Source organism: Ambystoma mexicanum, chromosome 4q (assembly GCF_040938575.1).
Source record: "Ambystoma mexicanum isolate Mex_15411 chromosome 4q, UKY_AmexF1_1, whole genome shotgun sequence".
Classification (NCBI taxonomy): domain Eukaryota; kingdom Metazoa; phylum Chordata; class Amphibia; order Caudata; family Ambystomatidae; genus Ambystoma; species Ambystoma mexicanum.
In genome coordinates this window covers 487,680,419-487,752,507 of record NC_090928.1, presented here as the reverse complement: position 1 = coordinate 487,752,507, position 72,089 = coordinate 487,680,419, and positions in this window count along the sequence as shown.

The following is a 72,089-nucleotide window of genomic DNA, read 5'->3' as shown; positions in this document are numbered from 1 at the left end:
CTAGCTGACCCCTACCCCTGGTTTCCCCTTGCACTTGCCATCCTTGGCTCCCCTAAGCACTTGCCATGCCCCTGTGGCCCCATCCCACCTGCACTTCTCCTCTCCCTCCTTTCCATTACACTTAGCCCTTCCGCCAAGTCCTTCCCCCTCGCCCTGCACTTATTGTCACTGCACTTGCATGTCCAAACGCTAGAAGGCCTAGTAGGACAATTTTTTTTTGTTTCTCTCCTGCCCCCCCCCACCTTCTTTTTGTCTTGTGGCACCTTGAGGTATGTGTGCATAGGCACCATACAAATATCCAATTAATAAAAATAAATAAATACATTAATAATCATATTTCACTCATCTCATGGAACACCAGAGGACTTAGATCCTTTTATGTTACGTGTGATAGGGTTGTCAATCCTGTTAGAGGTGAAGCTATTTGTATTGCAAGAAACTTGGTTAGCATATGAATTTTTGTTAGATGGTTATATAATTATTCAGAGGGTGGCCCATCACAAGTGGACAGGAAGAACTTTTGGTGGAATAATTATAGGAGCAAGGAATTAATTTTCACTAGTAGAATATGATCCTTTGTATATGTTTCCTTATCTCTTGGTGGCCACTAATGTGGTGTTAGTGAATGGAGTGGCACAGCGAAAGCGTATAACCATAGAGGTGGGGAGTGCACTTGTGAAATTAAAAAAAAAATGGAAACAATTCTGCAGGATTGGACAAAAAGTAATTTCAATGCGCTATATTTAATAATGGGTGATTTAAATTATAAGAGACTTAAAGGTTTGACTTGACAAGGGAGAATTAGAGGAGCTCCTAATAGTGAGAAATCATTTTACAGCAGTGTGCCATTGATTATGTTGAAGATGAAATACTTAAATTTGATCCTTGGATGTCCTTTAGTAACACTCACTGTTTATTACAATTATATTGCCCGGTCAGTGCCTCAAGTTCCAATCCATACACTTGGACTAATGGTTTGGCCTATTCATGATTTGACTATATATTGTTCCCATATGTTGTACTCGCATTGATTAGCTGTCTCTCTATGACCCTGGTGTCGGCTAGTGATCATGTGGTTCTGAAATTCTCTTTGGACAACAGTAAAAAAGAAAGATTGATTAATTAAGCAATATGCCTCGATCTGTGTGGGCATTATCGATTCGGGTAATGTCCCGGGGCCCATAGTAATAGGCTCGAGTGAAGCGAGGGACTTAACGAAGACCCTGGGGCATTACCTGCCTCGGTAATGCCCCTTTGGCGATCCCCTATTTTATACACTCTGTATGTGTCAGATGTTGAAAGTGTTTTACAGGAGTATTATAATTACCCTCCATGGGTAGATGGCCAACAAGTTTCATGGCTTGCCTACTCAGATGACACAGGACTGAGATCAGATTGCAACGTAACAATGCCGTCCTTTATAAATATTCTCTGGAATATAGGCTCATCCTCAACCTACGAAAAATGAAAATATTGAAAATTGGCTTGAAAAATATAAGATGAGGCAAATTTGTTGGGAAAATTGAGAATGAGCCAATTGAGATAGTGAGACATCTATTTAGGGGTGGATATCTCTAATACTATCAGAATTTCTGATTCAGAAAATAGTATTTGCCTGAAAGCTGAAAAGAAAGTCAACGCTGATCCAAATTATGTTAGATGTAAATGTGGATTTTCTATCACGGGTATGCCAACATTTTAAGAAACCAGTTTGGTCCCTATTATACTCTATGGTTTTGAGAGCTTTACAAAAAGAAAAACTAATGGTTAAAACACTGGAAGGTAGATTTTGGCAAAGATCTTTGGGTGTACCCAATTCTACACCTCTAGAAGCAATATGTTGCAAACTGAAATTTACAGCGCTGAGTGATCAAAAGAAGATATCAGCTGGATTGTTTTACATAAAAATGTGTTAGGCGATCCTCTGCACACCGTCCACTGCACACCAGAATACTGCTCACATTTTCCCAACACCTCCCTCCAGAGTTTGAGGCTCATGTGATTCGGTTTACCCAAAGGACCGAAAGCTCCGTACCAGGTATGATTTACGGGCTCGATTGCAACCCTTCCTGCACTGGCAGTTGCCATGGAGAACATACAGCAGAAGGGGCGGCGTTACATCTCCACGCCGATCGGTCACTTGCTCACGTGATCCAGAGTGGCATTCCTCACGTGACCTTGGTGGACGTCACATCACCCCGAAACGCACAGTATATAAGGCTTGAGACATGGAACACTCATTGCTTCTCAGCTGTCTTCAGACCCTGTTTGGCGTTACGTTTTGGTTTGCTTTTCTGGTTTACCTTGATCTTGGAACTCTCTCTTGGACTCCTTCGGATTACCCCTTTGTACCTTTGCTTGGAACTGTTTACCTGTTGCTAGATTTCGGACACGAACCTGACTTGCCTTCGGATCATCCCTTGGTACCTTGTTGAACTTCTACGCCATTTCCCTTTTTGGGATTCAAGTCACGCCTTCAGTCTTTCAGGTGGTTTATCCTGCATCCACACTTGTCTGCGGTCCTCATGTTCTAGGGACCGCCTCATCTGAGTCTCGAACCTCCCTCCTAGGTTTCCTGGGTTTTCCAAACACCGGATAGGTAAGGCTATTCAGATTCTTTGGTTATTGTGATTATATGCTGTAATTGCCTGGTACTTAACCTCGTTCTTTTTGACAGCAGCATTGGTGTTCCAGAGGTTCCGTGGATCCGGGAAGTAACATCTCCCACCTGTGGCCCCAAAGGTCGCACAGTGGGTTTCTTTTAGTTCCCCTGTGCGTCACTTGAGGACGGAGGTTTCAACGGTCTACACGACACTCAAGTCAGAACAAAATGTTGTCACAAACAATTATGGATCATTGTTGGCCAATTTTGTTGAACTACTGACACAAAATCCTCGCCTTAAAGCTTTGGAACAATGGAAAAATGTGGTTATCTAGTTTTTGGATGAGATTGGATTTGTAGCAGATAAGGACGTTAATATGTCATTGGTGGAACTACACATAAAATCAATTGGCCAAGATCTGGGACAGAAATAATAATCTCTCCATTTTGAGTAATTAAAAGAAATATAAACAATATATAATGCAAAGTTTCCGAGTTGACTCATCCTGTCTTTATCTTAAGAATGTATATGACACCAAGGTGAGAAGATTTATAATGCAACTGAGATTAGAAATGTTACCTACATTTTCTAGGACAGATGAATGGAGGAATATCCTATACCAGGAACAACTCTGTCATATATGTAATAAGGAGTTAGAAACCCAGAGAACGATTTCTATTTTGAAGCGTACTATAATTTAAGATTTAAAATAAAACATTTTAAAACAGATCAATCCTGGGGTATTTTATACTCTGGTAGTAGCATAATGCTTAATTTAAATGTTTAATTTTTAATTTTACTATGTACCATATTTGATGTAAAATTGGGGCCTGATTGGTCCAGCAAGAGGCTGCTACAATAACAGAATGAATGACGTTTACATTTTATACAATGAGGTGATAATGAGTTTTAAATTGTACTATGGTTCTTTAAAGGAAATGATCATGTATATATATATCTATGAACTTGTATTGTTGAATCAGTACATTAAATAATATTGTGATGTGTAATGAATTGTTTCTTTTTATATGTAGTCTTCAAATCCTTACCTAACCAGACAGCACTTTAATAAAAGAAATAAAACATTTCATTTGATGAGGGAAGGAAAGTCTGAAATTTTGGGGATTTTTATTAATGATAAAAATGATGTAGGTTTTCCTGTTTCTGAAAGGGAGGTCTGTTCCATGTTAATGGGTCTTGTACCATGCACTTGTGCCTCTTGTGTGTTGTCTTGGTGCACTTCATGTCAAACATATAGTGAACACATGTGCCTTGATGTAACCAGTCTACTTGCAACTACAGTGCCATCTCTGCTGAGGCACAGAGAAGTATCAAAGGCCACATGTGCAGATGTAGAGACCCCAGGTCACTTCAGGCAGAGGTAGCTACTTAACCTCCTATCTAAATTATTATAATTGTCTGCATTAATCAATCTGGTGCAGGTAAATCTCTGGTGACTGATCAGAGGTCATATCAAGGTATTTAGTTAAATAAATACATTGTTATGGTATCAAACAATTTGATATCACAACAGTGGCAATTCTTTTAGTATATATTAGCCTATGATAGGACTGATATTAACTGGTGTCTAGATTGAATGTCTCAGCAGATGCCTTGTGGAACAATAGGCAGTATGCTGCCTCCTTTGCTTCTCCAGTAGGGAAGGACCCATCTCCCTCCAGGTTATAGGAAACTCCCACTGGGATCTCTTGTGAACAGTGCTTCAGTGGTAGCAAAGACCTTACATAACCAGCCTCACACCAAGGTGCTGATCACTGGTATATCTTTGAAGCCAGCAGACACAGGATGAAAAAAGAGTTTAAGTAGTCAAAGGGGGGAGATATACCTGTATGGGAGGTCACTATTTTACTTTATGTTAATGCTTTCTTCCTATTTATGTCCACTCCATTTCCTGCAAGCAAAGCGATCTGGATTTGATGTCATAAGGCAATGTGCACCTGCTGCAATAACATGGATTGCACCTCTTAGAGTAGGCTTGATTTGGACTAATCCCCTATGACATTTTGCCTTTAAAAGGAGAATGACACCACTCATTCTTTAATTCAATCCTGAAAACCAATAACTACAAGATGAGTACACTTTCGGACTCCTGTTTGAAGTGTAGTCCAATCCATCATCCTCAGCCAGGGATGTGAAGACAGAAGGCAAGTAAGGGAGAGGAGCACTCTGCCCACCAACCATCCACTGGGAATGGTGGGATTGACTGCTGTTGGCCCTAGGCCTCACTGTGGCTACACTGGAGCATTGACTCTGTCAATGGAGATGAAAGAACCCCTGTAGGTTATATCCAAGCTCCCTGCAGTGGGAGTGCAACAGAAGGACTTACCCTTTCATTGATCTGCTGGATTAGGAATCACAGCAACTCGAAGTTCAATGTGAGCTTGAATCATCTTCCACCACGTTGAGTAATCTTCAAACTGCTTCGACCGTGCTCAGCACTTTTTTAGCTGACACAGGATATGGGTGTGGCTTTTGTTTACCACAAGACCATTGATCTGCTCACCTTAGTCTTTCAGCAGCCTACAAGCCATTTCGCACCAGTGAAGATCAGCTCAAACTCACCACATCTCGAGCAGCAGATTAACCCTACAAAATCTCATCACGGGCCATCTCAACTGCAGACATATCCAGCTGAAGCATTTATTTGACCCAAATCAATTGCCAGTTCAAACATATCAACTTGCCTCGTCTTGAGATCCAAATACATACACACAAAGACCCATCTAGAGGCCAACTAGATGGTGGATCAATTTGACTCACTACATCTCAATATCAGTTTAACAGCAGGAAATCACATAGAAGTCTGGCACAATTCTGTTGAGCACCCATGACAAAGCAACAAAGTACAGTGAAGATTCCCTGTTCCCCTTGGTCCACCTTTGAGACCATCATGGATTTTCAGCCACCCTTTTCTGCCTGTTTCTGGCAACAAACCTTCTTGAATGTTGACATTGTGACAAGTGAGTGCCTGAACAGCCCTACACATTGACCCGGAGTACTATTTTCCAAAAGCTAGCATTTTCTGTGTTTCTTTATAGGGGAGGGGTTGTGTTTTTGTTTTTACTTAGTTCTTTGCATTTTTTAATGTCTAATTAAAAGTCTATATATTTGGAGAACCTTGATTGGACAGTTTGTTGTTTTGGATTAAATATACTGTTGCTCTTTGGGATGCTATTTTTAACACATGCTCAGACACCTCCTGGAGATATAGCCTGCCCTCAGCTTACACTACCACAAAAGACCACAGATTTATACCTTTTGAACTGTGACTATTTAACCTTTTTAATTGGGATCATTGCCAATTTAGTAGTGAGTGGCTGAGTCGGCTGTTCAGCAACTAATCAGGCTTCTCCTCTGCACAGCAGTAGTCATTTCATCATTTTTTCCACACCACTGAATTCCAAGTGTGGGGGCAAATTGAAGGCTCCAGCCAAAAGCAAAAATATGGCAGATCCCATTGACTCCTATACTGAGGATCATCATGTCACTACTCGTAATACTAAGGTAATGTCATGGGACTGAGTGGCAGTAAGGGTAAAGGATTTCATCAGTAAATCAGTGAATTTGGTAACAATGTTCCTCCTTACTCATAAAGAGGCACGTTGACTATTCAATACATTGATTATGATGCAACCAGCAAAATAATTAATGACTTCTTTAGGAAGGACTTCACTCCTTCCAATTCATATAATGGATCTCTATATGGAGACAGAAGAGCCCTGGTCCTGGTGGTTCCTGCCACCATGAAGAATTAACAACACAGATGTGTGCTTATTATCCAACTGCGACTCACACTGTCATACCAATATTCTGTTTGAAGTGAGGTCAATTAGTAGTGGAGGTCACACAAAGGTGTGGTAAAGCAGGAGTAAGCTAGCCTATGAGATAAACACTGCTTCTGTGAGTCAATTTTCAAGATCAATTGTATCAGCAAGCACATATGTATTCCAAAATAGAGCCCTCTAACTATGCCAGGCAGGTGCACAGAATATAAGGTCTAGCTCTCTTAAATAAGTACATTCTCTTTTTTAATGAATTCACTTTAATTTGAATTTCAGGCTACCTTCACTACATACAACTCTATTTTTCCTTTAGACAGCCGGACATTTGGCCTCATTATAAGGCTGGTGGCCGCGGTAAGAACGGTGCTGGTAAGGCACTGGCACCGTTCATACCGGGCTGCCGCATTACGAGTTCCACAGCCCGCCATGTCTTACCTGGTGGGCTGTGCGGCACCCGCGAGCAGAACTCGTCATTGCACCGGCACCACCATGCTCCCCACCCCCATTCTGCCCTATGGGGTGTATGCAGCACGATGTATGCATTGGTTTTGCGTGGTGCCTCCTTTACTATCACTTTATTTAAATGCCCTATGGGGCAGAATGGGGATCGGGAGCCCGGCATCACCTCCACCAGCATATGGGCAATTACCGGCCCTCTCATTTCGTAATCGGCCGTTTATTGCCCAATCGCGGGAGGCGGTGCCAGTAGCGAGCATGGCGGTAGCCGTGCCTGTGCTCGTAATGGGGCCCATTATGTTATAAAATGCTATTCCCTTGACTTGGGATTTTAAAATATGTAATTTGAAGCTAATATTTGTATTGCTTGGTTTTTAATTTGCTCTTCTGTAAGAGGTTAAAAGATTAGCAACACTGGTACAATGATGCAATCACAAACGCAGTCACGAGTGCACAGAACTGGAAGCCGAAAACCAATGAGCAACATGTTAAACGACCTAAACTTTTAGCTCCAAGGTTAAGCATTCTAAACGCATTCTAAACGAGCAAGTATTGATTTTGTCAAAGCATCTTATGGCTGGCTATTTATCTTAGGGTGACTGCCTCTTAGAATGTATTGTCCTAGTGCACCTCACAGTACTTCTGGCCATCATTCGTGAGCATCAATCGAGCCTTCCCATGTTCGATAAATCCTGATGGAAAATCAACCTCCTCTTTTTAAAGTGAAGAAAACAGATGTGCCAGTGGCGGGTGTGTGTACAACAGGATATACAACTTCAGTACGGACTCTCATCTTAAGGAAGGTGATTTGTGTATGCGGTTTATCATCTTGTTATGGATGTGGTGGTAACAGTACAATCATGTGGCATTTTAAATTCTTATTTTTGTAACATGACTCTTGAATATGCGTTTGGATCAAAAGGGATATTAAGGACTTGGGATTTATAGAAAGTGCTGCATATGGATAATATGGGTTATATACCCCATACAGTCCTTTCATTGCACCATATGTCATAAATAATTATGCAATAGTAACTCAGAATTAGTTGGTGCGGGTCAGCACGATTGGCACTTCAGAAAATGACTCCTGCTTTCCTTGGTAGCACTGATGTGTCAATGGCATTTTGTGTCCACCTAGCTGTGTTGCCGTTGCAATCGTCCCGAGCCCACCAAATTAACCTGGCTACGCATGTTCACATCTCTGATCGCCACAAGAGTTAAGCTGGTGTTTACACTTTTCAAAATCGGCGCGCTTCTAACAATGTATTCTGTGCGTGCTCTGGGTACGTCTCAATCCGGGGCTCATTTCTTTGATGTGGAGGGTAGTTTTCACATCCTTCTTATTCATTGAACAAAAAAAAAAACAAAAAAAAAAGTAGACAGACACAGGGGAGGAGCTATGTCAAATCACATAATGTGGTCAATAAAAAAGGTTTTCTTGGTCAACGGATAGAGTGTATTAATTTGAACACAAAACACAATGACGCCAGTGCTTTCGAATCCTTTAGTGCTGGACGAATATTTGGAATTCGTCTTGAGCAGAATGTATCATTATACTACGATCGACTATCGAGCTCATGTTCCTCCTTCTCGTTTTTAACCCAGTGTGGCTAGCCACTAGATGTGTGCATGGCTGTAGCCCTTGATTGCTAAAACATTGCCATGGGTTTGGTCTGTAAGTGCGAGGTTGTTGGGTGAAGCTGTGCTTTAGCAAACATCTTTCTTAAGTCAAACCTGTAACTAATCTCTTGAGTTGTTTTCTCTGTAACCATGTTCTTAAGATTGTTGCGCCCAGATGCCCAAGGGGTAGGCGCGCCTTATACATGTAATAATAAATAAAATAATAAATACATAAATCTATGGGGACCCATTTAAGATTTCCGTTTATTTCCATATGTGTGTGGTTCACCCACTAGATCTTGCAGAACCCCAGTGAGATCCACAGTCTCTCCAAGAGAGCAACAGACTTTTTCGGTAATACTTACAGACCATGTTGGTTTCATACACATCTGTGTGCAATGAAGTGACACTGTTTGAGAGACACCATTTTGCTGGAGATCACACAGTCTATACCAGCTTTCTGGGAGTTCTTGCTCGTCCATTTGCACATGGTTTATGCATTGGTTTTGTGTGGTGCCTCCTTTACTATCACTTTACTTAAATTGTCTTCCCGTTTCTTCTCATAAAAACCCAAACAGATTAATTTGAAAACACGTAGAACACACTTGATCTTGGATAACATCACCCTCAGGTGCATTGCTGTCTGGTGGACACAGATGTTATGACAGTATGCAGGTGCAACGTGTGGGTGTCAATGAGTCACATCATCCCCTGACCAGATCATGATGAGCTGCACACTTCGCGCAACCTTCAGCACCCACTTCTGAAGCAGCAACAGCTAACAGATCACCCTCCTTCCCTGTCACGACCTCACCAGCTACATCCTCTTGCTGCATGCATTGAGTTGCTGAAGTTTAGGAATTGGGATTATCCCACACAAGAGTCCCCACCTGAAACCTTTTTACTTTCACTCAAATAAAAAGACAATATACCTATACAATTATTTTATTTTGGTAGTGGCCAATACATGATTCGGTACATATGGCATCTTCTATTTTGTGTTGATATACCATTACCATGCAGAAGAGTCTACAAATATTGTCCAGCCTCTCCTAGGGGTTAACCAAAGGCTTCCATATTGTCCACTCAGGGGAGGAATGCAATGTAATGAGATGCTGTCTGTGATGAATTGCCATTGGGCAAGGATGTGAAAGCCCTGGCATTTTTGTTGTTAAACTATAAAACAATGCCAGTAATTCCATCACTGAAAGGGAAATCTGCTGATAAGATGTCCATCCCTAAACTCCATGCCAAAAGCATTGTGTGTATCTGTGTCCCACTGCATCAGTATCCTGATTTGCAGTGCATGTTCTTTTAGTGGCATAGAGCATGTTCAGAGGTCACATTTGTCCATTTGACAGCTGCAGTGACAGTCAAGTCTCTGCAGCACAGGGGCTGCATTTAGGATATGCGCACTGTACCAAACCAACGATTACCATTAATAGCCCATAATACTGTCAGGATAAATAATAATAAAGTTATCCCTGAGTTACTTATGATCAGTGCAGCCCCATTCAATTTGATAGCACAGATAAGTGTCAGTTGTAGAAGGTGATGTGTATTCAGTACTGATTCCAATGCCTGCCCCTCATCAGTATCATCCAGGTGAGAAACATTACCAACTGATACAGCCCTACCACCCTAACATCCTAGGGTTAGAACATGAGGCCAACTAAAACCACAACGTTACTGTTATAGTAGAGTGACAGATAATGTTACTATATATATATATATATAAATTGTGATTAAAAAATAACTAGATGACTGTACAAATACACACAAAGTATACATAGCAGAAGTGCATGCATTAGACACAAATAACACATGCACTCCACATGAAGAACACGTACAATAGGTAATATATGCATTTATATATGAAGATTATAGCATCTGGAAGACATGAAGAACAATAACATGACCAATGTATAAAGTGAATGCAACATGAACGACAAGTGAATATAGCTTGCTAGCATGGAAGTGAAAGTGAAATTGGGCAGCCATCTTCACAAAGATGGACGCTGCAACATGTCTCAGAACGAGCACAGACCTTAAGACCTTGGAAAACTCAACAGGATGAATCCACAGAAACACATATTTGTGCAGAGCCCAAGCAGGAGCTCACAACAAGAGCCAAGGTAAGGAACTAGGAAGGGATTTGTGGATGAGCGGAACACTGACAGATGAGAGCAGTTCCCAGGCTGATGCATGTTTGACTCCCCAATTAATCAAGTTAATAAGAGTAGTAAAACAGACCATGATGTCCAGGTGAATGATATCAGCCCACCATAAGTCTTCATTGAAAGCAGCTGACCAGCGCCATGAGTGGTCACAAAGAAGAAATTATGCACATTAGGATGAGCTAAAACTTTAATAAATAGAAGGACATTCACTCTCAAACCCAGCCTCTAAGCATGCGACCCAGATATGAAAAACAAGGCCTATTCATTATGTGCCAAATGTAGATAGAACAAATGCAGAACTCCCTCAATATGCACACAGACACCAGACGGCACACAAACCCAACTTCAAAGAATAAAGGAGGCCTTATCACCTTGGGAGGAATAGAGGTATTATTTAATGGGAAAAATGACAGACCATAGAAGTCTCTACCCCCACTTTTGCTGCGCTCGTATCTTGACGTCTTGTCAAAATTTCCAAGCTTGGTAAGTTAGACGCCAACCCTTAACATGTCCCCTTATCACAATACCTATGATGGGTAGTGCCAACCAATCACTTAACCATATGTTGATGCAATAGAAAGAGCATCTGTGGATAGGATGGGCCCAGGTGGTACCATCAGATAGGTCCCCATAGCTATTGTAAATTAATAATGTAACGTGATGACATTTCTGACACAATTGTGTAACAGAACAAGCTTTTAATCATCTGCAATATGAGAGCTGCAAGAGGAGATGCTTGTTTGTTATCCTGGATTAGATTAATTGTTTGAATGAAGCTAGGTTTAGACATTTACCTATGTGCTCCATCTTTGAATATTTTACTGACTGATTGTGTGATCCTTGGCACCTCTTCAACACATGAAAGAAGAGGATGGCTCCCTAGAACCTTCCGAACAAGCGATGGAGGTTTGTGGCGGACATAAATGTTCATCTGAGAAGAATGGTTGGCAGGTACCCCCATTGATGGAAGAGCCCTGTACAATCCCAGCAGGCAGCCCCACTGGGTGTGGAGGGGAACCTGAAGCTAGAGGAGACTTGATGGTGGAAACACTCAGAGAATCGGTGGATATGAGCATGAATCATGCACATTAAAACCAGGGGGTTGGGATTTTTGTGTGTTGATGATTTATCAGAAGTACAAATATTAATGGATTGCATACCCTTGACAAGAGTTGAAGAAGACCATTTGATAAGACTCTTTATGTGGCAGAAACAAAGCGAAGGATCCCCTGCTATTTGGGAAGATGGGTGTATTTTGATTTGAATTAATGTTTGCTGGCGCAAGCCCTGTGTTTTGGGGTTATTTCTATAATTGTAGCAGTGATTGTTTATGTTGGTAGAAGAATTGAATTGGTGTTGTGGACCAGTTTACGGGTTTTGGAGCATAAATGTCATTTGTGGTGCCACTCAAAAGAAGCACTGCTGGTTATTGAAGACTTTTTCCCAGAGAGAGACATCAGTGTGGTAACATTGGGGAAATTATTGTGGGGAGGGGTCTGAAAAGGAACAGAAAGAAGGTGAGCGAGGGGTGAAGCAGTATTCATTGATCATTAGTAAATTGCATTTTGAATTGTCAGCATGGTGGGCACCCCCATTGTTCATTTATGTAAGACCCTTCCCAGATATGAATCCAAAATTCCTAATTACCACGTGCAGTGGGTTAAAAATACAGCTGGCAAAATGTTTAAGTCATGGTCACAAGAGGGTACTCATTCAAAATCAGTGCTGCAACATATGTGCACATGTTTACATACCACCCATAAGGGAAAACAATTACATTATAGATTGAGTATTCTTCAACTATGGAAAATGTTCAAGGGGGGGAATGCGGGGAGTAGGAGCAGAATAAAAAGAAAAGATGCTTACTCAGCACGATGAAACAGACACAGATCCCACAGCTCCCCCCTCCTCTTTCTCAAAAAAGTGACCCATTCCCAATTTTACAGGGATTATGCATATTAAAGGCAGCTGCAGGACATTCCTACCCCATATATGCACTCCCAGTGTATAGTGACGAGAACAGTATGAGAGGCGAAAATGTGAGCAGGCAGAGGCCTGTGTTATTATAGGGGAAAATCTAATGTGTGGCATAGGGTGCAAGCAAATTTAACAGAGTCAGATGAGGAGCATTTTAGAGCAAAAAGCACACAGGATGAGGGAGATGAAACAGGCATTGTGTCAGAGAAATGGATAATAGGGCAGATTTTGTTTTTGAAACTTGATGGAAAGTGCATTCTCAAATGTAAAGAGAAGACAAGGGGAGATAGCAATGGAAAGGAGGCAGAGAAGAAGAGAGTGGTGGAAGAGAGAGATCAAGGAAGACGAAGGGAGGAGAAGGAAAAAGATAGAAGACAAGAGGTTGACAAGGAGACAGAAACGAGATAGAAAAGAGACGAAGCAAAGGAGAGAAATAGAAGGAGGAATGAAGAAAGGGAAAAGGAGAGAGGTAACCTCTATTGGGATGATACTACATATTCCCTGTTCTTGTATCATACTACTGCATCTCCATTATGTCTTCCTCCCGTATTGGGGTCTATACTTGATGACCTGTCAATTAAGAACATGTCTTCCCCTACTATTTCTTCATCTTTGACCCATATATTCCCCTCCATTCTGTCCATATGTGCTACACAGTCACGTATGTAGTCCCCTTCTTCTGTGAGATCTGCTATGAAAGTGGCCAGATTTACAACCAAACACCTTACCACCTCAATTGTTCAATTGTCAGTATTACCTCTTACCCTGTCACCCTTTGTGTCATTAGTGTGCTTTTTGATTTTTCCAAAATGGCAAATAGTGAATGCTCACGTACAGTACTACGAGTCACCCCAATGTAATTGTCACTGTTTTTTCTATTGCAAACATTGCAGCCAAAAGTGCTTGTTCGCAAGGGAAATGTCACTACATGACTGGGTTTAGGACACCCCTGTAGTAAGCCCCTGGTTAGTGTCCCATATTTTGTGTGAGAACGGCTATCATCACTGAGCCATCTCAATGGGAGAACAAATACAACTTATTTTTGTAGTTTGGGGTCACTAACACTGGTGCATGGGCCAATCCTTCATTTAGCTCTGTGAAGCTTTCATTCATTTCCTGTGTGCTTTTCCTTCTGTGCCTCCTTAATGGCCTGCCATAAGGGCTTTGTGCAGGTAGAGTAATAGAAAACATATGCCTTGAAGTAATTGCATAACTTCTGCATTTCCTCCACTGTGCATGGACGTGACATCATGTGAATTGCCTCCAACATCTCCTGTGTTATCGTGTGTCCCTATATTGATATTATTTGTCCCAAGTACACTACCTTCTCGTGGCAGTATTTTAGTTTTGCCTTTTCCACCGTATACCCCTTTTCTGCTACTAGTGTTAGGAGGTGCACAAATCGGCACTGCTCTCCATCTTGCTGCAAACTAGCAGGTCATCGACATAATGTATTACTGTGCTCGGCATTTGTAAGTTGCTTAGGTCCATGTGTATCACTTTGTTGAAAATGCTAACTGATGCGCAGTACCCCTAGGGGAAATCTAGTGTGTTTCAATCTGGTTCCCCGATACGTAAATGCTGTAAAATATCTTGAGTCTGTGGGAAGTGGTATGGATAGAGAATAAGGCATTCTTCGGGTCGATGACCGTGCAGCATCTTGCCTTCATTGTGATGTGACACAGTATTGTAGTGGGGTTTGGTACCAAGGGAAATTCTGCTTCCATTACATTGTTAAGAGGGCATAAATCTTGTATTGATCTCCACGATGCATTCCTTCAATTTCTTTATTGGATATATGGCTTGTTGCAAGGCGATGTGGATGTCTGTGTGGGGTCAGCTGCAGCTCCACCTGAGGGGGCGAAGACGCTGGTTGTTCTATCTGATAGGAAGGAAGGGATCCACTTGGTGGCATCCTGGGAGAATGCAGCGGCAGAGGAGAGGTGTTTAGTGAGTACATGGTGGTCCACTAGGTTGAAGGCCGCGGACAAGTCTAATAAGAGAAAGGTCTAGGAGGTCGTTGACTTCCAAATGTTTTTGTATTTGAAGGTATGCTTCTCTGTCTATTATTTTAAGGAGAAAGGGGACAGTGGAGATGGGCCTATAGTTTGTGGGGGTGTTAGGGTCAAGGTTGGGTTTTTTAAGTCAAGGTAGGACCCAGGCTTCTTTGAGGTTGTGCAGGACTGCAGAACTTTTGAATGATGAGTTGATCAGGGTGGTAATAAAAGGTGCTAAATCTTTGGCTCTGTACTTAATGACTGAAGCAGGGCATAAGTCTCATAGACAGTTGGATGGTTTTAGGCTGGCAATTATGTTGGTAACTTCATCCTCAGTTACTGGTGAGAAATGGAAGAGGGGGCAGTCGGGGTGGGGTGATCTTGTGGTGTTGCTAGCGTATGTTTTGGAAGCCAGGCTAGCTTTTTTAGCTTCAATGTTGGCTTGCAAGAGGGCTATTTTATTAGAGAGAGCTTGTTGGATATTATTACACCAGGTTTTGTCCTTGATGCAGTCATCGGTGAGTGGCACAGGTGATTCCAATTCTCATAGGATGGAGAATAGTTCTTTAGTGCCGGATTTGGCATTGTGGATTCTGGTATCAAAGATTTATTTTTTGGCGGTCATTATAGCGGGTGTGTAAGTAGCAGCTGAGGAGTTGAATTTTTCTTTAGTTGAGATAGAAGGAGCTTTCCTCCAGCTAGATTCAGATGACCCACTTGAGGTTGCGCAGTGCTTATAGTTCTGCTGAGAACCATTTGTTAACGTGTGCCGCCGGTTTAATTTTTCTTAGTGTAAGCAGGGCTATTTGGTTCAATGCTAGTTCTAGTGTGTCATTGGAAAAGTTTAACTAGGGAGGTGGGATTGGGGCTGGGGGTGGTGTGATCGACAGAAGTGATGGGGCTCAATAATGGTCTGAGATTCTCCATGGAGATATTACATTTGTTCCTATCAAGAGATTGCAGTGTGGAGGTGTGAGGTAGTTTTTTTGTGTAATTATGGGTATAGTGAAGGTGATGAAGTAATGGTCAGACCAGGCGCAGTGTGCGATGTTGGTCACCGAGATGTTACAGTTAACATCAGCCAGCCAGTCCAGAGCTCTGCCTTTAGCATGTGTAGGCATGTTGACACGTTGTGTTAGGCCTGATTGAATGATGGTGTCATTGATCAAGGATGCCTTTGTGTCATTGGGATCCTGAAGACTGAGGTTGAAGTCTCCCAATAATACGTTTTGGGAGCTAGGTTTTGTATTAGAGGTTAATAGATGGGAAATGTCCTCCTCAAAGGAATTGATTGCACCTGGGGGACTGTATAGTATGGTATGGTTAGTATGGTTTTGGACTTGGAGAGTGGGATTTTGACTGATAGAAGTTTGGTTGAAGATATGTCCGGTTTGGAGACTTCTCATATATTCAGGTTAGATTTTGCAATGACAGCTACCCCACCGCCTATCCCGTAAATTCTGTCTGCTCTGATGATAGAGTAGTTCTCAGGTAGGGCAATGGATAAAGCAGGTCCAGTAGCGGCGTGTAGCCATGTTTCAGTTACTGCGAGGAGATCTAGGTCGTTGTCTGTGATCATGTCTGCAATATCAATGGCATGCGCAACTAGGGAGCGAGCGTTGATGAGAGGTCCTTTGACGGTGATGGGTTGGGCCTCAGAGTCCTCAGCGAGGAGTTCACAAGTTGATAGGGTGTTGAAGTTGTTGGGTTTGTTAGTGGGAGCTACTAGTGGTGCTTGACATGGTAATTGGCACTCCTCTGTATGTAACGTGGGAGTACTAAGAGGTGTGTTTTTGCGGTAGGTGCGGGAACTGAGTCTCATATTTCTTAGCGTCAGAGGGGGCAAGCCAGGTCAAGGCCTTTGGTGTCGGATATGTTGAAGTGGGAACCTAGTTTGGTGTTTCTCAGGTGGGTGGGGCACGGGATGAGTGGTAAAGGTGGAGTGGCAAATTTGGTTATCCAATCTGTAGGTGACAAGATGGGCTGAGGGTGGTGTTTGTCACTGACAGGCAAGGGGGAGAAGGTGTTGTCCCAGGTACTAGGTGGGAGGTTTGAGGGGGTTATGTTGTAGAATAGTGGCAGGATGGATGTCATAGTGAGTGTCACTCTTCTTGGTGATATGATAGTATAATGGTAAGCTGACAGGAGGTGGGGCACATTTCATGGGTTTCGAACAGCTGTGGACTAATGATACTTCCTAGCTGGTGTAATGTACAATCATGGCCACTCATTCACTTCTAGTCCCACAATCTTGTCTAACGAGGCCTGGACATCCGCCGGCAATCCCTTGACCAGCATGTGGTAAAACAAGGGTATGCACTTGTCCCAGCATCTCTGTGTTTCCTGCGTCCAGTGATCCTGCACCTGTTTTATATATCATGCAGGGTCCTCGTCCAGCATCATCTTGTGTGCCATCATTGTTCCTAAGTCATAGGTATCTGAGTACGTGCTTCTCAGAACCTCCCATATGTGTGATTGACAGTTGTTGAATGGAGATCCATCATGTGCGCTTGTGCTAATTTCGCCCCTTGTACTCTGCCTGCTCCCATATTGTGTTCCCTTGCTCCCCTTTTATGCCTACGAATAAACTTTTCATATCCCCTATTGTCAATGACACCACAACTGTCATTTTCTTGAGCGCCTATATCCATTTGCTGGCCCCTGCCACAAGGGAGGGCAGGCTGCATATTAGATTGTCCTGGTCCATTGTCTGCCATGATAAGTAATGTACGTCACCTCTCCATTTATGTAACAGCGACATCTGTTTTGCCCTGGGCCCTGTCCTCCCTCCCCTTTTGTGGTCTGAGCCAGCCCTACTTTTACCTTCCCATCCCTCTTTGATTCACTGCTGTCTGGTCACCTTCTTTCTTTTCTCTTCCTCCTCCCATCATTGTCAGGGGTCCACTCGTCCCCTTCTCTGTCACTACAGTCTCCCACTACTTCTTCCCAAACTGAGATTGCACTAGTCTCACTCTCTCTTCATCTCCCCCTTTTATCCTTCCCAACAACAATCCCGCTTGTCCCATCTATTTTTCCTCAGCACCTCCTCTTCTGTCACCCTTTCTGCTTCATTGAGTAATGCATCTACCTGCTCTTGCATGTTCTTCTCAATGTCTTCCAAGTATATCCTCTCCCCCCTTTTGTGTACCTCATCCTGCCGGGTGTCCCTATCTTTCTTTTTCTGTGTCATCTCTTTTCCCCCCTTTGGGATTTCCCACTACAGGTGTGTATATCCTGCTGCAGGCCTTAATGTCAAATACACACCTTATGGTGCGGGCAGAAAACCTGGTCCATCCCCCTCCTTTATCCCCTCTCCCTTCTTCATCATCTGCTCCCCTTTTGTTTCCTTGTACAGTTCCCATAGCCCTAGTATATTCTGCCTACTCTTTAACTTAGATCCTTTGTATTTTGTTAAGAAATATGAGAGCATATTTTCTATTTTTCTAATATTGAACATTCCTTCTCCAGACCAGGCATGGAAACACTGAGCTGCATTCTCCTGGACCCACTGAAAGTTATACTTTTTTACACATTTGCTCGAGAGGGCTATCCTGAGAGGCCATTATCTCCTGCTTTTTTGCTGCCCATCCTTTTTGTCCCAATTAGCCTGAGCACCCCTCCCACTTTTCTTTGTATGCCCTTCCCCCTGCAACATTCATATTTACCATTAGCCACTGGTCTCCCCCTTCTTTCCTCCTTTTGCTCAGGCTATCTCCGCAGGCCCACCCACCCACTCACACCCAACACACTGGCCCTCTGCACAAGCCCAACAACTCACTTCAGTTAATGAGTAACTGCCCTCTCCATGGGCTGATCTTCCCCTGTATTAGTAAAGGTAGGCACTGTGTTCTTTCTACCCCTCTACTGCAGAAATGTCAAACAGGCTATTATACACAAGGTACCTTTCTGTGAAGACCCTTCAATCTAGGTCAATGCTGTTAAAACAAGATGAACAACACTTACTACTACACATGCGTCCCGCTACATTCCTACAATACACTGCTTTAACAACTAAACCATAAAATAACAACTGTCTTCCCCAAATGACACAACTATACAATTGCAGTGGCTACGCACAACTCTCATCTAATGGGATCCACCTCTTACTATGCTGCTCTAACGCAGTTGTGCCCACAACTACACCCACTCCTTATGGGATGTCACATACTAAAATCTAGCACTACTTTGGCCGATCACTCTCCCACATTGAGGACATGTCCTAGACACCATAAAATACAATCCCTCACCCTCCATGGGCATGCAAACACATTGCAGCACTTTCTTGCACAGTTACGCTCACATGTCCTAAAAGATCTTTGAGTCCCCTCAGCACTGAGCCTCCCATGGGTATCAGGTAATATTATCCCCATATATTTGGTCGCCGTAAATAATATCACTGGGATAAGGTCGTGGCAATATTATTCGGGTGACCATATATATGGGGACAGGGGCCAAAAAAAAAATTTTTTTTTAAAAAAGAAAAAATGGGGGTTTGCGGGGGTGTCCCCGCATGTTCCATGCAATAATGTCGCCACAAAAAACGGCCATTTTTTTTTTGTAAGGCGAGATTTTTGTGGCAACATTATTACATGGAACCCTCCCATGGGGGCTCACTCCTCCCCCTGAGTGTGGGTGGCACTCAGGACCAGGCAGACCTTCATGAGCGTAGTGTCTGCACGGCCTCCTCAGTGTTGCATGTTGATCAGGTCTGCGGTTGTCGGACCCACGCCCCCAGGGAGGGCAGCCAGAATACCCTCAGTTGATCGAGAGAATGGAGGATCTCGCTAGGGCCTCCAAAGCACAGGGTCCATTGGGCTTGCAATAAATGAGTTACCACCAGCAGTTCAAAAAAGAGTCCACACCGAACAAGAAGTAACACTGTTTATTACAAGTGGGCGGACACAAACCAAGCAGCACAGTGGAACAGAACTGATTGATGAGAGCTGACAAACTGGCTCACCACGGACAATAGTTTTATTCTACTAATACAATATTTGCACAATTAGAAACAGTTGCGCTTCAAACTTCCCGTCATACCCCTATAGCTAGACATGTGATTGCCTCTCTGGGTCAGGGTGATGCATGTAGCTACCACAAATAGTCATGGACTGGCTCATCAGCCTTGATTACATCACCCAGTGCTGTTACCAGGGATTGTGGTCTGCTGGAGAGGACCAGCCAGAATTCAGTGTCCCCCCTCCCTCTGCTGCAGTACATGGGTCATGTGTTTTAAGCGTACCTATGAGGTACCTAAGAGCACTTACCTGTTGTTTTACCTTTCTCGCATTTGTGCAGCTACTTCTCTTGTGTCCATAGTATATGTTATGCAAAGTGCCCCTGCTTGTTCCCATCCATGCCTAGCCCTAAGGGCTGGCTTCAACTCCCTGTGCCCCACCTATTTGCCCTGCTAGAGGGTGTCCCAGTCCATCCCCCTTATTCCCATAATTGGTAGGTGCAACCCCCTTTCTGGCGCTGAATCAGCGCCTTCTTTACAACATCATGAGTAGACACATGTTGTTAGACAATGGGAAAAAAAATGCCATAAGAAGAAAAGAGGGGCAGTATAACCTGGAACAGAAGAGATGATATCAGCATAAGAGGAAGCTGAGGAATGTATCAGCAAGAGAAAGACAGGAATGTGCTGGGAGAGGTAATTAGCAGAACAAATTAAAGAGATCCCTTAGAAGACTAGATTTTGAGGATAAAGTGGATGAAGAGAATAATGATGCAATGACGGAAGACAAAGATGATAAGGAGAACGGGGAAGAACATGGCCCCCATTTATGGGGATGGATGTAGGGAGAGCAGCAGCTTAGTCATATTTGGAGGAACCAGAAATAACGCTGGAACCTATTAATTATGCATGGCTCCCTGATACAAGCTCAAAGGGGGCAGAGAAGAAAACTCCATATATATATAGAAGATGAGATTTACCAGGTAGAAAGAAAGTTAGCATGACAGAGATGCCAAAGAAGAAGAAGAGTGCGGTTTCACCCTTATGTAAAATCTGGCAGACCCACTTTCCTTTATTACACAAATGCAGAGAACTAACACAGTATATATCTTGGCCACATACCATTTAATGTATAAGTTACCATTGCTTACAGCAGGTGCAGGAAAGTGGATTTATGAGCTAGAAAGAGAGACGGCTGGCATGATATTAGCTGTGGGAGACATAAAAAGCTTGATTGCTGCTATAGTGGGTGGACAATCGGACAACATTTGGAAATGACCAAGGTATCCTGGGATGACAGCAAAAAACACTCAAAATGACGAAGCCCCTTTTAACATCTGTCGAACAGATGTGTGGAGGGCACCTATGGTACAATTTCCTAATACATCAGATATGAGTGCAATAATGATGAGGAAAATGGGATCAAAGTGCCAGCTGCCTATATACAATACATTCAGGAGAAATTACGTTTAGAGACAAGGGACGCATGGGACAAAAAATATAACCATTTTCTTATCACATTTTATGCCAGGGTCTCCCCAAAGAGGCACAAAGACAGTTAAAGTGAATTGTGGGGATTGAGGCAAACCCATGGCCTAAGATACCATTGACTATTGTCCATCATTGTAGACTAAAACAAGAGAAGGACAGAAATAAGGTTGAGGAAAGATAGAACATGCATAATTAGTCCAAAAGAATCTATCATAATTGACAATAGATGGAGCTGTATTAGCAAATAAAGGGGAGAATCACAATGGGCAAGATACAAAGCATATGCAGCCAGGGTTTAATGGGAACTTTGCCGGACAGGGTTGTAGCAGTACTTTGGTCCAAGAAGGGGGTCAACATGTCCACCAAAGTATAGCACTGAATCACCAGATTATAATGCCCAAGATTACATGCAGTATCAGCGAATGCAGGCGCCACAAATGGGAAAAACACAGCAAGCGACACAAGAACAAATGCAACAAACACAACAGGTGGTACAATCCTATATACTACAAAAACAGGTGCAATCACAAACATCCCACCATTGTTTCGCTCACCTGGGGACGTGACCCAGCCAGTTGGTCGTTGGTGCCCTTCCCAATTATTCCCTGGTGTTGTCTCGGTGTCGATGGGATTCCGCCTTGAAATGAATACTATATTAGGACTGGGCGACCAAGGTAAGTTTTCCCCCCACCTCCCTTGTGTTTCCAACCCCTCCAGGTTCTCTTCTCACCTGGTTTTCGGAATCGGTGGGCTCTCCGTCCTGCTTTCTGAGCAGGGGTGCATTGGGCCTCATTCCGAGTATGGCGGTAAGGGATAGCGGCCACCGGTAATGAGACCGGTGGCGGTGATCCCTTACCGCCATACTCCGAGTTCCCTTTGCGCCCTCGCCCTTAACGCCTGCTTTGAGCAGGTGTTAAAGTCGAGGGCGCAAAGGGGCCTCCAAGCCAATAACGGTGACCGTAATGAACGGTCACCGTTATTTGCATCTTCCCCATTCCCATTGAGCCCTATGGGGGCTCATTTGGGAATGGGGAAGAGCCTTGGTGAATGGGGAATTACCGCCCCGCCAAACTTGGAATGGGGCGGTAATTCCGCCATCCACCAAGGCGCTGCCGGTCCGGGTACGGCGTCAACCAAGGCGTTAATAGCGCCATTGGTTAGCGCCGTACTCGCAATGAGGCCCATTGTCTTTTGTGGGCGCGGGCGGTCCAGTTACTTCACTGACTGCTGCTCTTGTAGTGTCTTTCAGGTAGGTCTTATTGCGATTGATGGTGTCGTAATTCTTGCATGCCTTTTCTCTGTTCTAAATGTCTCTTTTTTTTATCTCCCTAGGAGCGCGGAGTGTCCGCTTGGAGAACTGGATATGCTGGTTCTCACCGGGAGATGATGGCGCGCTATAGCGCTATGATGCGGTAAGGAGGCGCTTCGCGTAGCGCAGCAATGTCTTGTCCTCACTGACCTGTGCTTTTCTCTTTTCATAGGTCGCGGTGAGTTCCCAACGCAGATGGAGTTCCAGAGCTATGCCAGCCTTAAAGCAGCCAACCAGGTAAGTCTTTAAGCTCTTTGTGGTTGTAATGTCTCCACTGCCTCCTTTAATGATGTCTTTCTCCTTTTCTCAGGTCCTTCGATCCGGGCGGTGAACTCCACCAACAGAGCTGCCCAGGAGCTGCGAGCAGTGAAGGATGATAAATGCAGGTAAGATTCTGCTGCTAACGATGTTCTTGGTTTTTCTGCAGGTCCCGAATTCACCAGGCTCGTGAGAAAGCTGGACAAGGTGAGCATCACGTTGCTAGAAGCAAAGTAACGCGAAGCGTGTTGTCTTGTTCGGGTGTGGTTTAAATAGCCACTCTAAAGTAGTCCAGGTAAAGTAGTCCCTAGCCCACCACTCCCAAAACACTAGACCGCATAGCTTGGTTCTAGGAACCAAGCTATGTGGATGCCTCCATGTTGGCTGAAAGCCTAAATAAAGTAGTTCCTCAAGCAGATGTCTTTCCTTACTGATGAGCCTGGTGCCAAAGGTGCCAGGACTGGCCCCAAGAGGGCCTGAGAAGTGGATGCAAGGCCTTATTAGTGATCTGAGTCCTGATTCCAACTGGTCAATGGGCTTGCCAGTGGAGATCAGGGCTGTGGGTTGTGGCAACAATGCAGTAGTGCAATGGGGTGCAAATGTATTGCTGCAGACACCAGCAGCACCTCAAGCAGCAGTGATGACATTAGTGGGAGGAATTGCTTTTATGGGAAGAGGACTGGACATGCAAGCACAATAGGAAAGCCCACAGGGAGAGTTGATTTGTTCAATTCTATCGATTACCACACACACCTCCAAGAGGAACAGAGGGTCGGGTTGACCATAGGTGACACTACTTTTTCCTTTATGGTAGATACAAAAGCAACACAATTCTGTGTTGGAGAGGGGAAGTTTCAAATGTCAGGAACATCAATGGATGCACAAGGATTATCTGGGGCTATGACAACTGTTGCTTTTCCAAACAAACTGCCCAAAAGCATAGGAGACCATGAGATGGCTGTGCCATTTTTCTACTCCTGAAAGACATCAGTAAACATATTAGAGAGGAACTTGATGAGTAAATGAAATATGATGATTTCTTTCACTGAAGAGGGGATCATGTTTTCCACATCAGGCATCAATTAGGTGAATGCTCGGGAGTTTATTAGACTGTTCTATGGTCAGAAAGAACTGAAAGGTTTGCCTCTAAACCCAGAGGTATTTCTTTTTGGAATACGGATATTATTGGCATGGCTTCTACAAATACAATATAAACTGTTGAGATTACCCGCAGAATTTTTATTTAGACTGGAGATACCCACGGATGTGGAGGAAGGGCAGAATTGAATTAGAAGCAGAAAAAGTGAGGGAAGACAGACTGATATTACAAGGAGATGATGGTGCAGGAGTGACCTAGCCGTATTTTAGTAGCACTTGACTCAACACACAGACTAACTGATCTGACTGATGAAAGCTTGTTTGAAGACGACGACTCAGCTGATGAAGCAATTTTGTCTCCATATGATGTTGGACTATTAAAAAGAGTAGGAGCAGTACAAACAAAACTGAAAAATAATACCATTTTACCATGAGCAAAACAGTTCCCATGTTCAAGGAAACTGACGAGGGTATTTATGAAACCATTGTCTGTCGTGATGTGACAGAGCATATTATTACCTTCAGAATCGCCATGCAAAACTGTGGTGCACCCTGTGAAGAAGGCACAAGGGGGGGGGGGTTTAGAGATTTATACAAAATGCATGCCTGCTGAATAATATTGTTGATGTCCAGTTTCCACTAGTGTCGAATCAGGCTCCCATAATATGTAACATACCATTCAGAGCCCAATAGTGATTGACTTGAAGAATGCCTTTTTATCCATTCCCTTGCATGAAGATTTGCAATATTTGACCGTGTTCACTTATCATGGAATGCAATCACAAAATTTGCTCTTAAGACAGGGGTATTGCGAGTCCCGAACTGTCTTCAATCGAGTACTGCAAATGGACCCTGGAAATTTGCAAACTGACAGCATGATCATGAAGTACGTGGACAACTTATTAGTTTGCAGTGCAACACAGGAAGAGTCCAGGAAAAATTCAGTGAAATTATTGACCAATTGATACAATGTGGACAAGGACAAATTGCAATATTGTCAGGAAAAAATGTTGTTTATAGGTTAGATAATATCAAAAGAAGGGCAGAAGGTGACACCTGAAAGGGAAGATTCAATCAGCAGGACAGCTAGACTGAATACTGCAAAGGAGCAGCAGCGGTTTTTGGGACTCTGCACTTTTTGTAGGGTGTGGGTCTTTGACTACAGTACAAATGTCAGGCCACTCTTAGATGAACTAAAATAAGCTCAGTGAGAGAGGAGAGACTTGGCATGGATAAGTGAGATGATGCATGAATTTGATGAATTGAAAAGGACAATCAACACAGCACCGATGTTAGAGATTCCAGATTATAATGAAGGGATGTTTTTGTTCTCCCATTCAAATGGAGTCGTGATGATAGCTGTTCTCACACAGAGCACATTATTGGGACACAAACCACGGGCATATTACAACAGGATCTTCGACCCAGTAATGAGAGGCCCTTACCCAAGTGAATAGGCATTGACTGAAGCAGACTTCACTATTGAAAAGTCAGTGACTATTACAATGGGCTGTTCAGTAACATTATATGTGGAACATGTTCTTTTTGACAAATTTCAGAAATCTAAAAGCACATTGTCAACCCAGAGCATTGGGGTATAAGGTCATAATCTCAAATCCATTGATCAAAATAGTTAGGTGTCGCACAGTGAACCCAGCAAGGTTCTTAGAGGAACCAGTGGAAGAGGGGGATTATGTACATGATTGTAGTACCTAGACCAATTTTAATGATGACGTAGCCTGCGTCAGAAAATTTCCTTAGGAGTGGGTGTGATTGTTTTCATTGATGGGTCATTGATTGACCAGAGCAGTGGTATGAGACATAGTGGGACAGCAGTGGTGAAGGCTCAAGACCATGGGAGGTTCAAGGTTGTGAAGAGCGTGAGATTGCCAACAAGTTTTTCACAGACAGCAGAATTGTTAGCCTGATTTTAGCACTTGAGGAGAATGAATATGAGACAGTGACAGAGTATTCTGACTTACATACATGCCGACAACAATACATTAAATGACATTGTCCCATTGGAAAAGGCGGGAATTCCAGCGCACAGACAGACAGCACCCCAGCACAGCACTGTTAGAAAGGCTATTTGAATCTCTTGAACTCTTATCAGTGATAGCAGTGGTCAAGTGCACAGCGCACAAAAGAGACACATACATGATTTCTTGCAGCAACAATGTTGCAGACACAGGAACCAAAGGGTTGCATATTTTCCAGAGATATTATAAATCACAACTGCCACAAATAAATATACAGGCACAGGTAACATGATGTTGACAGAAGATTTCAACAAAATGCCTTTAACACAGATTGTGGAGTTGCAGGGATGCGCCATGCAAGGAGAGCAGGATTTATGGCAAAAAGTTTTTTTTTATTATACCCCTCTGAACTAGTGTTGTGCCAAGATAACACAGGAAAACCAATCATGCCTGTCACAGTAGCAGTGGAGCAGCTCCATTACCCAGCACACGACACAAAATAATGTCTTGCAACAACCATTTCAGATGACTGGTTTGTTCCGAACCTTAATAAGCATGTGATGATTTTTTATTATAAACTGTATGATGCACCAGAAGTTTACTGCTGGTAATACACTAAGAACGGTGAGAGGAGCAATACCCTATCAAACTCAACAATTTCAGCATTTGTATATTGATAATGTAGATCTGCTTCAAAATTTCAATACAAATATATGTCAATCCAAATATATAGTTACAAATATATGATTGTAGCAGTATGATCTTTTCCCTCTGGATTGAAGCTGGTCCATGCACATATCCAGATGTCATATCAGCTGCAAAATTTCTTGTACAAGGGATTTTTCCAAGATGGGGGATGTGCAAAGTGCTATGCTTCAATAACGGACCCTATTTTGTAAATTAAGTCTTTGAGAACATTAAGTGCTTATTGGGAATTGGAAACACATTCTCATATGCCTACCACCCACAAGCAAATATAATTTGTGAGCACCTCAATGGCCTCTTGAAAAAACGCATTGCAAAAATAAAAGACACTCTGCATAAGAGTTGGCTGCATTGCCTTCGCCTGGCTTTGTTCTGCCTACACAACCAGTCAGGCTCTGACCACCACATGACACCTCATGAGCTGGTGATAGGACGTAGAATAATTGTTCCAATTGCTCCTCAGACTTGAGCTCCAACTAATGCTGAGCATTCAGCTAATATACTGGCACAGGAAATGCATGACTATTTGATGTCTATGACTAAATCTCTGAAATGTATCTGTAAACAGGTGTAGACAAGGCAGGGGGGCTTGAGAGGAACAGAAGAAGCAAACAGATATTTTGATATAGAAAAACATTTACATCCCCTTCAATTGTACCCCAGGGATGACGTTGTTTGCCAACATTTCATCCACAGATGGCTCAAGCCCCATTTTGATGGAACTTATAAAGTAGAAGCAGTAACAGATTCTGCTGTCAAAGTAGAGGGGATGAGGGCTTGGTCTAATTTAAGTGACGTGAAGAAGTACTGCAATGAAACCCCTTGTCCAAAGATCCAGAGGTCGAAGGTGAAGACAACGTCAGAAGACCACAGACGGTATCGATGACTAGAACCAATCAGCAGCAGCAGCAGGAGCAGCAGCAATAAGAATAATGTGGATGTATTGGTTGCCCACTCCAAGAAATGTTTTTCAATATTCTCCAAAGGCGTTGTTTGAAAATAAACTGAGTAAATGCTTTCCCATTGCAGGAGAAACATGAACTGTTCCCCATAGCCATCTTTTTTTCTGGTCCTTTCATTTTTCGTGAACACGTATCCCTTTTTAAGAGCTTGGAACATTATTTACCTTGCAGTTCTGCTATTTAATTTGAAAACTTTTGTTGTTCTAGAAAGAAATGTCCTCTTATTTTTAGAAAGGTTTTTCCTGTGAACATGTATTTGCTCAAAAGAGAACAGAGATATTCAATTTAGCAGAAAAATGTGGCTCCTGAGTGATATCAGATATTCCCTTTAACCGCATAGAAGAGCACACACATATAGATATCTGCAAAATGCAGACACACTGGCTATCATGATTATAGCCAGTTTGGTTAATTTTGCTGTTTATATTTTATAATTTGCATTGCATTAAAAGTACATGTTAGTAACATTATAGCAAATGCAGTAGTTAGTGAAACTAACAAGAGTATCATGGCTGCAAGAATGACAAGCTCAGTGAAATCTGAAGCATTGCCTGAATCATTATCTGAAGTGAGTACACTAATTAAAAGAGTGAGGAGAAGTGTGCTACATGACCATGGACCACTATTGGGCCTGTGGTTTAAAAACATACATGCAGCTCCTTCTGAATTGGCGAGGCCGCTGCTCCCTAGCAAGAATAAGTGGACCAGCTCTGGTAGTGCCGTAGGAGGAAGTACTGATTGGTTATTTCCCCTGGATGAACGCACACATAAGAAACAAAAGGTTCCTTACCCTTAAAGACAGTAGGAGGGATAACTATTTCTCGATAAAAGAAGCAAATGCGTATGATGACATACCATACCAAATGAGCATACAATGTTTGGTAGAACGGCAATGTTCCTTAGATCCATATTTATTCTCTAATTGCAGGCATCTATGAGTATAAAATGGATGCAAATGACCAGATGGGAGCTGTTGCAGCCAATCAATGAAACTGTGAAAGGATTTAATGTGATAAAGGAAGAGCTGATAGCAGCTAGGCTCATGACTCTCCAAAACAGGTATGTCTGCAATCTCAGAACGGGAATGGAATGTGGCATGTGTGCAAAAATGAGTCGTTCTTGCTGCATGTACACACACACCCACAAAGAGGAAAATGTGCAGAGGAAATAGCCACCTTCAAAGAACTACACACAAAAATGGTGGAAGAGGTGGACAATGTTGAGGATGATGTCTGGTTCTCATACCTGTTCTCCTGGATACCCACCTGTTTGGCTAATTCATTTAAACTATTACTAGCCCTGCTAGTACTACTAGTGTTGGCTTTCTGTATCCTGAGAATAGCAATAAGCCAATGCAAAAGGACTGCCAAGAAGGCAGTGGAAATTACCATAATAATATACGGGGATACTCAAGTACATGTGCATACACAAACAGATGAAGTACCTATAATGTACCCCATAGACTGTCTTATTTGACCTCCTGGAACAATCTCTGAATTTCATGTTAACCCACACAATTACACCGAACATTGGGTGGATTGTGAAAATGATAGGGATTGCTGCTTTGTGACTTGCGGTCTTGAAGAATATGTGGCACAAGAAGGTAGCTTGTGGGGGGGTGAGCAAAATATGGATACCCACAGATGACTATCCAGGAAGAGGCAACAATATATGGATGGTCCATGGCTGGAGTATAGTTGCAGTTGTAATACACAGGTAATACTCACCGCCCCATCTCATATAAATATACAAGTACCGATTCCAATCCCTGCCCCTCGCCAGTATAATCTATGAGAGAAACGTTACTAACTGAGACAGTCCTGCTGCCCCAAGAGCCTGGGGGTAGAAGATAAGACCGAGTAAAACCACAAAGTTACTGTTATAAGATAGATGAGTTGACTAGTACAGTGACAGATAGTGTTACTGTATACATATATATATATTCAGTGAAAAAACTTTGTTAAAGGGACGTTATGGTTAAGTTGCGCTACTAAAAACCTATGAAATTCAGTGAAAAACATTGTTAAAGGGACGTTATGTTTCCAAGTAAAACCGAAAAACCCTTGAAATTCGCCAGTTATGGTAAGCTAAGCAACCATAACTCGCGCCACCACCGTGCACTGCTAAGCCTAACACCCAGGACATCAAAGATGACATCACAAATGTCATTGATGACATCACTGATGGCATCACATGTCGAATGACCCCCTTTTTCCTTTCCTGACATATCTAGGCCACATGATTTTCTTCAGTAACAGTCAGGAACTAAAAATTGTAAATTTACTATATTTGTAGACTTATCCTTCAAGTATGTTCCTACAATAATTCCCTTATGGTCCAGTCATATAATTTGAAACATATACACAGGGGAAGACACAACCTTGAAAGACAGCAATCGTTTTTGTGCATTAAAATTATCAGTAGAGTTATCAGCACTTTCTGATAGTTTTGATGTTTTTTTACTACTGTACTTACCCTGTATATGCTCATATTTTTATATGTTGTACTCACACTATTTTCCTTAGGGTCCAGACACATCATGTGATATATATAGATAGGGTAAGTAACAACTTTGGAACAGAGCAATCATTTCTCTGCATAAAGGTAATCAGTTAGGTTATAAACACTTTCTGCTACTATTGCTGTTTTTTTCTTGCTTCAATTCCCTTGCATATATTCATATTTGTATGTGGTGTTGTCTCTTTGTGATTTGTCTATAATAATGCAATTATGTAGTAAGTGGGTTTTATTACCTACTTATCACAAGTTTCACTGTACGCAAAACTCTAATATGAAAACAGTTATCATTTCACTATTCAACATGGCAATCTTATGAATATTGCACCTCCATCATTTATGCTGCACACAATGCCTGTGTTTCTACATGAGTACCTTAGTATACTGGATTGAAGTTAATAATAAAATGCTATTTATATCAATGCATAGCTTAATGCATTGATTAGCACTTGATATTTATTCCAATAATCTTTGACACTTTTTTTATTAACATTACACTAAGAATCCCTTTTACAGACTTTTCATGAAAGGTAAATGCACATGTGATGTCATCAATGACATTTGTGATGTCATCTTTGATGTCCTGGGTGTAAGGCTTAGCAGTGCACGGTGGTGGCGCAAGTTATGGTTGCTTAGCTTACCATAACTGGCGAATTTCAAGGGTTTTTCGGTTTTACTTGGAACCATAACGTCCCATTAACAAAGTTTTTACACTGAATTCCATAGGTTTTTAATAGCGCAACATAACCATAACGTCCCTTTAACAAAGTTTATTCACTGAATTTCATTGGTTTCTATTAGTGCAACTTTACCATAACATCCCTTTAACAAACTTTTTTCATTGATTTTCATGGGTTTTTATTAGTGCAACTTAACCATAACGTCCCTTTAACAATGTTTTTTCATTGAATTTCATAGTTTTTTATTAGTGCAACGTAACCATAACATCCTTTTCAATGGAGGAAGACCACTAGCATCCTAGGTTCTCAAATGGGAAACCGGGGTGGTAAAAAAAAGATTTTTCTTCCCAAACTGGTGCATGAGCAGGGGGTGGGGGGCAACAGCAGGGAGACACAGGGCATGACCGGGGGTGGGGGGCAACAGAAGGGAGACACGGGGCATGACCGGGGGGTGGAGGGCAACAGGAGAGAGACACGGGGCATGAGAGGGGGTGGGGGGTAACAGGAGAGAAACACGGAGCATGAGAGGGGGGTGGGGGGTAACAGGAGAGAGACACAGGGCATGAGCGGGGGGTGGGGGGAAACAGCAGTGAGACAAGGGGCATGATCGGAGGGTGAGGAGCAACAGGAGAGAGACACGGGGCATGAGAGGGGGGTGTGGGGTAACAGGAGAGAGACACGGGGCATGAGAGGGGGTGGGGGTAACAGGAGAGAGACACGGGGCATGAGCAGGGGTGGGGGCAACAGCAGGGACACACGGGGCATGAGCAGGTGTGGGGGAAACACGAGGGAGACACGGGGCAGGAGAGGGGGGTAGGGGTAACAGAAGAGAGACACCGGGCATGAGCGGGGGGTGGGGGGCAACAGGAGGGAGACACGGGGCATGACTGGGGGTGAGGGGCAACAGGAGGGATTCACGGGGCATGACCGGGGGATGGGGGTCAAAAGGAGAGAGACAGGGGGCATGACCAGGGGTGGGGGGCAACAGGAGAGAGACACGGGGCAGGAGAGGGGTGTGGGGGGTAACAGGAGAGAGACACTGGGCATGAGCAGGGGGTGGGGGACAACATGAGACACAGGGCATGAGCGGGGGGTGGGGGGAAACAGCAGGGAGATATGGGGCATGATCGGGGGGTGGGGAGCAACAGAAGGGAGACACGGGGCATGACCAGGGTGTGGGGGGCAACAGGAGAGAGACACGGGGCATGAGCGGGGGGTGGGGGGCAACAGCAGGGAGACACGGGGCATGACCGGGGGGTGGGGGGCAACAGAAGGGAGACATGGGGCATGGCCAGGGGGTGGGGGGCAACAGGAGAGAGACACGGGGAATGAGAGGGGGTGGGGGTAACAGGAGAGAGACACGGGGCATGAGAGGGGGTGGGGGGTAACAGGGGAGAGACACGGGGCATGAGCGGGAGGTGGAGGAAACAGCAGGGAGACACGGGGCATGATCGGGGGGGAGCAACAGGAGAGAGACACGGGGCATGAAAGGGGGTGGGGGCAACAGGAGAGAGACACGGGGCATGAGCGGGGGTGGGGGGAACACGAGGGAGACACGGGGCATGAGAGGGGGTGGGGGATAACAGAAGAGAAACACGGGGCATGAGCGGGGGTGGGGGGCAACAGGAGGGAGACACGGGGCATGACCGGGAGTTGGGGGGCAAAAGGAGGGATTCACAGGGCATGACCGGGGGATGGGGTCAACAGGAGAGAGACACGGGGCATGACCAGGGGTGGGGGGCAACAGGAGAGAGACACGGGGCAGGAGAGGGGTGTGAGGGGTAACAGGAGAGAGAGACACGGGGCATGAGCGGGGGGTGGGGGGCAACAGCAGGGAGACACAGGGTATGAGCCGGGGGTGGGGGAGGACACGAGGGAGACATGGGGCATGAGAGGGGGTGGGGGTAACAGGAGAGAGAAATGGGGCATGAGCGGAGGGTGAGGGGCAACAGCAGGGAGACACATGGCATGGCCGGGGGGCTGGGGGTCAACAGAAGGGAGACACGGGTCATGACCAGAGGGTGGGAGGCAACAGGAGGGAGACATGGGGCAATAGCAGGGGGTGGGGGCAACAGGAGAGAGACACAGGGCATGAGAGGGGGTGGGGGGTAACAGGAGAGAGACACAGGGCATGAGAGGGGGGTGGGGGGCAACAGCAGGGAGACACAGGGCATGACAGGGGGGTGGGGGGCAACAGAAGGGAGACACTGGGCATGACCGGGGGTTGGGGGCTAACAGGAGAGAGACACGGGGCATGAGAGGGGGGTGGGTGGTAACAGGAGAGAGCAAAAACAAAGAGGTGATCGCTGGAAGGTTTATAATGAATCTTAACCACTTAATCTACTCCTCACTGATGAACCCCAACAAGGGCGAAACATGTTTGGGGATGCTTGTGGTCTTGTGCAGAAAGGATGTGAGCTAGCAGTTCGGCCTGGACTGCCCCTTTTGGGGCGGGGTCAAGCCTGATTTGCATATGGTCTTTTCCCTTCTGTAATGGCTTGGCAGGCGAAGAACGGTGGTCTGGAGGGTTGCCCAGAGCAATGCCAGTGGTTAAGATTCATTCTAAACCTTCCAGCCATCACCTCTTTGTTTTTGCTTTGTCACCCCGAGTGGGACGGGTATGCCCAGACGTGGGTCCCGTGCCTGCTGGGCCTAGAGGCCCAAGCTACTCCTCACTGATGAGCCCCAACAAGGGCGAAACATGTTTGGGGATGCTTGTGGTCTCGTGCTGAAGTGATGTGGCCTAGCAGTTCGGGCTGGACTGCCCCTTTTGGGGTGGGGCCAAGCCTGATTTGCATATGGTCTTTTCCCTTCTGTAATGGCTTGGCAGGCGAAGAACGGTGGTCTGGAGGGTTGCCCAGAGCAATGCCAGTGGTTAAGATTCATTCTAAACCTTCCAACCATCACCTCTTTGTTTTTGCTTTGTCACCCCGAGTGGGCCGGGTATGCCCAGATGTGGGTCCCGTGCCTGCTGGGCCTAGAGACCCAAGCTACTCCTCACTGATGCGCCCCAACAAGGGCAAAACATTTTTGGGGATGCTTGTGGTCTCGTGCAGAAGGGATGTGGCCTAGCAGTTCGGGCTGGACTGCCCCTTTTGGGGTGGGGCGAAGCCTGATTTGCATATGGTCTTTTCCCTTCTGTAATGGCTTGGCAGGCGAAGAACGGTGGTCTGGAGGGTTGCCCAGAGCAATACCATTGGTTAAGATTCATTCTAAACCTTCCAGCCATCACCTCTTTGTTTTTGCTTTGTCACCCTGAGTGGGACGGGTATACCCAGACGTGGGTCCCGTGCCTGCTGGGCATAGAGACCCAAGCTACTCCTCACTGTTGAGCCCCAACAAGGGCGAAACATGTTTGGGGATGCCTGTGGTCTTGTGCAGAAGAGATGTGACATAGCAGTTCGGGCTGGGCTGCCCCTTTTGGGGTGGGGCCAAGCCTGATTTGCATATGGTCTTACCTCTTCTGTAACGGCTTGGCAGGTGAAGAACGGTGGTCTGGAGGGTTGTCCAGAGCAATGCCAGTGGTTAAGATTCATTCTAAACCTTCCAGCCATCACCTCTTTGTTTTTACTTTGTCACCCCGAGTGGGACGGGTATACCCAGACGTGGGTCCCGTGCCTGCTGGGCTTAGAGACCCAAGCTACTCCTCACTGATGAGCCCCAACAAGGGCGAAAAATGTTTGGGGATGCTTGTGGTCTTGTGCAGAAGGGATGTGACATAGCAGTTCGGCTGGACTGCCCCTTTTGGGGTGGGGCCAAGGCTGATTTGCATATGGTCGTTCCTCTTCTGCAATGGCTTGGCAGGTCGAAGAATGGTGGTCTGGAGGGTTGCCAAGAGCAATGTCAGTGGTTAAGATTCATTCTAAACCTTCCAGCCATCACCTCTTTGTTTTTACTTTGTCACCCCGAGTGGGATGGGTATACCCAGACGTGGGTCCTGTGCCTTTTGGGCCTAGAGACCCAAGCTACTCCTCACTGATGAGCCCCAACAAGGGCGAAACATGTTTGGGGATGCTTGTGGTCTTGTGCAGATGGGATGTGACAGAGCAGTTTGAGCTGGACTGCCCCTTTTGGGGTGGGGCCAAGCCTGATTTGCATATGGTCTTTCCTCTTCTGTAATGGCTTGGCAGGCGAAGAACGGTGGTCTGGAGGGTTGCCCAGAGCATTGCCAGTGGTTAAGATTCAATCTAAACCTTCCAGCCATAAACTCTTTGTTTTTGCGCGGTAACAGGAGAGAGACACGGGGCATGAGCGGGGGGTGGGGGGCAACAGCAGGGAGACACGGGGCATGAGCGGGGGGTGGGGGCAACAGGAGAGAGACACGGTGCATGAGCAGGGGGCGGGGGGCAACAGCAGGGAGACACGGGGCATGAGAGGGGGTAGGCGGTAACAGGAGAGAGACACGGGGCATGAGCGGGGGGTGGGGGGCAACAGCAGGGAGACACAGGGCATGAGCGAGGGTTTGGGGGCAACAGCAAGGAGACAAGGGGCTTGAGCGGGGGGTGGCGGTCAACAGCAGGGAGACACGGGGCAAGAGCTGGGCGTGGGGGTTAACAGGAGAGGGACACGGGGCATGAGCGGGGAGTGGGGGGCAACAGCAGGGAGACACAGGGCATGACCAGGGGTTGGGGGCAACAAGAGAGAGACACAGGGCATGAGAGGGGGGTGGGGGGTAACAGGAGAGAGACACAGGGCATGAGAGGGGGGTAGGAGGTAACAGGAGAGAGACACGGGGCATGAGCGGGGGGTGGGGGGTAACAGCAGGGAGACATGGGGCATGACCGGGGGTGGGGGGCAACAGCAGGGAGACACAGGGCATGAGCGTGGGTTTGGGGGCAACAGCAAGGAGACAAGGGGCTTGAGCGGGGGGTGGGGGGAACACGAGGGAGACATGGGGCATGAGAGGGGTGTGGGGGGTAACAGGAGAGAGACACAGGGAATGAGCGGGGGTGAGGGGCATCAGCAGGAAGACACGGGGCATGAGCATGGGGGCAAGAGGAGAAAGACACGGGGCATGAGTGGGGTGGCGGGTAACAGGAGATACACGAAGCATAAGCGGGGGTGGGGGGAACAGGAAAGAGACACGGGGCATGAGCGGGGGGTGGGGGGCAACAGCAGGGAGACACGAGGCATGAGCGGGGGTATGGGGAAACAGCAGGGAGACACGGGGCATGAGCGGGGGGTGAGGGGGAACGGGAAACACGAGGTATGAGCAGGGGGTGGGGGGAACAGGAGAGAGACACAGGGCATGAGCGGAGGTGGGGGGAACAGGACAGAGACACAGGGCATGACCGGGGTGGGGGGTAACAGGAGCGAGACAAGTGGCATGAGCAGGGGTAGGGGGCAACAGGAGGGAGACACGGGGAATGAGCGGGGGTGTGGGGCAACAGCAGGGAGACACGGGGCATGAGTGGGGGGTGAGGGGGAACGGGAAACACGAGGCATGAGCAGGGGGTGGGGGGAGCAAGAGAGAGACACGGGCATGAGCGGGGGGTGGGGGGCAACAGCTTGGAGACACGGGGCATGAAAGGGGTTGGGGATAACAGAGAGACACGGGGCATGAGTGGGGGTGGGGGGCAACAGCACTAAGACACAGGGCATGACCGAGGGGTTGGGGGGAAACAGGAGAGAAACACGGGCATGAGAGGGGGGTGGGGGGTAACAGGAGAGCGAAACAGAGCATGAGCAGGTGGTTAGGGGCAACCGCAGGGAGACACGGGGCATGACCAGGGGTTGGAGGCAACAGGAGGGAGACACGGGGCATGAGAGGGGGTGGGGGTAACAGGAGGGAGACTCGGGGCATGAGAGGGGGGTGGGGGCAACAGCAGGGAGACACGGGGCATGAGCAGGGTGTGGGGGGAACACGAGGGAGACATGGGGCATGAGAGGGGGGTGAGGGGCATCAGCAGGAAGACACGAGGCATGAGCATGGGGGCAAGAGGAGAAAGACACAGGGCATGAGTGGGGGTGGCGGGTAACAGGAGAGACACGAAGCATAAGCGGGGGTGGGGGGAACAGGACAGAGACACAGGGCATGAGCGGGGGGTGGGGGGCAACAGCAGGGAGACACGGGCATGAGCGGGGGCAACAGCAGGGAGACACGGGGCATGAGCAGGGGTATGGGGAAACAGCAGGGAGACACGGGGCATGAGCGGGGGGTGAGGGGGAACGGGAAACACGAGGCATGAGCAGGGGGTGGGGGGAACAGGAGAGACACGGGGCATGAGCGGGGGTGGGGGGAACAGGACAGAGACACAGGGCATGACCAGGGGTGGGGGGTAACAGGAGCGAGACACGTGGCATGAGCGGGGGTGGGGGGCAACAGGAGGGAGACACGGGGCATGAGCGGGGGTGTGGGGCAACAGCAGGGAGACACGGGGCATGAGCGGGGGGTGAGGGGGAAAGGGAAACACGAGGCATGAGCAGGGGGTGGGGGGAGCAGGAGAGAGACACGGGGCATGAGCGGGGGGTGGGGGGCAACAGCAGGGAGACACGGGGCATGAAAGGGGTTGGGGATAACAGAGAGACACGGGGCATGAGTGGGGGTGGGGGGCAACAGCACTAAGACACAGGGCATGACCGGGGGGTGGGGGGCAACAGGAGAGAAACACGGGCATGAGAGGGGGGTGGGGGGTAACAGGAGAGCGACACAGAGCATGAGCAGGTGGTTAGGGGCAACCGCAGGGAGACACGGGGCATGACCAGGGGTTGGGGGCAACAGGAGGGAGACACGGGGCATGAGAGGGGGGTGGGGGTAACAGGAGAGAGACACGGGCATGAGAGGGGGGTGGGGGCAACAGCAGGGAGACACGGGGCATGAGTAGGGGGTGGGGGAACACGAGGGAGACATGGGGCATGTGAGGGGGGTGGGGGGTAACAGGAGAGAGACACAGGACATGAGCGGGGGGTGAGGGGCATCAGCAGGAAGACACGAGGCATGAGCATGGGGGCAAGAGGAGAAAGACACAGGGCATGAGTGGGGGTGGCGGGTAACAGGAGAGACACGAAGCATAAGCGGGGGTGGGGGGAACAGGACAGAGACACAGGGTATGAGTGGGGGGTGGGAGGCAACAGCAGGGAGACACGGGACATGAGCGGGGGGCAACAGCAGGGAGACACGGGGCATGAGCAGGGGTATGGGGAAACAGCAGGGAGACACGGGGCATGAGCGGGGGTGAGGGGGAACGGGAAACACGAGGCATGAGCAGGGGGTGGGGGGAAAAGGAGAGACACGGGGCATGAGCGGGGGTGGGGGGAACAGGACAGAGACACGGGGCATGACTGGGGGTGGGGGGTAACAGGAGCGAGACACGTGGCATGAGCGGGGGAGGGGGGCAACAGGAGGGATACACGGGGCATGAGCGGGGGAGTGGGGCAACAGCAGGGAGACACAGGGCATGAGCGGGGGTGAGGGGGAACGGGAAACACGATGCATGAACAGGGGGTGGGGAGCAGGAGAGAGACACGGGGCATGAGCGGGCGGTGGGGGGCAACAGCAGGGAGACACGGGGCATGACCGGGGTGGGGATAACAGAGAGACACAGGGCATAAGTGGGGGTGGGGGGCAACAGCACTAAGACACAGGGCATGACCGGGGTGTGGGGGGCAACAGGCGAGAAACACGGGCATGAGAGGGGGTGGGGGGTAACAGGAGAGAGACACAGGGCATGAGCGGGGTGGGCGGCTACAGCAGGGAGACACGGGGCATGACCGGGGGGTGGGGGTAACAGGAGAGCGACACGGAGCATGAGCAGGTGGTTAGGGGCAACAGCAGGGAGACACGGGGCATGACCAGGGGTTGGGGGCAACAGGAGGGAGACACGGGGCATGAGAGGGGGGTGGGGGTAACAGGAGAGAGACACAGGGCATGAGAGGAGGGTGGGGGCAACAGCAGGGAGACACGGGGCATGAGCAGGTGGTGGGGGGAACACGAGGGAGACATGGGGCATGAGAGGGGGGTGGGGCTAACAGGAAAGAGACACAGGGGATGAGAGGGGGGTGAGGGGGTAACAGGAGAGAGACACGGGGCATGAGCGAGGGGTGGGGGGCAACAGCAGGGAGACATGGGGCATGAGCAGAGGGTGGGGGGCAACAGCAGGGAGACACGAGGCATGAGAGGGGGGTGGGGCAACAGGAGAGAGACACAGGGCATGAGCGTGGCATGGGGGGTAACAGGAGAGAGACACAGGGCATGAGCGGGGGGTGGGGGGTAACAGGAGAGAGACATGGGGCATGAGTGGGGGGTGGGTGTAACAGAGAGAGACACGGGGCATGAACGGCGGGTGGGGGGAACAGGAGAGAGACACAGGGCATGAGCGCGGGTGGGGGGCAACAGCAAGGAGACAAGGGGCTTGAGCGGGGGGTGGCGGTCAACAGCAGGGAGACACGGGGCAAGAGCTGGGCGTGGCGGTTAACAGGAGAGGGACACGGGGCATGAGCGGGGAGTGGGGGGGCAACAGCAGGGAGACACAGGGCATGACCAGGGGTTGGGGGCAACAAGAGAGAGACACAGGGCATGAGAGGGGGGTGGGGTAACAGGAGAGAGACACGGGGCATGAGAGGGGGGTAGGAGGTAACAGGAGAGAGACACGGGGCATGAGCGGGGGGTGGGGGGTAACAACAGGGAGACACGGGGCATGACCGGGGGTGGGGGCAACAGCAGGGAGACACAGGGCATGAGCGGGGGTTTGGGGGCAACAGCAAGGAGACAAGGGGCTTGAGCAGGGGGTGGGGGGAACACGAGGGAGACATGAGGCATGAGAGGGATGTGGGGGGTAACAGGAGAGAGACACAGGGAATGAGCGGGGGTGAGGGGCATCAGCAGGAAGACACGGGGCATGAGCATGGGGGCAAGAGGAGAAAGACACGGGGCATGAATGGGGTGGCGGGTAACAGGAGAGACACGAAGCATAAGCGGGGTGGGGGGAACAGGACAGTGACACGGGGCATGAGCGGGGGGTGGGGGGCAACAGCAGGGAGACACGAGGCATGAGCGGGGGTATGGGGCAACAGCAGGGAGACACGGGGCATGAGCGGGGGGTGAGGGGGAACGGGAAACACGAGGCATGAGCAGGGGGTGGGGGGAACAGGAGAGAGACACAGGGCATGAGCGGGGGTGTGGGGAACAGGACAGAGACACAGGGCATGACCGGGGTGGGGGGTAACAGGAGCGAGACAAGTGGCATGAGCGGGGGTAGGGGGCAACAGGAGGGAGACACGGGGCATGAGCAGGGGTGTGGGGTAACAGCAGGGAGACACGGGGCATGAGCGGGGGGTGAGGGGGAACAGGAAACACGAGGCATGAGCAGGGGGTGGGGGGAGCAGGAGAGAGACACGGGGCATGAGCGGGGGGTGGGGGGCAACAGCAGTAGACACGGGCATGAGAGGGGGATGGGGGGTAACAGGAGAGCGACATAGAGCATGAGCAGGTGGTTAGGGGCAACCGCAGGGAGACACGGGGCATGACCAGGGGTTGGGGGCAACAGGAGGGAGACACGGGGCATGAGAGGGGGGTGGGGGCAACAGCAGGGAGACACGGGGTATGAGCAGGGGGTGGAGGGAACACGAGGGAGACATGGGGCATGAGAGGGGGGTGGGGGGTAACAGGAGAGAGACACAGGGCATGAGCGGGGGTGAGGGGCATCAGCAGGAAGACACGAGGCATGAGCATGGGGGCAAGAGGAGAAAGACACAGGGCATGAGTGGGGGTGGCGGGTAACAGGAGAGACACGAAGCATAAGCGGGGGTGGGGGGAACAGGACAGAGACACAGGGCATGAGCGGGGGGTGGGGGGCAACAGCAGGGAGACATGGGGCATGAGCGGGGGGCAACAGCAGGGAGACACGGGGCATGAGCAGGGGTATGGGGAAACAGCAGGGAGACACGGGGCATGAGCGGGGGGTGAGGGGGAACGGGAAACACGAGGCATGAGCAGGGGGTGGGGGGAACAGGAGAGACATGGGGCATGAGCGGGGGTGGGGGGAACAGGACAGAGACACAGGGCATGACCTGGGGTGGGGGGTAACAGGAGCGAGACACGTGGCATGAGCGGGGGTGGGGGGCAACAGGAGGGATACACGGGGCATGAGCGGGGGTGTGGGGCAACAGCAGGGAGACACGGGGCATGAGTGGGGGTGAGGGGGAACGGGAAACACGATGCATGAGCAGGGGGTGGGGGGGAGCAGGAGAGAGACACGGGGCATGAGCGGGGGGTGGGGGGCAACAGCAGGGAGACACAGGGCATGACAGGGGGTGGGGATAACAGAGAGACACGGGGCATAAGTGGGGGTGGGGGGCAACAGCACTAAGACACAGGGCATGACCGGGGGGTGGGGGGCAACAGGAGAGAAACACGGGCATGAGAGGGGGGTGGGGGGTAACAGGAGAGAGACATAGGGCATGAGCGGGGTGGGCGGCTACAGCAGGGAGACACGGGGCATGACCGGGGGGTGGGGGTAACAGGAGAGCGACACAGAGCATGAGAGGAGGGTGGGGGGCAACAGCAGGGAGACACGGGGCATGAGCAGGGGGTGGGGGGAACACGAGGGAGACATGGGGCATGAGAGGGGGGTGGGGCTAACAGGAAAGAGACACAGGGGATGAGAGGGGGGTGAGGGGGGTAACAGGAGAGAGACACGGGGCATGAGCGAGAGGTGGGGGGCAACAGCAGGGAGACATGGGGCATGAGCAGAGGGTGGGGGGCAACAGCAGGGAGACACGAGGCATGAGAGGGGGGTGGGGCAACAGGAGAGAGACACAGGGCATGAGCGTGGCATGGGGGGTAACAGGAGAGAGACACGGGGCATGAGCGGGGGTTGGGGGCAACAGGAGGGAGACACGGGGCATAAGAGGGGGGTGGGGGTAACAGGAGAGAGACACGGGGCATGAGAGGAGGGTGGGGGGCAACAGCAGGGAGACACGGGGCATGAGCAGGGGGTGGGGGGAACACGAGGGAGACATGGGGCATGAGAGGGGGGTGGGGCTAACAGGAAAGAGACACAGGGGATGAGAGGGGGGTGAGGGGGTAACAGGAGAGAGACACGGGGCATGAGCGAGAGGTGGGGGGCAACAGCAGGGAGACATGGGGCATGAGCAGAGGGTGGGGGGCAACAGCAGGGAGACACGAGGCATGAGAGGGGGTGGGGCAACAGGAGAGAGACACAGGGCATGAGCGTGGCATGGGGGGTAACAGGAGAGAGACACGGGGCATGAGCGGGGGGTGGGGGGTAACAGGAGAGAGACATGGGGCATGAGCGGGGGGTGGGTGTAACAGAAAGAGACACGGGGCATGAACGGCGGGAGGGGGCAACAGGAGAGAGACACAGGGCATGAGCGCGGGTGGGGGGAACAGGACAGAGACACAGGGCATGACCGGGGTGGGGGGTAACAGGAGCGAGACACGTGGCATGAGCGGGGGTGGGGGGCAACAGGAGGGAGACACGGGGCATGAGCGGGGGTGTGGGGCAACAGCAGGGAGACACGGGGCATGAGCGGGGGGTGAGGGGGAACGGGAAACACGAGGCATGAGCAGGGGGTGGGGGGAGCAGGAGAGAGACACGGGGCATGAGCGGGGGGTGGGGGGCAACAGCAGGGAGACACGGGGCATGACAGGGGTTGGGGGATAACAGAGAGACACGGGGCATGAGTGGGGGTGGGGGGCAACAGCACTAAGACACAGGGCATGACCGGGGTGGGGGGCAACAGGAGAGAAACACGGGCATGAGAGGAGGGTGGGGGTAACAGGAGAGAGACACAGGGCATGAGCGGGGTGGGCGGCTACAGCAGGGAGACACGGGGCATGACCGGGGGGTGGGGGTAACAGGAGAGCGACACGGAGCATGAGCAGGTGGTTAGGGGCAACAGCAGGGAGACACGGGGCATGACCAGGGGTTGGGGGCAACAGGAGGGAGACACGGGGCATGAGAGGGGGGTGGGGGTAACAGGAGAGAGACACGGAGCATGAGAGGGGGGTGGGGGGCAACAGCAGGGAGACACGGGGCATGAGCAGGGGGTGGGGGGAACACGAGGGAGACATGGGGCATGAGAGGGGTGGGGGGTAACAGGAGAGAGACACAGGGCATGAGCAGGGGGTGAGGGGCATCAGCAGGAAGACACGGGGCATGAGCATGGGGGCAAGAGGAGAAAGACACGGGGCATGAGTGGGGGTGGCGGGTAACAGGAGAGACACGAAGCATAAGCAGGGGTGGGGGGAACAGGACAGAGACACGGGGCATGAGCGGGGGGTGGGGGGCAACAGCAGGGAGACACGGGGCATGAGCGGGGGGCAACAGCAGGGAGACACGGGGCATGAGCGGGGGTATGGGGAAACAGCAGGGAGACACGGGGCATGAGCGGGGGGTGAGGGGGAACGGGAAACACAGGGCATGAGCAGGGGGTGGGGGGAACAGGAGAGACACGGGGCATGAGCGGGGGTGGGGGGAACAGGACAGAGACACAGGGCATGACCGGGGGTGGGGGGTAACAGGAGTGAGACACGTGGCATGAGCGGGGGTGGGGGGCAACAGGAGGGATACACGGGGCATGAGCGGGGGTGTGGGGCAACAGCAGGGAGACACGGGTCATGAGCGGGGGGTGAGGGGGAACGGGAAACACGAGGCATAAGCAGGGGGTGGGGGGAGCAGGAGAGAGACACGGGGCATGAGCGGGGGGTGGGGGGCAACAGCAGGGAGACACGGTGCATGACAGGGGGTGGGGATAACAGAGAGACACGGGGCATGAGTGGGGGTGGGGGGCAACAGCACTAAGACACAGGGCATGACCGGGGGGTGGGGGGCAACAGGAGAGAAACACGACATGAGAGGGGGTTGGGGGGTAACAGGAGAGAGACACAGGGCATGAGCGGGGTGGGCGGCTACAGCAGGGATACACGGGGCATGACCGGGGGGTGGGGGTAACAGGAGAGCGACACGGAGCATGAGCAGGTGGTTAGGGGCAACAGCAGGGAGGCACAGGGCATGACCAGGGGTTGGGGGCAACAGGAGGGAGACACGGGGCATGAGAGGGGGGTGGGGGTAACAGGAGAGAGACACGGGGCATGAGAGGAGGGTGGGGGGCAACAGCAGGGAGACACAGGGCATGAGCAGGGGGTGGGGGGAACACGAGGGAGACATGGGGCATGAGAGGGGGGTGGGGCTAACAGGAGAGAGACACAGGGGATGAGAGGGGGGTGAGTAGGTAACAGGAGAGAGACATGGGGCATGAGCGAGAGGTGGGGGGCAACAGCAGGGAGACATGGGGCATGAGCAGAGGGTGGGGGGCAACAGCAGGGAGACACGAGGCATGAGAGGGGGGTGGGGGCAACAGGAGAGAGACACAGGGCATGAGCGTGGGGGGTAACAGGAGAGAGACATGGGGCATGAGCGGGGGGTGGGTGTAACAGAGAGAGACACGGGGCATGAACGGCGGGTGGGGAGCAAAAGCAGGGAGACACGGGGCATGAGCGGGGGATGAGGACAACAGTAGGGAGACACGGGGCATGACCGGGGGGTGGGGGGAACAGGAGAGAGACATGGGGCATGAGCGGGGAGTGGGGGGCAACAGCAGGGAGACACAGGGCATGACCAGGGGGTGGGGGGCAACAGGAGATAGGCACGGGGCATGAGGGGGTTGGGGGGCAACAGCAGGGAGACATGGGGCATGACCGGGTGGCAGGGGGCAACAGGACAGAGACATGGGTCATGTAAGGGGGGTAACAGGAGAGAGACACGGGGCATGAGCGGGGGTGGAGGGCAACAGCAGGGAGATACGGGGCATGACCGGGGGGTTGTGGTAACAGGAGAGAGACACGGGGGATGAGCGGGTGTTGGGGGGTAACAGCAGGGAGACACAGGGAATGACCGGGGGGATGGGAGGCAACAGGAGAGAGACACGGAGCATTAGAGGGGGCTGGGGAGGGTAACAGGAGAGAGATACAGGGCATGAGCGGGGGGTGGGGCAACAACAGGGAGACACAGGGCATGACCGGTGGGCTGGGGTAACAGGAGAGAGACACGGGGGATGAGCAGGTGTTGGGGGGTAACAGCAGGGAGACACAGGGAATGACCGGGGGGATGGGAGGCAACAGGAGAGAGACACGGGGCATGAGAGGGGGTGGGGGGCAACAGCAGGGAGACACGGGGCATGAGCGGGGAATGGGGGGAACACGAGGGAGACACAGTGCATGAGCGGGAGTGGGGGGCAACAGGAGGGAGACACCTGGCATGAGCAGGGGGTGGGGGCAACAGCAGAGAGACACGGGGCATGAGCGGGGGATGGGGGCAACAGGAGAGAGACACAGGGCATGAGCAGGAAGTGGGGGGCAACAGCAGGGAGACACAGGGCATGACCAGGGGTGGGAGGCAACAGGAGAGAGACACGGGGCATGAGAGGGGGTGGAGGGCAACAGCAGGGAGATACGGGGTATGACCGGGGGTTGGGGTAACAGGAGAGAGACACGGGGAATGAGCGGGTGTTGGGGGGCAACAGCAGGGAGACACAGGGAATGACCGGGGGGATGGGGGGCAACAGGAAAGAGACACGGGACATGAGCTGGGGGTGGGGGTAACAGGAGAGAGACACGGGGCATGAGAGGGGGGTGGGGGGCAACAGCAGGGAGACACGGGGCATGAGCGGGGGGCGGGGGGAACACGAGGGAGACACAGTGCATGAGCAGGGGTGGGGGCAACAGCCGGGAGACACCTGGCATGAGCAGGGGGTGGGGGCAACAGCAGGGAGACACGGGGCATGAGCGGGGGATTGGGGTAACAGGAGAGAGATACAGGGCATGAACAGTGGGTGGGGGGCAACAGCAGGGAGACACAGGGCATGACCGGGGGTGGGGGGCAACAGGAGAGAGACACGGGGCATGAGAGGGGGGTGGGGGGCAACAGCAGGGAGACACGGGCATGAGCGGGAGATGGGGGCAACAGGAGAGGGACATAGGGCATGAGCAGGGGGTGGGGGGCAACAGCAGGGAGACACAGGGCATGACCGGGGGTGGGACTCAACAGGAGAGCAACACCTGGCATGAGCAGGGGGTGGGGGCAACAGCAGAGAGACACGGGGCATGAGCAGGGGATGGGGGCAACAGGAGAGAAACACAGGGCATGAGCAGGGGGTGGGGGGCAACAGCAGGGAGACACAGGGCATGACCAGGGGTGGGAGGCAACAGGAGAGAGACACGGGGCATGAGAGGGGGTGGAGGGCAACAGCAGGGAGATACGGGGCATGACCGGGGTTTGGGGTAACAGGAGAGAGACACGGGGAATGAGCGGGTGTTGGGGGGCAACAGCAGGGAGACACAGGGAATGACCAGGGGGATGGGGGGCAACAGGAAAGAGACACGGGGCATGAGAGGGGGGTGGGGGTAACAGGAGAGAGACACAGGGCATGAGCAGGGGGTGGGGGGAACACGAGGGAGACACAGTGCATGAGCAGGGGTGGGGGCAACAGCCGGGAGACACCTGGCATAAGCAGGGGGTGGGGGCAACAGCAGGGAGACATGGGGCATGAGCGGGGGATTGGGGTAACAGGAGAGAGACACAGGGCATGAACAGTGGGTGGGGGGCAACAGCAGGGAGACACAGGGACTGACCGGGGATGGGGGGCAACAGGAGAGAGACAAGGGGCATGAGAGGGGGGTGGGGGTAACAGGAGAGAGAAACAGAGCATTAGAGGGGGGTGGGGAGGGTAACAGGAGAGAGATACAGGGCATGAACAGGGGGTGGGGGCAACAGCAGGGAGACACAGGGCATGACCGGGGGGTTGGGGTAACAGGAGAGAGACACGGGGGATGAGCGGGTGTTGGGGGGCAGCAGCAGGGAGACACAGGGAATGACCGGGGGGCAGGGGGGAACAGGAGAGAGACACGGGGCATGAGAGGGGGGTAGGGGTAACAGGAGAGAGACACAGGGAATGAGAGGGGGGTGGGGGGCAACAGCAGGGAGACACGGGGCATGAGCGGGAGATGGGGGCAACAGGAGAGAGACACAGGGCATGAGCAGGGGGTGGGGGGCAACAGCAGGGAGACACAGGGCATGACCGGGGGTGGGACTCAACAGGAGAGCGACACGGGGCATGAGAGGGGGGTAGGGGTAACAGGAGAGAGACATGGGGCATGAGAGGGGGGTGGGGGGTAACAGGAGAGAGATACAGGGCATGAGCAGGGGGTGGAGGCAACAGCAGGGAGACACAGGGCATGAGCGGAGGGTGGGGGGCAACAGCAGGGAGACATGGGGCATGAGAGGGGGGTGGGGGGTAACAGGAGAGAGACACGGGGCATGAGCTGGGGTGGGGGCAACAGGAGAAAGATACAGGGCATGAGCAGGGGGTGGGGGCAACAGGAGAGGGACACAGGGCATGAGCGGGGGGTGGGAGGCAACAGGAGAAAGACACGGGGCATGAGCGGGGGGTGGGGGCAACAGCAGGGAGACACGGGGCATGAGCGGGGGGTGAGGGGTAACAGCAGGGAGACACGGGGCATGAGTGGGGGGCAGCAGGAGGAGAGAGACACGGTGCATGAGCAGGGGTGGGGGGAAACAGGAGAGAGACACGGGGCATGAGCGGGGGGTGGGGGGCAACAGAAGGGAGACACGGGGCATGACTTAGGGGTGGGGGGCCACAGGAGAAAGACACAGGGCATGAGAGGGGGGTGGGGGTAAAAGGAGAGAGACACGGGGCATGAGAGGGGGGTGGAGGGGTAACAGGAGAGAGGCACTTGGCATGAGCGGGGGTGGGGGGCAACAGCAGGGAGACATGGAGCATGAGCAGAGGGTGGGGGGCAACAGCAGGGAGATACGGGGCATGAGCGGGGGGTGGGGGTAACATTAGGGAGGCAAGGGGCATGAGCGGGGGGTGAGGGGTAACAGGAGAGATACACTGGGCATGAGCAGGGGTTGGGGGGCAACAGCACAGAGACACGGGGCATGACGGGGGTTGGGGGGCAACAGGAGAGAGAAACAGGGCATGAGAGGGGGTGGGGGTGACAGGAGAGAGACACGGTGCATGAGAGGGGGGTGGGAGGCAACAGCAGGGAGACATGGGGCATGAGCAGGGGTGGGGGAACATGAGGGAGACACGGGCATGAGAGGGGGGTGGGGGTAACAGGAGAGAGACACGGTTCATGAGCGGGGAGTGGGGGGCAACAGCAGGGAGACACGGGGCATGAGAGGGGGGTAGGCAGTAACAGGAGAGAGACACGGGGCATGAGCGGGGGTGGGGGGTAACAGCAGGGAGACACGGGGCATGACCGGGGGGTGGGGGGCAACAGCAGGGAGACACAGGGCATGAGCGGGGTTTGGGGGCAACAGCAAGGAGACAAGGGGCTTGAGCGGGGGGTGGCAGTCAACAGCAGGGAGACACGGGGCAAGAGCTGGGCGTGGGGGGTAACAGGAGAGGGACACGGGGCATGACCAGGGGTTGGGGGCAACATGAGAGAGACACAGGGCATGAGAGGGGGCGTGGGGGGTAAAAGGAGAGAGATACGGGGCATGAGAGGGGGGTAGGCGGTAACAGGAGAGAGACACGGGGCATGAGCAGGGGGTGGGGGGTAACAGCAGGGAGACACGGGACATGACCGGGGGATGGGGGCAACAGCAGGGAGACACAGGGCATGAGCGGGGGTTTGGGGACAACAGCAAGGAGACAAGGGGCTTGAGCGGGGGGTGGGGGAACACGAGGGAGACACTGGGCATGAGAGGGGTGTGGGGGGTAACAGGAGAGAGACACAGGGCATGAGCTGGGGGTGAGGGGCATCAGCAGGAAGACACGGGGCATGAGAATGGGGGCAAGAGGAGAAAGACACAGGGCATGAGTGTGGGTGGCGGGTAACAGGAGAGACACGAAGCATAAGCGGGGGTGGGGGGAACAGGACAGAGACACGGGGGATGAGCGGGGGGTGGGGGGCAACAGCAGGGAGACACGGGGCATGAGCGGGGGGTGGGGGGCAACAGCAGGGAGACACAGGGCATGAGCGGGGGTTGGGGGGTAACAGGAGCGAGACACGTGGCATGAGCTGGGGTGGGGGCAACAGGAGGGAGACACGGGGCATGAGCGGGGGGTGAGGGGGAATGGGAAACACGAGGCATGAGCAGGGGGTGGGGGGAACAGGAGAGAGACACAGGGCATGAGCGGGGGGTGGGGGCAACAGCAGGGAGACACAGGGCATGACAGGGGGTGGGGGATAACAGAGAGACATGGGGCATGAGTGGGGATGGGGGGCAACAGCACTAAGACACAGGGCATGACCGGGGGGTGGGGGGAATCAGGAGAGAAACACGGGGCATGAGAGGGGGGTGGGGGGTAACAGAAGAGAGACACAGGGCATGAGCGGGGTGGGCGGCTACAGCAGGGAGACACGGGGCATGACCGGGGGGTGGGGGTAACAGGAGAGCGACACGGGGCATGATAGGGGGTGGGGCTAACAGGAGAGAGACACAGGGAATGAGAGGGGGGTGAGGGGGTAACAGGAGAGAGGAGACACAGGGCATGAGCAGAGGGTGGGTGGCAACAGCAGGGAGACACGAGGCATGAGAGGGGGGTGTGGGCAATAGGAGAGAGACACAGGGCATGAGTGTGGTGTGGGGGGTAACAGGAGAGAGACACGGGGCATGAGCAGGGGTGACAGGAGAGAGATATGGGGCATGAGCGGGGGGTGGGGGCAACAGGAGAGAGACACAGGGCATGAACGGGGGGTGGGGATAACAGGAGAGAGACACGGGGCATGAGCGGGGGTTGGGGGCAACAGTAGGGAGACACGGGGCATGACCGGGGGGTGGGGGGAACAGGAGAGAGACATGGGGCATGAGCGGGGAGTGGGGGCAACAGCAGGGAGACACAGGGCATGACCGGGAGGTGGGGGGCAACAGGAGAGAGGCACGGGGCATGAGCGGGGGGTGGGGGCAACAGCAGGGAGACATGGGGCATGACCGGGTGGTGGGGGGCAACAAGACCGAGACATTGGTCATGAGAGGGGGGTAACAGGAGAGAGACACGGGGCATGAGCGGGGGGTGGAGGGCAACAGCAGGGAGATACGGGGCATGCCCGGGGGTTGGGGTAACAGGAGAGAGACATGGGGGATGAGCGGGTGTTGGGGGCAACAGCAGGGAGACACAGGGAATGACCTGGGGGGATGGGGGGCAACAGGAAAGAGACACGGGGCATGAGAGGGGGGTGGGGGTAACAGGAGAGAGACACGGGGCATGAGAGGGGGTGGGGGGCAACAGCAGGGAGACACGGGGCATGAGCGGGGGGTGGGGGGAACACGAGGGAGATACAGTGCATGAGCAGTAGTGGGGGGCAACAGGAGGGAGACACTTGGCATGAGCAGGTGGTGGGGGCAACAGCAGGGAGACACGGGGCATGAGCGGGGGATGGGGGCAACATGAGTGTGACACAGGGCATGAGCAGTATGGGGGGGCAACCGCAGGGAGACACAGGGCATGACCGGGGGTGGGGGGCAACAGGAGAGAGACAAGGGGCATTAGAGGGGGGTGGGGGTAACAGGAGAGAGACACAGAGCATGAGAGGGGGTGGGGGTAACAGGAGAGAGATACAGGGCATGAGCGGGGGGTGGGGGCAACAGCAGGGAGACACAGGGCATGACTGGGGGGTTGGGGTAACAGGAGAGAGACACGGGGGATGAGCGGGTGTTGGGGGGCAACAGCAGGGAGACACAGGGAATGATTGGAGAGATGGGGGCAACAGGAGAGAGACACGGGGCATGAGAAGGGGGTGGGGGGCAACAGCATGGAGACACAGGGCATGGTGGAGGGTGGGGGGAACACGAGGGAGACACAGTGCATGAGCGGGGGGGGGGGGCAACAGGAGGGAGACACCTGGCATGACTTAGGGGTGGGGGCAACAGGAGAAAGACACAGGGCATGAGAGGGGGGTGGGGGTAACAGGAGAGAGACACGGGGCATGAGAGGGGGTGGAGGGGTAACAGGAGAGAGACCCGGGGCATGAGAGGGGGGTGGGGGGCAACAGCAGGGAGACATGGAGCATGAGCGGAGGGTGGGGGTCAACAGCAGGGAGATACGGGGCATGAGCCGGGGGTGGGGGGAACACGAGGGTGGCAAGGGGCATGAGCAGGGGGTGAGGGGTAACAGGAGAGATACACTGGGCATGAGCAGGGGTTGGAGGGCAACAGCACAGAGACACGGGGCATGACCGAGGGTTGGGGGGCAACAGGAGAGAGACACGGTGCATGAGAGGGGGTGGGGGGCAACAGCAGGGAGACACGGGGCATAAGCAGGGGGTGGGGGGAACATGAGGGAGACACGGGCATGAGAGGGGGTGGGGGTAACAAGAGAGAGACACGGTGCATGAGCGGGGGGTGGGGGGTAACAGCAGGGAGACACCGGGCATGACCGGGGGGTGGGGGGCAACAGCAGGGAGACACAGGGCATGAGCGGGGGGTTGGGGGCAACAGCAAGGAGACAAGGGGCTTGAGCGGGGGTGGCGGTCAACAGCAGGGAGACACGGGGCAAGAGCTGGGCGTGGGGGGTAACAGGAGAGGGACACAGGGCATGGGCAGGGTGTGGGGGGCAACAGCAGGGAGACACGGGGCATGACCAGGGGTTGGGGGCAACAGGGCAACAAGAGAGAGACACAGGGCATGAGAGGGGGGTGGGTGGTAACAGGAGAGAGACACGGGGCATGAGAGGGGGATAGGCGGTAACAGGAGAGAGACACGGGGCATGAGCGGGGGGTGGGGGGTAACAGCAGGGAGACACGGGCATGACCGGGGGGTGGGGGGCAACAGCAGGGAGACACAGGGCATGAGCAGGGGTTTGGGGGCAACAGCAAGGAGACAACTGGGCTTGAGCGGGGGTGGGGGAACACGAGGGAGACACGGGGCATGAGAGGGGTGTGGGGGGTAACAGGAGAGAGACACAGGGCATGAGCGGGGGGTGAGGGGCATCAGCAGGAAGACACGGGGCATGAGCATGGGGGCAAGAGGAGAAAGACACGGGGCATGAGTGGGGGTGGGGGGGAACAGGAGAGAGACACAGGGCATGAGAGGGGGGTGGGGGTAACAGGAGAGAGACACGGGGCATGAGAGGGGGGTCAGGGGGTAACAGGAAAGAGATAAAGGGCATGAGCGGGGAGTGGGGGCAACAGCAGGGAGACTTGGGGCATGAGAGGGGGGTGGGGGGTAACAGGAGAGAGACACGGGGCATGAGCTGGGGTGGGGCAACAGGAGAGAGACACAGGGCATGAGCAGGGGGTGGGGGTCAACAGGAGAGGGATACGGGGCATGAGCGGGGGGTGGGAGGCAACAGGAGAGAGACACGGGGAATGAGCGGGGGGTGGGGGCAACAGCAGGGAGACACGGGGCATGAGCTGGGGTGAGAGGCAACAGCAGGGAGACACGATGCATGAGTGGGGGGGCAGCAGGAGAGAGACACGGGGCATGAGCAGGGGGTGCGGGGTAACAGGAGAGAGACACGGGGCATGAGCGGGGGGTGGGGGCAACATCAGGGAGACACGGGGCATGACTTAGGGGTGGGGGGCAACATGAGAGAGACACGGGGCATGAGAGGGGGTGGGGGTAACAGGAGAGAGACACGGGGCATGAGAGGGGGGTGGAGGGGTAACAGGAGGGAGACACGGGGCATGAGCGGGGGGTGGGGGGCAACAGCAGGGAGACATGGAGCATGAGCGGAGGGTGGGGGGCAACAGCAGGGAGATACGGGGCATGAGCGGGGGGTGGGGGGAACACGAGGGAGGCAAGGGGCATGAGCGGGGGGTGGTGGGTAACAGGAGAGATACACTGGGCATGAACGGGGGGTGGGGGCAACAGCAGGGAGACACGGGGTATGAGCGGGGCGTGGGGTGCAACAGGAGAGAGACACAGGGCATGAGCGGGGGGTGGGGGACAACAGCAGGGAGACACGAGGCATGAGTGGGGGTGCAACAGGAGAGAGACACGGGGCATGAGCGGGGGGTGGGGGCAACATCAGGGAGACACGGGGCATGACTTAGGGGTGGGGGGCAACATGAGAGAGACACGGGGCATGAGAGGGGGTGGGGGTAACAGGAGAGAGACACGGGGCATGAGAGGGGGGTGGAGGGGTAACAGGAGGGAGACACGGGGCATGAGCGGGGGGTGGGGGGCAACAGCAGGGAGACATGGAGCATGAGCGGAGGGTGGGGGGCAACAGCAGGGAGATACGGGGCATGAGCGGGGGGTGGGGGGAACACGTGGGAGGCAAGGGGCATGAGCGGGGGGTGGTGGGTAACAGGAGAGATACACTGGGCATGAACGGGGGGTGGGGGCAACAGCAGGGAGACACGGGGTATGAGCGGGGCGTGGGATGCAACAGGAGAGAGACACAGGGCATGAGCGGGGGGTGGGGGACAACAGCAGAGAGACACGAGGCATGACCGGGGGGTGGGGGGCAACAGCAGGGAGACACGGGGCATGACCAGGGGTGGGGGCAACAGGAGAGAGACACGGGGCATGAGCTTGGGATGGGGGCAACAGGAGAGAGACACAGGGCATGAGCAGGGGTGGGGGGCAACAGTAGGGAGACACAGGGCATGACCGGGGGTGGGGGGCAACAGGAGAGAGACACGGGGCATGAGAGGGGGGTGGGGGTAACAGGAGAGAGACACGGGGCATGAGCTGGGGTGGGGCAACAGGAGAGAGACACAGGGCATGAGCAGGGGGTGGGGGGCAACAGGAGAGGGATACGGGGCATGAGCGGGAGGTGGGAGGCAACAGGAGAAAGACACGGGGAATGAGCGGGGGGTGGGGGCAACAGCAGGGAGACACGAGGCATGAGTGGGGGGGCAGCAGGAGAGAGACACGGGGCATGAGCAGGGGGTGCGGGGTAACAGGAGAGAGACACGGGGCATGAGCGGGGGGTGGGGGCAACATCAGGGAGATACGGGGCATGACTTAGGGGTGGGGGGCAACATGAGAGAGACACGGGGCATGAGAGGGGGTGGGGGTAACAGGAGAGAGACACGGGGCATGAGAGGGGGGTGGAGGGGTAACAGGAGGGAGACACGGGGCATGAGCGGGGTGTGGGGGGCAACAGCAGGGAGACATGGAGCATGAGCGGAGGGTGGGGGGCAACAGCAGGGAGATACGGGGCATGAGCGGGGGGTGGGGGGAACACGAGGGAGGCAAGGGGCATGAGCGGGGGGTGGTGGGTAACAGGAGAGATACACTGGGCATGAACGGGGGGTGGGGGCAACAGCAGGGAGACACGGGGTATGAGCGGGGCGTGGGGTGCAACAGGAGAGAGACACAGGGCATGAGCGGGGGGTGGGGGACAACAGCAGAGAGACACAAGGCATGACCGGGGGGGTGGGGGGCAACAGCGGGGAGACACGGGGCATGACCAGGGGTGGGGGCAACAGGAGAGAGACACAGGGCATGAGCTTGGGATGGGGGCAACAGGAGAGAGACACAGGGCATGAGCAGGGGGTGGGGGGCAACAGTAGGGAGACACAGGGCATGACCGGGGGTGGGGGGCAACAGGAGAGAGACACGGGGCATGAGAGGGGGGTGGGGGTAACAGGAGAGAGACATGGGACATGAGAGGGGGGTGGTGGGGGTAACAGGAGAGAGACACGGGGCATGAGCGGGGGGTGGGGGCAACAGGAGAGAGACACAGGGCATGAGCAGGGGTGGGGGGCAACAGGAGAGGGACACGGGGCATGAGCGGGGGTTGGGAGGCAACAGGAGAAAGGCACAGGGCATGAGCGGGGGGTGAGGGCAACAGCAGGGAGACACGGGGCATGAGCGGGGGTGAGGGTCAACAGCAGGGAGACACGGGGCATGAGTGGGGAGGCAGCAGGAGACAGACACGGGGCATGAGAGGGGCGTGGGGGTAACAGGAGAGAGACACGGGCATGAGAGGGGGGTGGGGGGCAACCGCAGGGAGACACAGGGCATGACTTAGGGGTGGGGGGCAACAGGAGAGAGACACGGGGCATGAGAGCGGCGTGGGGGTAACAGGAGAGAGACACGGGCATGATAGGGGGTGGAGGGGTAACAGGAGAGAGACACGGGGCATGAGCGGGGGTGGGGGGCAACAGCAGGGAGACATGGAGCATGAGCGGAGGGTGGGGGGCAACAGCAGGGAGATACGGGACATGAGCGGGAGGTGGGGGGAACATGAGGGAGGCAAGGGGCATGAGCGGGGAGTGGGGGGTAACAGGAGAGATACACTGGGCATGAACGGGGGTGGGGGCAACAGCAGGGAGACACGGGGCATGAGCGGGGGGTGGGGGGCAACAGGAGAGAGACACGGGGCATGAGCGGGGGGTGGGGGGCAACAGCAGAGAGACACGAGGCATGACCGGGGGTGAGGGGCAACAGCAGGGAGACACGGGGCATGACCGGGGGTGGGGGGCAACAGGAGAGAGACACAGGGCATGAGCAGGGGGTGGGGGGCAACAGCAGGGAGACACAGGGCATGACCGTGGGTGGGGGGCAACAGGAGAGAGACACGGGGCATGAGAGGGGGGTGGGGGTAACAGGAGAGAGACATGGGGCATGAGAGGGGTTTGGGGGGTAACAGGAGATCGACACAGGGCATGAGCGGGGGGTGGGGGGCAACAGCAGGGAGACACGGGGCATGAGCGGGGGGGTGGTGGAACTTGAGGGAGATACAGGGTATGAGCGGGGGGTGGGGCATAACAGGAGAGAGACATGGGCCATGAGGCGGGGTGTGGGGGGCAACCGCAGGGAGACATGGGGCATGAGTGGGGGATGGGGGGCAACAGCAGGGAGACACAGGGCATGATCGGGGGGTGGGGGAAACAGCAGCGAGATACGGGGCATGAGCGGGGGGTGGGGGGCAATAGAAGGGAGACACGGGGCATGACCAGGGAGGTGGGGGCAACAGGAGAGAGACACGGGGCATGAGAGGGGGGTGGGGGGCAACAGAAGGGAGACACGGGGCATGACCGGGGAGGTGGGGAGCAACAGGAGAGAGACACAGGGCATGAGCGGGGGGTGGGGGGCAACAGCAGGGAGACACGGGGCATGACAGGGGGTGCGGGGAACAAGAGGGAGACACGGGGCATGAGCGGGGGGTGGGGGTAACATGAGGGAGACACGGGGCATGAGCGGGGGGGCAACAAGAGGGAGACACGGGGCATGAGCCGGGGGTGGGGGTAACAGGAGAGAGACACGGGGCATGAGCGGGGGGGCAACAGGAGGGAGACACGGGGCATGAGCGGGTGGGGAACACGAGGGAGACACGGGGCATGAGCGGGGGCTGGGGGGCAACAGCAGGGAGACACGGGGCATGAGTGGTGTGTGGAGGGATACAGGAGGGAGACACGGAGTATGAGCGGTGGGTGGGTGGATACAGGAGGGAGACATGGGACATGAGCGGGGGTGGGGGAAACAAGAGAGAGACACGGACATGAGCGGGGGATGGGGGGTACAGGAGGGAGACACGGGTAATGAGTGGGGAGTAGGGGGATACAGGAGGGAGACACAGGTAATGAGCGGGGTGGGGGAAACAAGAGAGAGACACAGGCATGAGCAGGGGGGGGTTCAGGAGGGAGACACGGGTAATGAGCGGGGGGTGGGGGGTTACAGGAGGGAGACACGGATAGGGGTGTCACGGTATTAGTTTTATGGCGGTACAATAACCTTCTTGCCAAATGACGGTATATCATGGTTATCGCGGTATAGCAGGTGGAGTTAACTAATCTTAACAAATATTTTCTAAAAGGTCATAAATTGTCAGATTTATCATCACAAACAAAACCATGCACCCAGGGCCAGAATTGGGCTTTTCAACATACTTTCCACTGAAATGCCACCCCTTGCTTGCACCAAACACAAACGCACGTGTGGAGAGGAGGGGGAGGTGGGGCCCTGCTGCGACTGGCAAAGCAAACTGAATAGCTTTTCTTAAGTGGTCATTTAGGCTTTTAGCTCCCCCACTGGCTACTGGTGAAGATGAACATGTTGCCAAATTGATAATCTGCATGCCACAGATCAATGGAGTCTGATGGTAGTATACGCTTGTGCTCATACACACACACTCTCTCTTTACGTTACAGCCTTTAGTTTACTTCTGGGCCAAAAGGTGTTCAGTAATCACGGACATGTCACCCTTTGGTATGGCAGCAGGGAATACCCACAGAGATGATTACATTTCGCAGTGTGACTTATTATATGTAAATTCAATGATAGAACCAGGGAAATCCGCCATTGTCATATGTTTAGAAAACATTATCCATTATAAATATATAAACCCCAAAGCCGCCAACCCAAAGTCCCGGGAGGATAGCTCAGCGGCAACGTGCGTGCCTTGGAAGCAAGACGACACGAAGCAACACAGGTTCGATCCCTGGGTCCGTGATTAGAAACCTCTGGGTGTTTAAGCATGTTATAAATACGCAACTAAGACAAAAACCATTACGCAACAAAATAAACAAAACCAATTTCTTTAACAGCGCCTCGATGCCCTGGGGCTGTGTGAGCGCTTTAAAAAAAAAATGTAAATAAAAAAAAGTAAACCCCTTTCCTTCTTTGCACTGTATTTATTCTTCCTATTGCTAACATGTTGATTTTGTGTCAGGCACGTGTGGTTTATGGAATGGCATTAAAAACTGCTCAAACTGAAACTACTTGGCAGACGGCACATCCAACAGTGCAAGACCAAGACTGCGCAGAAGTTGCTTACTGCAGCCTTTCCAAATCAGATTGAAAAGCACACTTAACGGTATGAACGGTATACTGGTATAAACAATGTGACGGTTATTATTGTTCAATTAAGTGGTTCACGGTATCTTTAACGGTATACCGTAATACCGTTACATCCCTAACGGGTAATGAGCGGGGGTGGGGGGAACGGGATATCCGCTCCTCGGTCCTCTGCAGGCCACCATGTACGATGGAGTGTCTCCTGCAAGTCTGCAGCAGCCTGGGATGTTCAGGAAGTGTAATCCACATGAGCCTCACACAGCCCCATTGGAGGCCCCGCTGTCCTCTGATCTTATCGCGTCGGAATTTTCGCTTGTTATGTTGTGATAATCACTTGTGAAGTCTGAAGTCACTGCAGAGCTTGCCACAGATGCCTATATACGAACAATAAACTAAGACGGCGAGCGTCTCTGAAAATAAGACGCACTGCACGATTTACTGCAGCCAATGGGAGAGCACGTCAGATGTCCGCGGACATCACGCAAGTCTCTTGCCCATTCCCCGTCCTGTCCGCGGAGCGAACAGGGAAGTTTGTCCGCGAAGCAGACACAGATATCACTAATTTTTTTCACTTATATTTTTGTCTTTTTTTAAAAACTGCTGGACGGATTTACACCAAATAAAAAAAGCATGCTTTCGGGACCAAGCCGCCGCTCCAGCTCCAAATTTGGTGTAAATCCGTCCAGCGGTTTGGGCTGTAGGCGTGAGCAAAGTTTTTTCCCCATTATGTCTATGGGAAAAAAAAAAGTTTTGGGATCCCCCCTATAACTTTGCCCCCCTGGACCAAACCTCACCAAACTTTGCAGAAAAATTCAGATTGGGCCATATACTTTTTTTGCAAAGTTTGGTGAGGATTCGTCCAGGGGGAGCGAAGTTATAAGCCGCCCAAAAAGTGCTCTTCCTATGGAAACAGCAACTTAACCATAACTACATGGCCGCTGCCGTGGCCATGGAATATTTTATTTTTTTATTGCATTTATTGTATACCCAGACCCTGAGGTATCACAGCATAGTTACAGACAGCTTTAGGATCAAATTTACAGACTTTATTCATAATGAAAACAAACATGCTGGTTACAAAAATTCAACACAATTACAAGAGCTTTACATTGGTGCATTTGGCACAAGCATAGTTCAGTAATAATTGACTGGCCCTTCTGAGTTAGACTCTATTGAAAAGCCATGTTTTTAGTAGCTTCTAGAAGATTAGGAGGGAAGCTTCATTTTTCAAATTGAGTGGGAGGGTGTTCCAGTGTGTGGGTGCCAGCACTGGGAAGCTCCTACCTCCTGCGCTCTTACTCTTTTAGCATGGGTTCTTCCAGTCTTATTCCATATTAGTCACGTTCCTCATTACGACCCAGGCGGAAAACCATGGTGCTAATAGCACCATGGTCCATGCCGGTAACTTACCGACTCCGCCATGGAGAAAGGGGGAATTACCACCCCATTACAAGGTTGGCGGGGCGGTAATTCCCCCTTCCTCCATGGCCCTTCCCCATTCCCATTTTTGCCCCATAGGGCTCAATGGGAATGGGGAAGGTGCTAAGTACGGTACCGCAAATTGCGGTACCGTACTGAGCACCAAGGTCCCTTTGCGTGTCCCTACTTTAACGGCTGGTGTAGACCAGCCGTTAAGATCGGGTCCCGCAAAGGGACCTCGTAGTAAGGCGCTAAGTTTTTAACGGCGCCGCAGCCTTTTACGGCGCCGTTAAACACTTAGCGCCAGGGTCGTAATAAGGCCCATAGACATAGAAATAGAAAGTAACTAGATGGCTATACATATACACACAAAGTATACATAGCAGAAATGCATGCGCCAGCATAAAAGGTATAGTTAGCAGCCTTCACTCATGAACTCAAACGGGTGAGGATGGTGATAACTTGGATGGTTTTGTACTTCCTAGACTATAATGATTACTGAGGTACACTTAAACCTGATACGTTCTTGGTTTTACCTTGTTTTGGATTGTAGTGTATCTGATTTGCAGTTGTCTCTCCCACACCTAGCCTCTCTCTCAACCTGACTTTGCAAAAGATTTCCATACAGTTTATAAGGCTTCTGTAGTAATCAGGTGATGCATGCAGGGTAAATCGTAAACTATGTATTTACTTATTTGGGCTAACTGAAGTAGCTTCGCTTCTCGTGTCATGGGTTAGTACCCATTCTGCCCTGCATGGTAAGAGGGAAAAGGTTAGACACCAAAATCTCATTATTCTGTTCATAATAGAATACCGGTTTCAGCATTGCCTCTAGAGGCCAGCTAGAATATAGGTAGCTTATGTTTAAGTATAGGTAGCAAAGTTAGTAGTGTAATACATGCCTCAGGTCACTGTAGACTGAAGTACATAAAACAGCAACTTTCTTTCTGCATTTCAGACATGCTGTGCAGTCTTTCTTCCCAGTGGTCCTTGGAAGTGGGAGGGGTTGGGTTAGTGCGATACCATGTGTATACAAGTGGGAGCACAGACCTGGAAACACATCGGACGAGCGCAGCAGGTTGCGTGCCAAAGTCACGCCTAAGCCAAGCCTGTCGGTGCTTGACTGTACGCAGGATTGGCCATGGACAAGGCCTCTTCTTCAGGGTCCTGCTACTTCAAGAGTCATTTTCTGTGACTTTCTGCTTCAGAGGACTCCGCTGCACATGTATTTTATCTCCTGGTTCTTCAGCAATTGCTGCTGCTGGGTCCATTATACTGTTTTTTTTTTATAAATGTTTGATTTTTAATGCACATTCGCTGGTTGCCCTCTCAGCACCCTGCTATGACCTTTTATCTGACTTTGAACCTGATATTGCATGCGTCAATGAAACTTGGTTCAGGGACTCTTTTGGCCCTGCTATTGCTCAAGCTCTTCCAGATAAATACAGTATTTTTCACATTGATAGGACTTCTATACATCCTGGTGGTGGGATTGCAGTGATCCATATGTGTCTTTGCCTCTGCTCACTCTCCTACCTTTCTCTCATGCTATTAAGATGGATGCTTTACTGATCCATTTTACGGTATCAGCTTGCACTATAGCGCAAAATTTGGTGGTTAATCGCCCCCCCCCCACAACTGGATGCCTTATGTTGTCATTTATTCTTTGATCTATTAACTTCCCCAATTTGTTAATTGCGGGTGATTTTAATCTCAAATTCAACATTTCTTCTGGTTATTTGTCAGCACGATATTCTGATGCTATGACAGTGAGTGTCCTTGTACAACAGGTTTTGAAGTTTACACACCAGTTTGGTAATATTCTTAAGCTAATATCTTGCAGTAGAGCTATTGATATTGGTCTACCCTGTCTTTCCTGTGTTCTGGACTGACCATTACATCATTCCATGTTCAACAAACTACAGGTCTCCTGTCCTAGATCTAGTTCTTAGAATGTTTTAAAATGCAGTTTGTGCAAAGTCTCTAAGGAGGCTATTGTTCCAGCTATCCAAGAAAAATATATTGTGGTCGCTGCTTCAGGCGGATACTTTCTTTCTCAGACTCTCTTACTTCTGTGGATGGCAATCTTGCCCCTTGCCGACTTACTAAGATCTGTGTGCAAACTTCGAATACTTGGTTCAATGAGGACCTCTCTGGTTGAAACGCAGTCAAGCTGGACGCATATAGTGTGCCACTTACAGTCAAAAGGATAAAATGGCTTTTCACCTAATTACAACACACTATCATAAATATATTCGAAAGGTTAAGTGCACCCTTCACACTAATAAAGTGAAAACTGCTCTGAAGAAACCTAGGGAACATTTGTCTCTAGTACAAGCATTGTCATCTAATTCTGCATTGTCCGCAGATATTGTAGCAACCCATCCTTAATGTCATTCTCTCACAGACTTCGTTATTCTTATGATCACTGCACTTTGCAACAAAATGTCTCTGTCTTGTCTGAGAACGGGTAACTCTACCTTTGTTACCTAGCTAACTGTGCCTGTTCACTCTTGGTCTTTTTTTCCTATGTTCCCCATCAGATGATATCATAGCCTCCACTATGAGACTTAAATCTGCTTCCCCTCTCAAACCTGTTCCCCTTAGTGTTTTAAAGAGATTATGCCTCGTATAGCCCCATGATCATGCAGACTATATATTCTTCATGTACCTTTGGTGTTATCCCAGATGAACTGTAGCTGGCATTGGTAATTCCACTTCTAAAGAAGCCCTCTTTTGACCGTTTAGTTATTGTTCATTTCCTCTCTCTTCTTCCTTTTCTTATGCAGCTAATTGAGTTTTTGATCTCGTCTCTGCTATGTTAATTTCTGGAGAATTCTCATTTCTTTGACCCGTTCCACATAGGCTTCCGGCCGGGCCGGGGCACGGAGTGTGTCTGGTCTCTGTTATGGATGATCTTGCCATGGTTTACTTCCTTTCTGAATGGTATGGTTAAATCCTTTCTCTTTCTTCTTTTTGCTATTGTTTTACTTTTATCTTCTGTGGGGCCCGCTGGAGGTCCAATCTGTCCCCCATTTTATTCAACATCTACATCAGCCTTTTAATCAGGTTCATCCACTTCCACATCTTCTATTGCTATTCCTATGCTGATGATACACAGATCATTGTGCAGCGTGATCTTGCCCAACCCAACACCTCATCTCAGCTTGGAGGCAGCGGGACATTGGATGAACGATAATTGGCTAAAGTTGAATTGGGATAAGACGAAGGTCCTTGTGGTTGGCCCTACTGTGGCCACCTTTTTGTGGATGCCAGCATTTCGGTCTCTTACTCTGGGCCCTCTTCCTACGCTGTGTGCCAGTTGTAAAAATCTCGTTATCTCTTGCTATGGAGGATCAGGTTAGGGCTATTTGTAATCTTAGGGTTCTTTGCTGGGTTCTGCCTTTCTTCCTTCTAAACTGCACACCCCGCTGGTGTCACTGCTTGTTCTGAGTCACATTGATTACTGCAACTCCTTTTGTTCGGCTCAACCTTTGTATTTAATTAATTGTTTACAACTGTTCCTTAATCTTGCAGCTATAGTTGCCACTGGTTCTCCTTTTGGTTGTCACATTTCTCTTGTGCTCCGCTCACTGCACTGACTCCCAGTATCTAAATAGATACTTTTAAAAATCTCTTTGTCTTTTTCATTGGGCCTTTTATGGCCATGGGTCGGAGTATCTGCAGTTCAAATGTCACCCCTAACACCAGGGTGCACACTTGAGTCCCAGGTTGCCTGTCTTGTTCAAGTTCCCCGATTTAGGCTATCCAGGACCAGCAGCTGGGTCTTCTCAGTGGCTGCAGCCAAACTTTGGAATCATCTGCCACTTCCACCCAGGTCATTGTGCAGCTTGATCTTGCCCAACCCAACACCTCGTCTCAGCTTCAGGGTTGCTTGAGGCAGCGGGACATTGGATGAGCGATAATTGGCTCAAGTTGAATTGGGAGAAAACGGAGGTCCTGGTGGTTGGCCCTCCTGTGGCCACCTCCTTGTGGATGCGAGCGTTTTGGTCTCTTGCTCTGGGCCCTCTTCCTAAGCCTTTGCTGGTTGAAAAAATCTCCTTATCTCTTGTAATGGAGAATCAGGTTAGGGCTATTTGTCAACTTAGGGTTCTTTCCTGGGTTCTGCCTTTCTTCCTTCTCATCTGCACACCCTGCTGGTGTCATTACTTGTTCTGAGTCACATTGATTACTGCAACTCCTTGTGTTTGGCTCAGCCTTTGTATTTAATGTATTGTTTCCAATTCCTCCTAAATCTTGCATCTAGAGTTGCGACTGGTTCTCCTTATGGTTCTCAGATTTCTCTCGTGCTTTGTTCACTGCACTGACTCCCGGTATCTAAACAGATCATTTTCTTTTTTTTTTTTTAAATTTTTTATTTTTATTTTCAAAATTACAATAAGATGAGCAAAAACATATTAAATGATTACAACAAAAACACATATACTCTAACCTACACACTTAACTATATACAAACCCCCAGAGTCAAATCAGATCTAAAATCAGGCCTAATACAATAAAAGAAATTTACCCCATATCTTATTGAACAATGCACTCTTTTTCTCCCTCAGGTACAAAACCCTTTCGATATCAGCCAAAATATGCATCTCAGCAATCCACATTTCAATTGTAACAGGAGTAGATGTTTTCCAGTTTCTCAATATCAATTTCTTTCCCACCATTGCTCCCCGAAAGATCCACTTTCTCTGGGAGGTACTCAAGTCTTCCAGCACATCAGTGCTGCCCAGCACAATAGTCTTGAAATCCAAGTGGATTCTCTCTTCGAGAACACTCTCACAAATCTGATCAAATTCAAACCACATACCCCTCACTCTTGGACATTCCCACAACATATGTTCAAAGGTGCCCCTCTCCTGAACACATGCCCAACAGTCAGAGTTATCACTCATTCCTCTTTCCATCAAACGCTCCGGTGTCCAATAAGTTCTATGTAGAATCTTAATCTGCCGCGATCTTTCAACCAGACTCAAAGAACACAGTTTCACATTCTCACAGATTCGAGACCAATGCTCTTCCGCAATGTCCTCACCAATCCTTTGGTTCCAACCCAGTCTCACAGCATCATTTATCTTGTAGTTGGACACAATTTGTTTATAAACATAGCTGACTAAGCCACAACCACTCACCCCAGGTATCCAGCCAAGCAAATCCAAATTGACTCCCTTCTCCATATTCACGTCACCTACTGCTCTCCGGATCTTCCGATAGTCTGCCATACAAAAGGCAGGGATATCAAACTTCAACTTGACTTCTCTGGCAGTCAACCAAGTCATACCATTGAAAAGGTCCCCAATCCACTGAACCCCAGCAAGGAACCATTCTTGCCAGAACATAACTTTCCCTTCATATGTAACACTCGGATTCAGCCAAAGTGAAGCATTCGGGTCTCTCAATGCATCGAAACCCAAACACTCATTCAAAGCCAACCACGAAGTCCGTAGACTCTTAGTCAACGGATTCTCCAACCTCCGTCTGCATGGCTGACTCGTTAATAAAGCCCGGGGTGACAACGGACTCACATGACTAGATTCCGCACCAAACCCATCCGCACCATCTGATTTAATACATGCAAATAAGGTACGGGCCATGAAGGCCAGATGATATGCCCTGAAGTCTGGCACCCCTAGCCCGCCTTTCGACAAGGGCAATTGCAGTTTACTTATCCTCAGTCGCGGAGGTTTATGATCCCACAAGAAACCCTGCATAAGCCTATCCAGTTCTCGCCAATACCTTTTCTCAATTTCCAACGGAACCATACTTAAAACATAGTTCACTCTGGGGGTTGACACCATCTTTAAAGCATTCACCTTCCCCCAAAGGGAAAGTTGAAGCAAGGACCATCTATCTATATCTGATTTGAACGCAGCACAGACCACATTCATATTCACTCTCACAAAATCTGCAATTGTTGGCAAAATCCAAACACCCAGGTACATTAACCTCTCTGCACACCACTTGAAGCCCAACCCAGTAACCAATTGTTTGTCACATAGTGGGACAAGGGGTAGAACTTCTGATTTCGCCCAATTAATCTTGTACCCTGAGCACCGATGAAAGACCTCCAGAATATTCATAAGCACAGGCAATGATTCAGCAAGATTCCTAAGGACCAACAGCAGGTCATCAGCATACAGCCAAGCTTTTTGTTTCAAACCCCAACCATCAATACCCTGCAGGCCATCCTCAGTTCTCAACTTAATGGCCAAAGGTTCAACACTGAGTACAAACAAAAGAGGAGACAACGGGCATCCTTGTCTCGTTCCACGTTCCAAATCAAAAAATTGGGACCTCCAACCATTAGTTTTAACATCCGCCGTGGGCTTGGTATATAGTAGTCTGACCCAAGAACAAAAATGATGACCAAAACCCATTTTTTCCAAAACACTAAACATAAACTGCCAATTGACCCTATCGAATGCTTTTTCGGCATCCAATGAGAGAACCGCCGAGTCTTCTGAAAGTTCTGACGCTCTAGCAATGGTACACAGTAAAGTCCTCATATTGCTGGACGTCGTCCTACCCTTAATAAAACCCGACTGATTCTGATCTATCAGTTTCGGTAGAAGATTTTCCAGCCTTAATGCCAGAACCTTGGCTAGGATTTTGTTGTCCACATTAATTAAACTTATAGGTCTGTAACTGGACGCCAAAGTTTCGTCTTTGCCCTTCTTTAGAAATACCGATATCGTTGCATGTCTAGTTGTATCTGGAAGCAGTCCCCGAGCCTTAGAAGTCACATACATATCCTTTAACAGTTCCAATGCAGAATTAGGCAACCATCTATAAAACTCCACCGGCAGTCCATCAGGGCCCGGAGACCTGCCTGCACTTAATTTAGAAATTGCATTCCTGACCTCATCCACAGTTACCGGTTCCTCCAACAAAGTTGACTCCTCTACAGAAATTTCTGGGACTGGGATTGCCCCCAAAAAATCTACATTGGTTGCATCAGTGTATGTCTTACTTCTATACAAATTCTTATAAAACTTCATGAACACCTCATTTATTCTCAACGGATCAAAAGTAGTCATACCACCAGAGTCCGTAATCGATGTGATTGAGCGCTCCGACTCTCTCAACCTCATTCTGTAAGCTAGCCAACGATCACACCTCTCACCCCGTTCAAAATAAGTGCACTTTTGTTGAAAATACCTTTTCTCTACTCTGTCAGAAATCAACACAGTCAATTCCCTTTTCAAACGATTCAACTCCGGAAGTATAAACAACTGTGAAGGATCCACCATCAATTTCCGTGATAAATCATTTATTTTATTCTCTAATTCCATCTGCGAATTGTCCCATTTCTTTTTCAAGCCTCTCGCCAAATTAATAAACATACCCCGTACAGTACATTTGAAAGCCTCCCAAACTGTGCCCAGCTCCACCTCACCATTACAATTTTCCTCCACAAAATAATCTATTTCTGTTGAAAGTTTGTCCATCTCATCAACATTATCCAACAACATAGGATTCAGTCTCCACGTAAATTGTCTGTCCATTGAAAAATCCCATCTCAAATCAAGAACCACATGTGCGTGATCCGTCAACACAATATTACCAATACTACTCGACTTATAACTCTGTAACATACCTCCTGACATCAAAACCATGTCAATCCTTGAATAAGTCGCATGCGCTCCTGAATAGAAACTGTATTCCCTTACCAACGGATTATTCATCCTCCAGCTGTCCTTCAGATCATGCTCCACCATTAAATCCAATAGTGCCTTAGTTTGTACATCAGTTCTCCTGCAGAATCTGTTATTGCTCCTGTCCAAGGTATAGTCAATAACCGTATTGAAATCTCCGCCCAAGATTACGTTACTAGTCCCTAGATCCTGAACTGTTTGTGCAACCTCCCTGAAGAAAGAACCATCATCCACGGTTGGCGCATAAATGTTGCAGAATGAAACCACCTTGCCCTGAATGTTCGTCAGAATGGCAATCATCCTACCACCCTTGTCACCTATTGCTCTTAGTACCTTAATCGGGGCATTTTTCCTTATCAAAATCACCACACCCCTGGACCTTGAATCAAAAGAAGAACCGTATACTCTCCCTACCCAGCCCTTCCTCAAACCATCCAAATCTTCCTTAAGAAGGTGAGTCTCCTGAAGTAAATAAATGTCCCCATTCAAATCATTCAAATAGGACATCACTTTCCGTCTCTTCTGCGCATTATTCAGTCCGTTCACATTCCATGAAATAACTCTTAATTGATCCCCCATCCTCCAGAGCAGAAAATCCACCCCACTATCCAATCTATACCACAGGTCCTGATTTGTGATATTGACCCCGAACCCCAACCCAACCCCCCAAAAACAGATGCAAAACACCAAAAACAGTAAACCAGAATAAACTCCTATATTCATTCCAAGTAGTCCAACATCCTGGACACCCCTCCGAATAACTTGAACTCCCATTAAACCTCCCCATTCCATAATAGCCCAACTGCTGGGGGGATGTTTAAACAGATCATTTTCAAATTTCTTTCTCTGTTTCATTGTGCTTTTTATGGCCATGGGTCGGAGTATTTGAATTTGAAATTTCACACCTACACCCAGGGTACACACTTCAGTCCCAGGTTGCCTGTCTTTATGCTCAAATATCGATAAAATATTCTATCGAAGATAGATAATAAATCTTCTGATTTCATTAGAGCATATTTTTGTGTGATACGAACAAGAAGCTTAAATCTAAAAGCTTGTGTGCTGTGTTCCTTATACATTATCTGTTTAGAAAGATAATCCATATTCAAATAGTGATCATACTCTTTAGATTTTTTCTTTACAATATTCATTCTATTGGGATTGAGTAGTATCTCACCCAGATCCAGATTGAGGTCCTCAAGATACTCATTGATGGTTTCTTTTAAATTCAAATTCACACGAAATAAATTATTGGAGCTCTCAATATAGTGCGCATAATTTTTGCCTCAAGGTTATAAATGTCCTCTAGCTTATTTTTTGGGATACTCGACAGACTACAAATAATACTGGGAACAATACTGCTAGTATAGATTTGTATAAGTCCCTCAAGAATGTTACGTCCTCTCTTTTACATGATTCTCCTAAGGCTCCTCATTTTTTCAAAACCTTTAATCGTAATTTGGTGCAATAGAAATCTTTGCAAGGGGCATTTTTAATAGGTAAATCCAAATAATTATAGGTGTCTACCACTTCCAATTTAGGGCCATTGATGTACCATGCAGGTATCGCTATTTTCCTTTTATGTTGGAATATTAATATTTTGGTTTTCGAGCCATTTATCTTGAGATTACTTGTTTGGGCATATTCAACAAATGCATTATGTGATGTGTGTAGCCCTATTGGGGTGTGATCCAGAGTGATTGTATCATCAGCATAACTGATCCATAGTACCAATGTGGTCCCAATAATCAGAGGAAAATTATGGACACTCTTTATACATTTGTCCATATCCGAAACATATAAATTATATAATGTAGGGGCTAATACACATCCCTGCCTAATACCACAATTGGTGTCAATATCTGGTGTAAGAGCACATTCTTCATTGACTTTGATCCTTACTGTGGTATCGAAGTACAGAGCAGTAGTAACATGCAGAAGTATAGGATAAATCTCCCATTTCTTGAGTTTTTCCCATAGGCATGGTCTACATACCGTGTCAAAGGCTTTGCCAAAGTCGATGAAACTTACATATAGCCGATCATGCTTCTTTTGTTTTGAGTCAGTTATAAAGTATTTCAATAGATTAATATTAGTCAACGTGTTCATATCACTGTGAAAGCCTATTTGGAAGGGAACCAGAATCACACTTTCCCTAATCCATTTATTTAGCTTCTTAAGAAGCAAAGCAGCAAATACTTTTTGGCTGCCATCAACCATAACCAGCAATCTATAATTGGCAGTTTTAGTATGATCACCGCCTTTGAATACCGGGACCATGATAGATTTATGCCAACTCGCAGGAATGGTGACTTCTCTTAATATTTTCTTAAATAGTTTTTCTAATATTGATGCTCAAAAGTGAGGATTGTCCTTAAATATTTTGTTAGGCATCATGTCGGGACCAGGAGCTTGTGAGCTATTAATTGCAGTTAACACTACCAAAATGTAATCTGCATCAAATTCTTCTAAAAAACTGTTAGATGGTGTACATGGATGTATATTATTTGCTATGATGCCTGCAAGTAATAAAGCTTGCTTACTGCATGAGTCCAATCCTCCATACTAATTGAATTAGTCTCTATTTTCTTTTGGGAGTGACTCTTCATTCTAATCATGGTCCAAAATCTTCTTTCATCATGCTTGTTCAATAATTTGAAGATATATGTCCAGTTAGCAATATTGGTTGATGATTTATGCATCTTCAACCAATGTTTACATCTTGTTGTTGACAGAGTTGTGTATTGCTGCTTTACTTCTCTAGTAAGTGAAAGGTCTTTGTCAATGGTTCTGCATTGTCATCAAACAGACTTTTTGGTCTCCTTAATCTCTCTATCAAAGAATCCATCATGTACATGTATGACTCTACCTTGTACTACATTTAATTTGAGTTGGGGTTTAATATCATCATCTTACTCAGATTTCAATGATTATCCTGGAGCCAGGATTAAAGCTAGATGCTATTGACCTTACAAACAAATTAATCTTCTCCAAATTTGTATTACTCCATGTAACAATGTTCTCTGTAAAATTGTCATGAATCAGTTCATTGTAATGGGCTATCCCATATATTTGAGAGGTTATAGGTGTCCACGTCAATACTGCATGGTCACTTAGGGTGTTAAATGAAATTGTCACAGGTTAACATCTACTCCATAAATCCTGGACCGTATATACATAGTCCAGGGTAAATAAACCAATTACATTAATCCATGTCTTCCTGTTTAGATTGGAAATTCCTCTCTTGCAATTGAGGCATGAAATGTCCCAGGTATTACAAAGTTGAGCCCATTTTATCCCTCAATCTTTTACGATTCATACCAATGACAAGTGTCTCATGGGCTCAAAATATTAATTCTGAATAAGATTGAGTTTCTCCAAATTGGGAGCGTTCAAGTCACCCGCAATTAATATATTATCTCTCAGATGATCTGACTGTCAAGCATTGATTAGATTGTCAATAGTAAGTAACTTGTCATTAACAATGTCATCACCAGGAGGAGAGTATACATTTATAATCAATAGCTTTTTGGGCAATAGAGAGAAGTGTACCACAGCAGATAATACACATGGATAGTTAACTTCCAAACAGTAGGGACTGATAGATAAAAATGATTGAGCTCCTATGGCTGCCCACCCCAAGGTCTGCCTTGCAGTCCTTTGATTGCATGATGACATATAACAGTGTACCCATCAACTATAACATCATTCACTGCCCATGTTTCTTGTAACAAAATGACATGACTAGATTCAATAAGAGCCTGCCCTTCCAAATGATTAAGGAATGAATTGTGTCCTCTTGTGTTTCGACACAGCCATTTAATCAAGGTTATGTTACTACAAGGTCAGTTGGTACCCAAGGAGGGCCAACTCCCATGTGCTTGATCATTGTAGTTCATATAACTCCTTCCCTTCTGTTTTACAATATGGGGTTCAATATTTTGCACATATTCATTATGCCCTGCAGATGGTTCTTTGTACCTTGTTATGAGATTATACCCAAACTTTAATAGCTAATCAGAGCAAGAAAATAATAATGCAGTGACTGTTGGGGAAGACAATTCCATCAATACCCAATTGGAAGTACTTCCCCATTTAGGTAGTTCCAACCTCAAAATATCCTCATTTCTAATCATGCAAAGGCAGGGAATGGATTTCCATCTAACAATCGAGTTCAATGTATGAAAGGGCTACCATTAGTGGGGTTGAGTTCCTCCAGTTTTGCAAATGGGCTCTGCTTATTCCACACAGTATATTCCCGTTCAGTGCTGATATCAGATGTGTCCATGGAGTCCAATTCAGTTGTGCTCTTTATTTTTTAAAGAAGTCGTTTCACCAGGAGTAGGAGCTAAATTGAGATACAGCTTTGGATTGCAGCTGTTTTAAGGTTTATTATCTGCATCTTGGAGAGGTTGTGCTGAGCTACCAGATACAGAATAATTTGTAACCCTCCTATCCAGGGGACCTCTAACGTCAACCTGTGTGATTTCCCTATTTCTAGTAACTCGTGTAATAATTGTATTAGATTATTTCAGTGGGGTAAATGAATCAGCTATATCATTGCCACCATCTACAATTTGGTTATTATTGGCGTACTTCACTCTCTGTAGAGCAGATATGTGTGTAGTCAATGAAGGTAAATTTGATTTTTTTTCCCCTTGGAAATCCTAGGTTTTTGTAATGTGGATTTTTCGATAATTAAGATTTCCTAACACAGAATGTCAATAGCATGAATTTCGTTTGCAGCGTATACTACCACCTCTTACTCAGTAGCACTTGTCATTCTAGTCAGAGATCTCAATTTCGTTTTATCTGCCATTGATTTTAATTCTAAAGGTTGAGACATAAATTGTTGTTTAATTATCATAAGATAAGATAAGCAACTGTGTCGCTTAATACTGTAGCAGTGTACTCAAAGTGCTTTAGTGCTCAAAGGTGCTCCTGAGGGCCTATAACAGCTTTGTAGCAGAAAACAGCTCTGTATAGCAATGGAGCTTTAGAAGTAATGTCTCACACACTGAGAGACGTGTGTGTTTTTGAGTTATCATCCAATAATTTATTTATTCATTTGTTTAACCATATAGCATAGCTAGACGATAAACAGCTTGACCATATCATATCATGAATGCATGCTTACATAAGTACTGTAGCTGGATTACGCAGTACAATTCATTCAACCCAATAGATATGTATAGCCATTATAAATATGCCGTGAAAGCAAGTCCCACTCCATTTTCTATTTTGCAAGAATTAGAGCAACTCGCTTGGAAGCTAATAGAAGCACTTCATGCCACCGAGGCCTTGGACAGGGACTCTTGCTGCATTTTAGAGAAATAAACTCACTCAAAGCCTTTACTGATAGTTGTGGTCATAGCCGCCTAACATCCCGGGCCGGCAAGACTTAATGTCCCGGTGGTACTGAGATATCAGGTGGCAGAACGTTGTTACGCGTTCAGTGACGACCCACTTATAGCAACGGCGGGTTACCGCCAAACTCGTAATGAGGCCCAATGTGCACATTTAATAGCGGTCGTAGTCTAATACGCACGCCAAGGACAACCATTAATAAATAAACATAAATAAACCAGAGGAGATCCACAGCACAATCAAATAGCAGCCAATTGTCTTGTTTAACAGTATGCTGTTGTTTGTCTAAATGTATTCGCCTTGATGCCTGCAGGCTTTGGCACAATATAGATAAATAAATAAATACATAAATAATGGGGT